This window comes from Solanum dulcamara, chromosome 12 (genome assembly GCF_947179165.1).
Source record: "Solanum dulcamara chromosome 12, daSolDulc1.2, whole genome shotgun sequence".
Taxonomy (NCBI): Eukaryota; Viridiplantae; Streptophyta; class Magnoliopsida; order Solanales; family Solanaceae; genus Solanum; species Solanum dulcamara.
This window is the reverse complement of record NC_077248.1, coordinates 53,048,336-53,120,424: the sequence shown is the minus strand read 5'-3', so window position 1 is coordinate 53,120,424 and position 72,089 is coordinate 53,048,336. Positions and strand designations below refer to the sequence as shown.

The following is a 72,089-nucleotide window of genomic DNA, read 5'->3' as shown; positions in this document are numbered from 1 at the left end:
GTACCTGTTGTTTTCCTTACTTATGCTATACTCTGCATCTATTTTCATGATGCAGGTTCGAGCTCAAGTTACCAATGCTGATTCGGACCAGTTGCAGTCTGTACCAGAGACGCAGGTTAGTACCTGGTATTTTAGGACCTTCTTGTCTCCACCTATATATATTTTGGTCTATCTTTTACTTTTTGAAACAATTTTTGTTTCCGTGGTCTACTTTTAAGACTTTTATCAGTATTGTGTTGTAGATCTATACTTGTGACTTCTATATTCTGAGAGGGGTCTTATAATTTTTTTATAAGTTATTCGTGTGCTTCCTCTATTGCTCTTGTTCCTATTATTACTTTTGGTACTGTGTAGTTTCTGTCCTTAATCCCATTACTCAAAATTATGAGATATGGGTTAGCTTACCTATTAGGGGTTATAGTAGGTGTCATCATGACTCGAGAGATCAGGTCGTGATGTTAGATAAGGCTCAGACTATCAGACTCAAGTATGTTATATCAGTTTATAGGGAGCTAATCCATCCAAAGCAATGTTTGAGAAGTTCCAAGGCCTAATAGATCCAAAAAAATGCAAGTTTATCGCAATCACTAGTTTAAGCCTAGACTAAGGCCAAACATTCTCCAAATGATATAAACCAAAACACACAGTACACACCACAAGGTAAGGATGCTCAACAGTAACAGGAGACATGCATTAATGACTCAACTTTCTCAAAAATAAGGCATAAGACATGGTTTCTAGGAATTTAGCATGATCGACCATCAATTACCCCCATCACGCACAATTCAACAAACAAATGCTAAAACATCCTCAGACTAAGGAAAGAGAAGTCGTAGCATACGTGTACGCCGACCGCACGTGTTCCAACTCAAGTAACTGGAGATTTTCCTTTTGTACGACCCTCAGAACACTGCCACGCTATCAAAATTAAAATTACAACATCAATACGGTCATTTTACATCTAAAATTATAAAATTTGGAGATAGGCCAATTTCATAATAAAAATGGGAATGTAGAACTTACTCTGGTAATTGATGAAAAAGTTCAAAATACTATCCCGAACTTCTGTTCCAAAATGAAACAGAATTCGTGGCTCGAATCAGCGAGGAAATGAGACATGTAAGAAATCACACATTTAAGCTAAGAATCACACTAAGGACAGCAACTAGATACATAATTTTATCTTACATGATGAGTCTAACTCTTTCCAAACACTAAACCAAACATCCATGACAATTCCAGATGTATGGGACTTTGAAAGCTAAATTTTGTTGACAAACGAGTGAGATATTAAAGTTTAAATTTGCCAATAATGGATAAAATCGACCTTGGTCTTTTAATAAAATACAAAGGATTTGCTCTCTAATCGAGGATACAGTAGCCTATAAATGTAGAGAAGAATGATTTAGACCTCCATGATTGCAAATACCCCTTCGCGAATGTGGAAAAGAAAGAGGCAACGCTCCGCAAAAGCAACCCCTTCTCATCGAATGCAAAGCCTTGGAAAACAGAACTCCACAAATGCAGCAAAGGTCTTGTGAATGCGGACACTAGTTCACCTGGACTCTGTGAATGCATCCTTTTCACGCGAACGCGAAGGGAAAATCATTGTTGCACCAGCAGGGTGCTGCAACAGCTATTTTGGCAAAGTTCAATTCTTTAACAGGGTGCTCAAAATTCATTCGAAACCGCATGCATGCAAATGAGATATGCTACCCCACATTATTCAATAATCTAGACTAAATGAAATATTTGAAATTCATATACGAGGCCATTTTAATGAAAAGAAGCTCCCACACCCAAGTGTCATATTTAGCCTATTTCTATAACGAGCCTCGGAATTAAATTGGAAGCCTCAGAAAGCGAACAAAGGGTCATTCTAGACCAAATATGACATTCAAGAACTAACCGCACTAACAGAATTTTCATTCGAGTGCATTTCATGAGATTATTGACCAAAGTCAACCTTGGGCCAAATTTCAAGAGCTAAAGCATCAAATGGCCCCAAACTCGCACTGATTACCTCGATACTCATACCAACCATGATACTAGCCTAATTTCATCATCCCAAAGCTAATATAATCTTTAGAATTCCATTCTGAGGTTGTTTACCTTTAATAATGACCGAAATTAATTTTTTAAGTTATAAAAGCTCTAAAATAGGGAAACGAGCCTAAAATCCAAATGAATGAGTAGGAGATAAAAAAAGCCAATACCAGTAAGTCATAAATCACTTGGGATCACTATAGGAATGTTCTATACAATTAAATGAATGCATTAATATCACAACCCAAGATTAGGTCCTAGACATGACACGGCGAATAAAGCACCCAGAGGTACCTCACCCAAGTCTCTTAGCATTCATTGAGCATTTCATCGGTAATAATAATCAAAATAAGCGAAAACACAAGGGATAACGGGACTAAGGGACTTATCATACAAAGAGAGTCAAAGTCAACTTAACATCATACATTTTTTCAACCATACCTTCTACTTTAAGACTTGGCAGGGGCTAAGACATGTCCTTAGCTCACCCTTAAGATTTTAGTCAAAAATGCCAAAATGTAACTCAAGAGTCTATACATAACATGAGTTAGAAACATAGGAGTATTATTCCCAGATCATGGGAACTCACCAATAATAGTAGCCTTTAATGATCAAACTTAGCCACGGGGAGGAAAGTGTGGAGTCACGTCGGTTCTTACATGGTAATATCATGTAGGCAAGAGTATGCGTTAGTACTTTGAATTTACTAAGTATATGAGTATGATATAGAAGAAAGAACATAAGAGACATTTATAAGAAATATACATAGGTGAATGCATGGTATGCAGCCAACTCAACACGCTCTAGATCAGTGATGTGAATAACCTAAAACACCTTCTGCATCTCATACATAAAGTTCTTCGGAACCTCATTGAGTGCAGGACTAGTAAACTCTGGTGGGCTCATTGAGTGCAGGACCAGTAAACTATGCCTCTAGTCTAATCTTTGATGGGGTATTAGGAAAACCTCTTAGCTCACCCTAATTAATTTTAAGAAAGTAAAAACCATAGAAACATGAATAAAAGTCATGTCCTCGATAGAATTAGGACTCAACAACTTTTTGAGAATCTAGGGCAAACTCTAGCTATGAATAGGATGATCATGAGTGTTGTCCATCCCTACATTATGAGATAATGTAGACAAAATATGCATTAGTACATTTGAATGTACTATGTAAGGTATGCATGAACAAGTAAAAGAACGTAATCAATATTCCACAAGATGCATGACCAATCATAATGGTCATGAGTAAAGCTTAAAAGCAATTTAAAACATAAGAAACTCTTGGTCAATGCATATCATAAAACTTTATTATAAACTCATAACTTGACATCTCATAACTTAACTCTAGCTTGTGTGGGATAGGACCATTAACCGACAACTAAGACTATGTGAGCTATTACATGGAATCTGATTACTCCTGCATCAAAATAGGGGAGGCAACCTTGTTAGGGAATACTCCCAAAATATCTCAACTGTGCTACATGTGGATCCATTATCTAGGCCATGAAGGCAACCTGCGTGGGCAACATAGTTTGGAACTTTAGGTTGCTACTAGGATTCTCTTGGATAACTAACTGCATTACCGGACCGAACCCCACCTAGAAGCCCTCTCGGTTCTTAGTAAATATCCCAACGGAAACTCATAAACATGATCATAACATAGTAGGAAAAGATAGTAACTACCTATCAATCCATCTTTAAAACATATTAGGAATATTTTATCTACTTGATGATTCATAAGAATCCATAACTTCGGTGAAAATTGTCCTTATCACCATCTTTAAAATATCTTTTGATCTTAACTCTGATCATCATCATAACTCTAACTTTAGAATCATAAATCTCAACTTTAACTCATATAAAACTTTCATTGAAAATTATTTAACTCATAATCAACTCATAAACTCATCTTAACTTCATAATCATAGATTGAAAATACAGGTTTATGCATGGACATCTATAATTCAACTTGAAATCATGTAATTCATATGAAAATATACATATAAATATCATTGATAACATTTAAAAATAAAATCAAACCAGTCCAATGCAATTTATCAAAACTAGGGTTCATAATCAATTGAAAATTGAATGAAAATCTGAGGAATCTTTGGGACTTCATGGATGAAAAAGAGCCCATGAATCAATCCCCACATACCTTGAGTGATAAAACCAAAGAATTTGGGAGAATTTAAAAGTTTTGATGGAGAGCTTAAGAGAATTTCTTGGAATTCTTCAATGGAGTCCTTGAGAGCTCATGTAGAGAAAGAAATATTTGAGTAGGTGAATTGTAGAAGAATGAATAGAATTAAGGGTTTAGGGTAGTCTATAGAGTAGAATTAGGCCCTAAAAATGTCCAAGTTTATTAACTAATAATTAGGTAAAAGTCTAAAGTGCCCTTACTTAAAAACTAAATTCGGATGAAAAAATCTCCAAGATCCGCAACGCAGAGGTTCTCCCAGATGGGACACTATTTAGCGAATGAGATTTTGGCCAAATTTTAACTCGGGGGAAAATTATACTGAATGGAAACAAGTGGGAAATGCAGAGCTACCGCGCACCTTATTATTTTGTGTAATTTTTGACAAAATTCATCTTTCGCTACACGAGTCCTAAAAATCCACCGAGCGGCCTATTCTCAAGGCATTCTGAAGGCACTTATGATCATTTTGAAGAATGTTACAACTAGGTGGGTTCATTTCATAAAAACCTTCAAAAGTATTTAAAGAATTCTTGCATGCATGAGAGTGATGGAAATGCATCAAATTACACTTCTTGAAGCAGCCCACCATGTACACTTCAAAACCACTTTCAAGCCTTCATATAGGTACTTGAGAAAATCATTCATTTCATGAAATTGAAAGTCAATATACATCAATATAGGTAAATAAACTTAGAATATATCATAATATATCTATTTTGATTCATTATGTAAAAGCCCGTGAGAATTCATCATTTGAAAATTGAAATATCAAGTAAGAAATAATTTGGGCTCCATGGGTGGAAGAGCCCATGGAGAAAACCCACATACCTTGGGGGAAACAAATCCATAATGAATACTTGAGAAGGAATGGAGACTTGGAGAGGCCTTGAAATGAAACCTTAATCTTGCCTTGGAATTCTTGAGAGGGCTTGAGAAGAGAGGATTTGTAAGTCTTGAGCTTAAGTGTAAATAATGAGGTCTTGAAAGGGTTTAAGGGATTTAGATGGGTGAATTCTACCCTGAAAATGACACCACTTTGAATTCAAGCGCAGGAAAAAACCAAACTGACCCTTTTAAAATTTGATCGAAATTGGCTTCACGGGGACCCTTCACAAATCGTGGTGCTCACCACAGCTCGTAGTGGGGTCCTGTGGTAAGGGAATTGGAAAATATTTTTGGAAAGGGCTTGTAGGGTAGTCTCTGAAGTTTTATTACAGAACACCTTCAAAGTCCGTAAAGGTCACAACGGGTCATGAAAGGTGTCCATGGTACAGGTCCTTCAGAGTGACCACCATGGGGCGCATCACAGTATGTGGAGGGTTCCACGATCCGTTGAGGTTGCCCGTGGACCTTTCCTTGGGAAATTTCCTGAGGGACTTTGGGAGGGTTCACCACAGAGGGCTTCACGGTCTATGATTCTCACCATGATTTGTAGTCCTCATCGTGGTCCCTTCCTTGCAGGTCTAAGTCTATAAATCTCTACCATGATTCCTCACCAAGGTCTGTGATGCTTACCACGGCCCATGATGGCTTTATTCGTCGGCTCCTAGTGCCAATTTTCTACACTTCTGAGAATTCAGTCTTTGTTCTTGGTTTTGGACCTTCCATATTTTCCGAGATCTCACAATTAATTTGTGATCTTCTTTGCATTAGGTTGAGCTCTTTTTGACTAAATATATAGTGTATCCTTTTGTGATCCATGAACATATCTACATGCACACTATAAAGATAGTAACGCCAAATCTTGAGTGCAAATATTACTACTGCCAACTCTAGATCATAAGTCGAATAATTGCGCTCGTGAACCTTAAGTTGTCAGGAAGCATATGCAATAACATTGCCTTTTTGTATTAGAACACAACCCAAACTAACTCTAGACGCATCTCAATAGATCACAAACCCATATGTTCCATCAAGTACGGACAAAATCAAAGCAATAGTCAACCTTGTTTCAGCTCATGAAAACTCTTCTCACAAGCATCGGACCATTAAAACTTAGTCTTCTTTTGAGTTAACTTAGTAAATAGAGGCTATAAGGATGAGAATCCTTCAATAAATCTCCTATAATAGTCAGCCAAACCTAAAAAACTTCTTATGTAAGTTGGGGAAGTGGGTCTTCACCAATTCTTGGCAGCTTCAATTTTCTACAAATCAACTCTAATGCCATCTCCAGAAATGATATGGCCTAAGAATGCCACTGATGCAATTCAGAACTCACACTTTGAAAACTTAGCATATAACTCATTTTCCTTGAGAGTTTGGAAAACAATTATGAGATGGTTGGCATTCTCTTCCTCATTAATCAAATAGATCAATATGTCATTGATAAACATGATCACAAATGTGTCTAGATACTGCTTGAATACTCTATTTATGAGGCCCATAAATGTTGCAGGAGCATTAGTCAAACCAAAGGATATGACTAGGAACTCATAGTGACCATACCTAGTTCTGAAGGTTGTCTTCGAAATGTCACATTCTCTTACTTTCAAGTGATGATAGCCTAATTTGATGTCCATCTTGGAGAAATATTTGGCATCCTGAAGTTTGTCGAGAAGATCATCGATCCTTAGAAGAGGATACTTGTTCTATATGGTAACCTTGTTCAGTTGACGATAGTCAATGCATATTCTCAAAGACCTATCTTTCTTTTGCATGAACAAGATAGGAGCGCCCCAAGATGAGACAATCGGCCTAATGAACCCCTTATCTAAAAGTCCCTTCAACTGCTCTTTCAGCTGTTTTAGCTCAACGGGAGCCATTTTATATGGCTGAATAGAAATAGGTTGTGTATCAGGAAGAAAATTAATCCAAAAGTCTATCTCCATATCAAGAGGGACTCTGGGAAGATCATCGAAGAAGACTTTAAGAAACTCATTGACAACATGAACTGACTCAAGGGATGGAGTCTCAACCCTATTATCTCTAACTCGAACTATGCGGTACATACACCCTTTGGAGATTAATTTTCGGTCCCTAAGGTACGAAATGAATTGACCCATATGCAAAGTTGGACTACCCCTCTACTCTATAACTGGCTTATTCAAAAACTAAAACTTGACTACTCGAGTTCTATAATCAACTGAGGCATAACAAACATAAAGCCATTCCATGCCAAGAATGACATCAAAGTCAACCATAGCTAGCTCAACTAAGTCTGCAGAAGTGTCTCTATGGTAAAACGAGACTATACAATCACGGTAGACTCTCTTAGCTAGAATGGAATCGCCAATGGGAGTAGAGACATTGAATGGTTCTAAGAGTCATTCGAGAAGAATCTCAAACTTAATGTCTATATAAGGAGTCAAAAAAGATAAGGTGGTACTTGGATCAAGTAAAGCATAGACATCATGAGAAAAGACATGGAGCATACCAGTGAAAACATCTGTTGAGTTCTCCTAGTCATGCCAGTTGTCCATAACATACAGATGGTTTGAACCTTCGCATATTCCTAAAGTAGAACCTCTATGATTACCTCTATTCGGTGAGCTGCTGAAAAGGATTGGGCTTTGTCTCCCCCATTACCCTACTTATATATCAGATATTTTCTGGATAAGTGGCCTACTTGGCTATATTTGTAACAACAATTGGTGCCATAACGACACTCTCACAAATGGGGCTTACCACAATTACAACAAACTGGGTTCCGATTAATCCCTGTTCCACACTACCCTATGACTGGGAACCTTGAGCTCTAAAATTCTGGGACTTTTAATCATTTCTATTTCTGGGTGCGGGTGCGGGTGCAGTAGCTGATGATAGTGTAGGTCCAGCTAACCTTTGCTGAAATGGTGCATGATTCCCATTTCTGGTTCCTTGCTTGTCGAACTTATGGTTTGTTGTCTTAGCCCTCTTATTGTAAAACTCTTCTCTGTACTTTAGCTTATCTTCCTTAACTTATTGCACATGAATCATCAATCTAGACATATCCAATCTTCAATCAGCATAGCTGCCTTACCCATCTTGATCGACAGATGGGAGAATCCCAATACGAACAAGCTTATCCTGCTCTTCACATCAGCCACTATTTTTGGAGCATAGCGAGACAACTGAGTGAACTTAAGGTTGTACTCCTACACACTCATAGAACCCTATTACAGGTTAAGAAATTCTCTTACCTTGGCATCTCTTAATCCCCGGAGAAAGAAACGGCCCAACAAGGCCTATTTGAACACATCCTAGCCTAAAGTGATATATCATATCCCCTCGGCTTCTTGAACTAGTCAAACCATACTCTTGCAACCCCTTTAAGTTGGTATGCATCCAACTCAACACGCTCTGCATCAGTGATGTGAATAACCTAAAACACCTTCAGCATCTCATACATAAAGTTCTTCGGAACATCATTGAGTGCAGGACCAGTAAACTCTGGTAGGTTCATCCTTAAGAACTTGCAAACTCTGTAAGTATCTGGAACACCCTATCGACCTTCTCCTTATCGGTCAACTTATGTTGTTATAGACTGAGCCAATATCTAAATGGCATTGTATAATTCAATATTAGTAACTTCAGCCTATGGTGGTTGTTCAATAGGTACAGCTGGAACCCATGGCCCTTTAGGAACTTGGGCCTCTTGCTGATTTCTATTTTGTCTAGCGAGACGTCCGACTGTTCTTCTTGGAGGCATGACCTGTAACGCATGAATTTATAAGGAGATTCCATAGAATTAAACTCTATAGCATGAGATAGAGTAAGAAAGAAGTGAAACAATTCCTAAAGTCTTGTAGCCTACCTATTATAGTTGTGGCGCATTACACATTAAAAAGAAGGACTCTATAAGACTCGGCTTCATAGACACCCTACGACTCCTGAACTCTATTCTCTGATACAAAGTTTGTCATACCCCGAGCCTACACCCTAGATATGACCGACACTCAAAAACCATTGTTGGTCCCAAGTGAACTACTTGGTCTGGATAACTCACTTAGCGGAAGATTCTAACTCATAAATAACTCAAATGGGCACAATGAAGCATGCAACTTAATACTCTTTAACATAAATCATGAAGCTCAAATATATAAAATGTATGAGACTTAACTCAATACTTCAAATCATATACTAGGAAATAAATTGAAAGTTGTCTACTAGTATATGAAGCCTCTAGATTACTGACTCTGAAATAGATATCAGGACAGGCCCACGGCTACCTCAAACTATTAACTAATAACTGGAAAGTAAAGACTCGAGAGTACCTCTGAATAGAAAGAGATCTTACCAAAAGTGGGTAGAAGATGATTTGCTTCATAAAATGATGCAGGTCGAATGATGTCAACACATGGAATGTACCAGTATGTAAAATGGCAGAGTGAAACACATAACTGAACATGAAGGACTAAACATAACTCAATTAAAATAAAACATAGGCATGAAGTAAAAATTGTTCAACTTTATAATGAAATACGCCATAGAAGCCAAATAAAAATAACATGCTTTACTTTATTGGAGAGTTTCTCTAATTGAGAACCATCACTGATGAGCCCAGTAATGATACAACGTCCTTCCGACCTTGCCAGAGCCATATTATGCTTTGCCAGGGTATAGGACAACAACTTTAACTTATGGATCCATCTAATAGGCCTTCTTAGAGGCTACGAGGAGTTGTATGTATTTTAGTCTGATCCTATACTACGCTGGCTAGATAGTTTATGGGACTTTGAGTTATATGAACTCTTACCCACATTGATGCTCAATACTACTCCCAAAATAAGAAATACCAATAGTGCTCATATAAGATCTATGTTAAGTTAAAATCCCTCTTTAGGGAACATTGATCATTAATTTACTTCATTTTACTTTATGAAATACTTTTCAAGAACCACTTATGGTCTTTCTAAATAGTACTCTTTCTTTCTCAATGAGGAACAATATAATGGAAGCCATTTGAAATCCTTAAAACCCTTTCTCAATGAGACTTTTAAAATATCAATGAGGTCACTTTAATTATCCATAAAATCAATGTATGAAAATATGCACAAAGGCTTAAATTCAAATCATCAATAACTAGGGTTCACGTGAACAAAGCATGAACAATAATTCAAAAGATTCAAATAATACATAGTATCATAATTTTGATAAATAAAAGGATTAGAATTAACATGTAAATCATGAAAACTTTGGGTAAAACCCTAGACTTATAACTTTATCCATGAATTGAGGTGTAGGGAGTGGGGATGAACTTGGTTCAACATTTTGAATAGCCTTACATAAGTGAAAGAAGAACAATGACTTGAAAACCAGGACTTAGGCTTGAAAGTAAAGGACCTTAGCTTCTTTCTTGAGAAAACTTAGAATGTGCGAATGTGATCTGTCTGAGGGTTTGGAAGGAATGGGGAGGTTATAAGGCTATAATATAGGTTTATGGGAGTTAATTGAGGGTAAAAGGCCAAGAATACCCTTCTGGAAATGTAAGAAAACCATAAAAATTTTAAAAAATGACCTTTTAATGAGTCTCATTGATCAAATCGGTGGGCTAATGGTCTCCTCACTGAACTATTCAGCGAGTTGCCAAAAGGGTGCTATAGATAACCTAAAACAATATATTCTAGAGGTTTTAAGGTCCATTTGGTGAGCTAAGTCGTGGTTTCGCCGAACCATTCAGCGAGTCGCCAAATTGGCTAGTGAGCTCGTGGAATTGTCCTGTCTGGACATGCTTCAGTAAAACAACCATAACTTTCTACTCTGAACTCCAAATGATGCAAACTTGGCGGCATTGGAAAAAAGACGCACAAAAAGTTAATTTAATAGTTCATGGGACACTAACTCTTTATAGGATGAGATATATGATTGTTTGAAGTTAACCCTTATATGAACTCATGCGAAAACTTAACCGATAGGAATGCTTTAAACTTGACTTGGTGTTTGAGGTTCCTTATGACCCTAACCCATATCCAATACACTTCAAATACCTAGGAAAGTACCATAACATCTATGCAAACTTAGAAGTCATCGGGTTTGGGCCTATATGCATAAGGAGGATGGTTCAAACCTATGCTTAGAAGTTGTGAGGCGTTACAGTTATGTATAACAGTAAGTCCTCTCACATACGATGAAAACACAATACCATTAGACAACTACTCTCTAGTAGAATTATCACAACTGACTATATAAAGTCAAAGGATAATATGTCAGATCCTCTTACAAAAGACCTAACTAGAGAGAAAGTTGAGATATCATCAACGAAAATAGGACTATGGACGAGAAAAAATCATCGTGGCAGTAACTCTACCTAGAAGATTAGAGATCTCAAGATATAGGTTCAAAGAGATCAAACAAACTCATTGATGATGATTCAATATTGTCAAAATAATTTTTTAATCCATTCTCATGATGCGACAATGTTCGGTAAAAAGGAAAAGGTATTAGGGCATTTTAATGTTTGATATAGGGTATATCAAATTGTCACAATCCAATAGTTAAGGTCATGATGGTACACATCCCAAACCCTATCCCGTTGTGTAAGCCAAAAAGTAAAACCATGTGAAACTTCTAATGAGAAGTCAGGCTATAATTAAATACAATAAAAGGACAACAACAATGAAATTAATACCAAAACCTAATGTCATTAGTGTATAGAGCATCTAGTATAATGATCGAGTCTGATATACATCATAAGTCTTTGATTAATAGTAAAGACTGGAAATAAAAGCTAGTACTAATGGCGATCTGAATACCAAGACTTCACCACTAATCTGAATGATAATATAGCTGTGAGAGAACAGGATCAACTACCACGTGGGATACCCTGGCTAGAATCTACATCAAAAAGGGACACAGAAGTAGGGATGAGTACAATCCACACGTACTCAGTAGGTTTAACCGAGTAAGTGTAAGGAATTAATCAAAAGCTAAGAAAAAAACTAAGGAATGTTTCAACCTGCACACAGAAAAGTCCCACTCCAACTACGCCACTCCAAGAAAAATCACTTTTAGCGAGGGAAAATTTGGTCTCTAAAGGTTCTATTCCGGTCGTTATTAATCTATAATGATCGGGAAAAAAAATGATCGTCACCGGACGTTAAAATCTCCATCGTTAAAAACCTTTAGCGACAGAGGGAAATACAATCGTTATATAAATTTTTAGTGACCAACATTTTCTTTCGCTAATTATCATTTTTGTCATTAATAACATTATATTAGCATAGTAAATCTTTTCATTATCAGTTCTGTTAGCAAAAGAATATTACATTGTTAACTCTTTGTAAATATTCAACCCAAAATTTAATTATTATATGATTATTATTGTAAAAATGTATAAAAAGTAACTCAAAATCTTAAAAAGTATCAATTCATATAAATTTCATAGTAAATTACAAAAGAACTAAATTATCAAATATATATATATATATATATATATATATATATATATATATATATTTAACACTTAATAAAATATAAAAATTATGTACTAATGAAAATATCTTTAAACAATTCCAAACAAAATACAACATAGATCTCTAGTCTTCAACTTGATCTTTAATATTTTTAGTTGTTGATACTTGATCTGCACTTTGTTCATTGGAAGGTTTTAAGACTCCAAATGCTTGATCTGTAAAAAGGAACAAGTTCATGTTAGTTTAGTAATTGATGCTACTTTTTTTAGCAAAATAAAAATTAACCAATAATAAAGCATATACAATATCTATGAATTGTCTATCTAATTTTATTCAATAAGAGAACTTAATCTCAGCTTAGGAGAATCAATACCCCCCCCCCCTTAGCACTACTAACTCTCGACCTCGGCCCTAACCGAACAAATGAACCTACTCTACCATCAGGCATCAAAGCCACCAACTAAGATGTAAACTACAAAAGAATATACTAAGTAAAAATATAGCATGTGAATATTAAAAATAAGGTATGTGGGCAAGAACTCAAAACCAACAGCTCAAAACGAGATACGAATAGCCAAAAAAATAATAAAATATATCCAGTAAATAGTAACAACGAGATATGAACAACAAATGGGAAGTTAAAATAAAAAAATATAGAGTTACCAATAGACAAAACGCACAATAACCAAGAACAATGAAGAAATCACGAACACTAACCAATAGACCAAACATAAGAAATCAAGAACAATGAAGAAATCAAGAACAGTAACCAATATGTAAAACAAGAAATCAAGAATAATGAGGGAATGAGTGCACCTGATGGTTGCCAATGAATCAAACAAAATCAAGAAGCAAGAGGTGGATTGATGGTCCCGTTTTAGTAAATCTGAATCTGGGTCAAATTAGATCTTTCTTGAATCCACAATGCTAAAACCCAGATAAGAAAAATATCTAGAAAAAATTCAGCTAATAATATCCATAACCTTAACTACATTTTTGCACAAATCTCTCTGATGTTTTTGGGTAGAGGATGGGCAGAAGGGCGTCCCAGGAGGCTGTGAGAAGGACTTTCAAAAAAGAAAAGAAATGAATGCAAATACAACAATAGCTAACCTAACAGAAGAGAAAATACCATTGGGCATCCTGGGAGACTCTCAGCTATCCTGTTGAGGAAGGGGGAATTGGCATGAAAAATATACAAGAGGTGTGCTTAGCTTTGCAATACAAACAGTGGTGGACCTTCAGGTCCAAGAAGACTTTATGGGGAGAATTTCTGAAGGCTAAGTACTGCCAAAGGGCACACCCAGTGATCAAAAAATGGGACACAGGTCAGTCTATTATGTGGAAATATATGATGGCAAATAAAATTCATATTGAACCACATATACATTGGCACATCAACTCAGGTACCTGCAGTTTTTGGTGGGATGATTGGCTGGGTATTGGCCCACTAGCTAATCACAATAACTATCTTCCAAGACTCAACAATAGTACAGTCTCTGAATTCCTTGAGAATGGGGTGGAATGTACAAAAAATCAGACAACAAGCCCCTCTCCAGCTGGTGCAGCAGATCCTTAACACAGACATTATGTACAAACTTCACATACCTGATCAAGCTTGCTGGAAATTGAATTCTCATGGTGGTTTTACTTGTAAATCTGCATGGGAACTAATTAGAAAAAAGAAGCCTAAGACCTTAACTGGTGTCAACACTTGGCACATTAATATTCCCTTCAAAGTTTCTTTTCTACTATGGAGAGCCCTCAGATACAAGCTTCCAACCAATGATAAAATTATCCAATTTGGAGCAGCACCAGCAGCATGTTCTTGCTGTTACAGGCCTGGATTGGACAATGTAGATCATATATTTGCTTCTGGAAATTTTGCCAAGCATATTTGGCAACAATTCTCCAGTTCCTAGGGGATCCTGCAAGGGACCTGCCCATTGAGATGCATCCTGATGAAGTGGTGGACTGCCAAGTCCAATAATGATGCTCATAAACTCATGTTGCAGGCCACTCCTATCTTTGTTTGTTGGCATATATGGAAGAATAGATGTGCAAGTAAATATGGAGGAAAGAAATCTAGTGTTACTAGAGTTAAGTTATCCATAGTCAAAGATCTCTACATGCTGATAAGCAATGCTTACCCTTACATTAAATGGCCATAGAGCTGGAAAGAGCTGGTTACTATGGTAGAGAACTGCCAACATGACATGAGAGTGACCAAAGTTATGTGGATCAGACCTCCACCTTCCACAGTGAAGTTGAATACTGATGGGAGTGCATTAGACAACCCTGGGAAAATTGGAGCAGGAGGAATATTAAGAGACCACAATGATAACTTAATATATGCCTTTGCAACTCCATTGGGATTGGGTACTAACAACCAAGCAGAAGTGCAGGCGGCAACTATTGGCATCACTTGGTGTCTCCAACATGGCTATAGTAGAGTGATTTTGGAGGTTGATTCGGAATTATTGACTAAGTGGATGAAACAAGACCTCAAACCACCTTGGAGCATTCACAGATATATTGCAAAATTGCAGTCTTTGGTCCAGCATTTGGAACTATTTCATTGCAAACATATATTCAGAAAAGCAAACCATCCTGCAGATACCTTATCTAAATACAGCCACATGTTCAATTATACATAACACTTCCACAACTTCCAGCAGCTACCACAGGAAACAAAGGGCTACATCAAGATGGACAAGCTAGGAATGGCAAGTTTTAGAAGGAAAAGCCTAAAAAGAATTAAACAACCTCCGTGACTAATCTCTCTTGCACTGTGTAATAGACTTTCTATGTATAATTTAGTTTATTCTTTCGTATTCAACCTAGTTATTTCTTATTGTAAGGGGAGAGTCTCCCTTGTTTATTGCTTTCATAGAACAACCAACTTACATTTAGATGTAAGAGCTAGAGTAGTGGTGTCTGCTTTGCTTTTTCTCTGTAGGTACAAGGTTGCATTGCTGTTAGCTGAGATCAGCAATTCATTATGCCCTTGGAGCACTAGTAGCGTGGTGCATCAGTTGACAACTTGGAGCAGGCCTTGGAGATGCAAGATTGATGCAGAGCTACAACACTTGAACCAGTAATTGGAATTATCCACTTGTTTGTTTAATTATGCAGGTACTCTACACAGCAGCAGCTCCCAAGAACAGGATCTTCAATATCAACACCCTACAACAACCTGCAGAATGCAACAACAAGCCAAACATGCACCACACCATCCATAATTGCTTCTTGGTATAGCAGTGGCATGGTGCAACTTTTGACAGCTTGGAGTTTGCCTTGGAGGTGCAAGAATGAGTACAACGCTCATTATACAACATCCAAGAACCAACAACAACAAGAAGAGTGGTTGCAACAAGTTTAAAACTACAACAATTTCATATACACTGCAGAAATGCAACACCAAACAACAACTCAACCCACAGCTGAACCTGAAGCTACAGACTTTGAAGATGAAGCTGCAGGTAGATGGGCTACAACACAAGAAGCTACAGGCAACACCAACAGGCTGCAACACCAACAACATACATAGCTTCTTAGCTACATAGGGACAGGAACTGAAGCTGCAGGTAGGCCATCTTTTGGTCATCAACTTCTTCAGCATTCACTCTTCAACAAGAGGAGCACTCACAGCCCCTTGACATAGCAGCTGCAAGTCTGCAGGAACAATGTTCTTCCACAACTTAACAACCTCGGTATTACAAGATTAAGAAAGACAAAGATGAAAATAACTTTCCCAACCCATGCGAAATAGAAGTTTCGTATACTTGCCCTTCTTCATTTTAGCTATTGAAGCCTCAAAACTTGATCTCAAGGCTAGGACCACGACTAGACACCACAGGCCGTGGAATGATTCACAGACTGTGGTGAGCTCCGTGGTGGTCACCTCTGCAGTTCAAGTTGTAGGACCTGCACCAAGTCCACTCTCATGGACCGTGGTGAACTTCATGCACTGTGAAGGGTCCTGTGAAGAAATTTCTAAAACTTTACCTACAACTCTCAAAAATATTTGAGTTTAAGTCCAACATCACGGACCGTGGTGAGCACCACGGGCCGTGAGGGTCTTTCGTGGTGGGCCCAGTTACAGTTTAATGAGGGGTATTTTAGATATTTCTTATTCTTTGATTAATGTATGTTGATATTTTTGGAACTAGATTCACAACAAAAATATCCTAAACACTCTTTAATCTACTTTTTCCCCTCATTAACACCCAATCAACTAGAAGACTTCTCTCTCAAGGCTCCTCCAAAGATCATTTTCTTCATCAAGCTTTTGGGCTTGGGTTTCTTCAGGAACAAGTCTCGTTTTCCAGTTCTAAGGTCAAATTCAATTAAGGTATGTAGGGATTGATCCAGGGGTCCTTTTCACCCAAGGAGTCTCAAGGATTTCTTCTAAAATCTCATGAATATTTATTGGGTTTGTAACCCTAATCTTATGAATTTCATTGGGCTATTTAAATTATGTTGTTAATTATTATTTTCGATCTTCATAACGATGTTTCCATATGAATTACATGAGTTCTAAGTCCAATTATGATTGTCCATGCATGAAGCCTATTTTCTATGACGAATTATGAAGTATGATTAGCAATTCAATGATTTCAAGGTATTATCATGATATTTAAGTCAATTGGTCACGCATTCATGTTTTACCCTAATTTCCGAGTATGAATTATGATTATATATTTCAACTATGATCAAGAATTACAAGTATGTTTCAAATCATGATTTTCATGCAAATTATGGAAAGGATTACTTAGGACCCAAAGTAGTGCCTTAAGGTATGATATGAATTATATATGACCTAAGACTATGTAGGCACGTTAGGTAATTTGGAAGGACAATACCCGCATTGCACTTATGTTATGAAAATGAGCTACTCTATGATTTCAAACCTATGATCATGATTATGATATATGTTCATTATGATTTTTATGCTATGTATGTATACCATGGGATTTGAATTAACACCGAGTGAACTTGAGGAGGGGCCCCTACCAAAAGCCTTAGTAGCAGCCTCATGTATCTTAAACTACGTGCCACCGTAGGTTGCCTTCATGGCTTAGCTAGTGGATCCACATATAGCGTACATATAACCCACCTAGCGGGGTAAAGTCTACCTTGGCAAGTAGATTCCCCTTTTTTTCGGTGTAGGGGCAACGTCGAGATTCCATTTTATAGCTCGCATGGTCTTAATGTCGGTTAGGGTTCCTATCCCATAGAGTTATGATCTCTTATGTACTTTCACGATATTAATTATGCTTTTCAAATGCTTGATCATTATGATTCTCTCATGTCCTTACCTTTTTTCTCTTATCATGTATTTTAATTGATCATTGCATCTTATTATTTACGTTGCATGTCATGCCCTCATACTTAGTACGTTCAAACGTACTAATATATACTTTTGCCTACATTGTCTCATAAGGTAGGGGTTGAGGTTGAGGATCATATCTATCCGCATGGCTAGTTGAGTTCCTACGGCGAAGTCTTGGTGAGTCCTCGTCTATCAGATTAAAATAAAAAAACAAGGACTACTCTTCACTCTCCCTATACAAAAGACAATACAAACATACATGTATTCCTAACTAATAGAATATTATGAGCATTATTTTTAAATGTGTCAGAGATTCTTTAGCATAAAACAGAGCAGAAACATTTAGCAAAACCAAATAAAAATAAGTAGAAATAATAGTAACAGTACTGTAAGACCCCGGAATCTGGAAAGTTGGGAAACAAGGATCAAAACTTAAAAATCTGGAAAGCTGCAAATTTTGGGCACCAGGTGATGACCACAGAGGCCATCACGGGTCGTGGTAAGCACCACGGACCGTGGTGAGCCATTGTGGTGATGTTCCTGAAGCTTAGCTTTGCAGGGTGACATCCACAATAGGTCACCACAAATCGTGGTGAGTACCACGGGTCGTGAAGCCTTCTGTGGTTACCCCTCTGCGTCAAACTCAAGAAGATTGGGCTGCTGAAAGACAATTTCTTTGGACTTGAGATAAAGGTGCTTGATTTCTACCTTAGAAAGTTGCATTTGTTTTCCAAGTCTTCCACAAACTTCAAGCAACCGACTAATTATATCAGAAAGTGCTAAAATATTCATATTTCTTTCTTTGCTAAACATGGCATCTAACCAAAAAACTTCAGAGCCCCAAACTATATGTTAAGTAGTACAGAATAAAGTGTAGTTGACAAGTGGATTAGTAGTCTCCCAGAGAGAGAGACTTCTTTTACTTTTAAAACAGATACCAACACAAAAATCATAACAACATCAACATGTCAAAAGAAATAGTAATCAAAGAGTAGAGAAACAAAATTTACTTAGGCACATAACTTATTAAAATTCAATGATTTGTAGTGGTCAAGGCTGTTGTACAATCTATCGTATACACCTTCTGAGCTGTGCTACCAAAAAAGACCCATGGAGGTCTCACTGACTATATACCTCATCTCAATCTCAATGTATCAACTACCTCGCCACCCAACTCATGGCCAAGGACTCATGATACTAATATCTCATCCGCCTGCCACCTACTCATGGTCAAGGATATATGAAAGGTGTTACATTTTCTTTCTCAATAAGGATTTCACAATTCTCAACTTCTTAATGATCAATGATAATATGAATGAGGATGAATGTATTTACAACATATAAGGCATGGAGGTAATATTCAACTCAACACGCAATACAAGGTTCAAAGATCTCAAAACTTAATCGAAACATGATATTCACCTTCAATAGTTAATAATGGGAAGAAAATGCTTCAATTTAAGTGTTCACCCCTTTTTTTCTCAATATTTCAATACTCAGGCATGTTCGAAAACTCCCAACTCAACCCCTCGGGCGGGAATTACAAGTCAAATAACCTCTTCACATCTCTAACTCAATTAATTCATGGATTACACAGTCTAAATCACATATAGAATATCACATAAGGCCCCCACATTGGCTACACAACACATATAAGCCTTCTCCCACACACGGGCATCATATTATAAATTATCAGTCTCAAACTACTCTACAACCCCATCCTAAAGTCTACAACATAGAATTTGACTAATCACCCCAACTCAACCCCAAAAAGGATAGTCAAACCTACCTCAATTGTTGAAACCACACTCGAACGCTCTACCAGATGATCAACCTTTGAATTCAATGTTTAAGATAACAACCCACTATCAAGAATGAAATATACGCGTCATAAGGATTCCAATGACATCCATATTGATAGGTTTCAAAACTGGGGGTAAAACAATCTAAAATTTGATCTTTTTTTAAAAGGATCAAATTTGGAATCTTATTGCAAAATCACATTCTACTAGTAATAAGGAACTCATGGTTGAAAAACCCATAAAATAGAGTTCAAAACGAGTTATAAATCACTATTTTCCTTAAATTCGAGTTAGAGAAGGAAAGGAGAAATTTGAGGTTTGAAACTAAAGATTAGAAGTTGAAATCACCAAATAATTAATGAAAATGGAAGATTTTAGGTCAAAAATCACTTATCCAACACTTTTTCTCAAAAATCTCTTCTCAAATTGCATTCCCAAGCTCCAAGAACTCAAAATGATGATAAATGGAGGTTTCGTCGACCTTTCCTATTTCAGGTCTATATTTTTCTCCGTGAATGCGGACATTTAACTCCGCGAACTCGCACACTGGAAAGCCTTCCGCGAACATGGACTTACTCCACAAATACGGAGAAGGAAAAGGTTGTACACCGGAATGCGGACACACTCCACAAATGCATAAAAGGGAAAGATCGTGCTCCACGAATGTGGACACACTCCGCGAATGCGGAGAAGGAATTATGACTGTACCAGATAGCAGTCCAACTTTTAAGAGAAGTCTCTGAATGGACCCTCGAGATTCGTTCGGAATCCCGTACACACAATTATATATGCACTCCTACTAAATTTGGCGTCCCAGACTCAATGAAACCTTTGGAATTTAAATTCGAGTTCTCCTTGACCTGAAATCCATTAAGTCGCAACTAAACTAGTTTTGGCAATTGAAATACCCAAAATTCTCTCGGGACCTCTAAAAATTACAACAAAGTCATTTCTAGTGTTAGAATTACCTCTGAAACCATTGAAATCATCAGAAATACAATCTGAGTCTCCGAATATGATTTGTTAACCAAAGTCAAACTTAACTCATTTAAAACTAATTTTCCAACTTTGGACCTCAAAATTCACATACCAATTCAAATCTGATTCCGACGACTCCCTAGACCAATTTCCACACTCTAGAGCTAATGGAACTAATGAAATTCCGTTTTGAGATCCGCAGCTTCGATTGGTCCCGAAAATCACTTTTTCACCTCTTAACTCTATAAAACTCAAAAATTTGCCCAATTCACTAACTATTAAGTTTTTAACATATTCAATCACATAAATGGTACAAATAACACTTGGGGGCACTAATGATAGAGGTAAAATGATAATTTTATGTAAATTTTTGAAAATGACCCTCAAGGTCATTACACAAAAGGTGTATCTATAAGATAACAAATTTAGAAATCACCTATGTAAGTGTGAAGTGCAAGCCGCTTCAAGAAAAATATGGTAAGGCCAGTTTTCTATGTATTTATAAACCAGAAAGTGCTCATGACTGAAACGAATAAAACAATGAGAACCAAAAACAGTTAAAGAGTAATTGTGTGACTTATGTTGTCTAGGTATACACCAAAGCTGACGGTTCAAAGATACCAAATTTACCGATTGACCGAGTATATCCGATATATGTTCACTATGAAAAGTTCTTACTTACGAATCACATAGTTTTTTATGCATATGTTTTAAACAATAGTCATTCCCCATTCATATGGGGGATTGTTGGATTTAAGTGAGGTGTGAATGAAAAATAAAAAATTGAAAAATATAGGAAAACAAAGTGAAGGAAAAATGAAAAGTCATTTCTCCCTCATTGGTAGAAGAAAGGAAAAGTTTTGTCCTTATATTAGGACACACTTCATTTAGTTCTTAAAGGTTAAGTAGAGGGTGCCCCCTTGCATCGTCGTCATTACCGCTCGCTCGGCTCGTCCTCGGCTTATGATTTGATTGATAACTTTTAGACAAATTTATTTATCAATCTAATTAATTAATTTCCTTTTTTTTCTTAATGCTAATTATTAATCCGCTGAATTATTTATTAATTAATTAATTCATAGAATTAATTTGAATTAATTAAATTACAGAATTGACTAATTAATTCACGAAACAGAATTAACTTGAAATTTGTGGATTCAGAAAGGTCATATTCCTTCCGAATAGATATTTTTTTTTTTAAAAGACACTATGCCTGTTCTGAACAAATGAGACTGTTTAGAACAGGTAAGTTCGCATCCATTGTTGGCTATAAATAGAGAGGCTTTATCAATCTCATTAACTAATTTTTTTTAATGTTAATTATTAATCCGTTGAATTATTTATTAATTAATTACTTCCTAGGTTCCTTTTTACTTGTCAAAAAAATTTTAATTTGATTTGTCTTTTTACTTGTCAAATTTGATAAATCAAGAAAGTATAATCTTTTTCCCTATTATACCCTTAATTTATTGAGTGAGTTAATATCTTTAAAATATGTAGAATTTCTTGAAATCTTAAATGATCAATATCTTGGCTATTAATTTTTTTTACTTAAACTCAACAAAAGGAAAAAAATCATTGGAATTCAACTAAAATGTGAAAAGAGATGGTAGTATATATAAATGATAAACTCATGAACTTCCCACTACATTGATGTTGGTATCAAAATATTTTGGAATTTGGATTATGGCTTTAGAGATTAATAATGGTAAAATGGTAAACTCACTATGTCACTCATTGTTTTCTTAATAGGTGTCTCAAGTCAAAATTTGATAAGTAAAACAGAACAGAGGGAGTAATTCATATAATTAATTTAAATTAATTAAATTGCAGAATTAATTAACGGAATTAACTAATTAATTTGCAAAACTAAATTAATTTGAAATTCCCGGAATTGGAAAGGACATGTTTCTTCCGAACAGATATTTCTTTTTTCAAAAGAAATCATGCATGTTCTGAACAAATGAGACTATTCTGAATAGGTAAGTTCACACCAATTGCTGGCTATAAATAGAGAGGCTTCCTCTCAGTTTGCGACGTCGAATTTTCTCTATCTTCTGCATATATTTTCTTACAAAGAAAATTGTGTCTTTGTGTGATTTCATTGCTGACTTTCGAATTCGCTGGAATTATCGAAGTTTGAGGTACCACTACTTCTTTAATGGTTTATTCATTTTATCCTAGGAAGAAATAATTCATAACCTCGGGCACAATGAGAGGATTAAATTCCTTAAGGACTACAGTAAATTTTGTGGACTCAGATATTTTTCTTATTTTTTTTTATCTTTATTGTTTCTGATTTGCTAACTTTAATACTTTATTGTGGAGAAATTAAACTGCCGCTACTATTTTTTAAAAAACATTAATATCATATCATACCGGTCGTAGATCCCCACATATTTTTTTTTTTGAAGGATTGAAATTATATTGTGGGAGTTTTATAGACCCCAACAATATATTACTGAGTAAATACATCAAATCCCTCATAGCAGGAAAATTTATTTTAGTACTTTAACAATACGGGCGTCTAAATACCCCTCTTAATAACTTTCAAGTGATTTAAATATCCCCCTAATGGGTGACGTGGCAGAGAGAGTGAGTACACACTCCTAAAAGCGCATGAAAAAAAGAAGAAAAAATAATCAGAATTTATAAAATCACACACATGACATGTTTTATTGGTCAATAAATAACTAATATTTTTTCTTGATATATTAACCTTTTAAAAAATAAGTAACAAAATTATTTTAAAAACTATGGGTCCCCTTTATAAAATAAACTTTTAATTTTTTCTTTTTATTTTGTTGTCTTCCCTAATACACCTCTTTCTCCATTGAAGCCCATCTTCCTCCATTTTCATCCTCACCTCTATCAATTGTTTGTACTCCACTATTTCTTTAGTAATCTACAAAATTCAATATCATCACCATATTATTGACGTCAATTTCACTCTATATTATTGACATCGATTTCATAAATACAAACTTTCTTGAATTTTGAGTGACTCATTTTTTATTTTTTAATATTTGTGATTCAAAAAATATGGGCTATGAACTTTCATATATAATCTTCATTTTTCATTTAAACTATCAAGAGAAAATGACTTCTAAAAAAAATCGACACAAGGCAGATTTGAAGGGGGGAGAGGCAGGGAGGGGATGGATTCAAAGAAGATAACATGGTATTGTAGTCGTTCTTCTCTAAAATTATTTTAAAATTGAATGGTGAAGAGGAGACAGAAGAGCTGGAAATGGTGAAGAAGAAGGAAGAAAAAAGAAGTGGGGTGGGGGGTGGGGGTGGAAATATAAATGGATTCACATTTTAAATTTTAATTATAGAAAATGCATTTTTAATTAATTAATTAGAGTAAATTAATTTTAAAAGTGTTAAAGGAAAATATGAATAAAAAAGAAATAAATAAGATTAATGACGTGGTGCTGACATGGTTATGTTGTGGCACTTACATGGTTATGATGTGGTAGGTGAAAGTGGTATTACAATCTAAGGGTGACATTTCATTCACTTGAAAGTTGTTAAGGGGGATACTTAAACGCTCGTGTAGTTAAAGTGTTAAAGTAAGTTTTGATGTGAAGTTCAAGGGGGATTTGATGTATTTTCTCTATATTATTTTGGAAAATTGTGATCATATTGCGGGGGTTTATAAACTCCCACAATATTTTTAATGTGAAACATTGATATCATATTGTGGAGGCTTATAAACTCCCACTCTATCACAAATTCATAATTCATTTTGTGGCGATTGTCATGGAGGTCTCAGAAAAACGTTATAATTATGCTCGTGGCAATGGTATTTGTGGCACTTTCAAATCCCGTCACAATTTTTTTTGTCGCGGTCAAAAATTGTCATTGACAAAAAATCTGCCACAATTTAACAATTCTTTTATAGTGACTATTTCAAAAAATATATATAAAAGAAAGAAGGTAATCATAATATTTTAACCGCAAGATAGGCCACCGTTATGGAGTCAATTTCTCAAATTATAACCAAGTCATTTTAAAAGTAATTATAGATAAATCTATATAGTAGCATTAATTACCGACCTATAATCAAATGATAAAGAATCTGCTATAATATGTTGAGTTTATTGCTTCGTCATAGTGTATAATTTAAATCCTTAATGATTAATTTATCTTACAAACTAATTATGTAATTTTTAATAGTTTTTATTTTTGTTAGGGTAACTAGCAAATACGCAAGTAACGACATAAAAAACCAAAAATTATCTATAAATTAAACTTTTGTCGTTATTTATAAATTTAGCAATCTTTTACTATTTTAGAGAACTTTTTGATGGATTTGTAGAGATTGTTAAAGACAATATGATTTTTAAGATTTCTAAATGTCGGATTTTATAATTTATGACATCTCTTTTTTTTGGTCAAAATTCTATCCAATACTTAACAAGGAACTTATTTTCCACAACTTTATCAACAAATATCACTTTATATCGGAGGATTTAGGCCATTGATGGGTGTAATGCCCCGAGTCTACATTCTGTATGTGGCCAGCACTCGAAAATCATTATTAGTCCCAAGCGAATCCTTAGCCTGGCTAACTCACTCAACGGAAGACTTGGTTCAATAGAAAGTTAACTCAATTGGGTATTTAAAAACATCATCATCAATAAATAAGTAATAGATTGAAAATACTCAAAGTGTAACTCAACGTCATAAACTCAATAATAAAATTATGGTTTGAAAACAGACTCTGAGAGAATCCTTCTACTCAACTCTACTCTGCCTATAAAGTCTCTGACTCATAAAAAGGTGTTGAGACAAGCCCACGACTGCCTCAAAGAACTCAAAGAGGTCTCACCAAAGCTAGACAAGTAGATCCTCAATGATGTGTCTGTTGATAATCTCTAATACCTATGTCTGCATCACCAAACGATGTAGCAACAAATGGTGTCAGTATATGGAATGTACAGTATGCAAAATAGCTGAAAGGAAACTTACTCAGAGATAATCAACTCAACTTAACTCAAATGACTCAACTCTGAAAATAGTTCAACTCAATAAAGCATGCAATATGTGTAAAAGAATGCTTTAAAAGCTATGCATAAGTAAATGCAACTCATTATATAAAATATAATACTTTTCTCTTAAAGAGGTTCTCTAATCGAAAACCATCACTTATAAGTTAGTGATGATACAATGAAGTGATGTCGTTGCCTCATCCGTCCAATACTTTTTCTGGAAAAGGACATCACATCATCTCTGGGTCCATATAAAAAGTCCTCTTTGGGGACTCTGAGGAATTAACCGAATAAACGGCACGATCCTATCCTACGCTGGCTACGTAGTTTATGAAATTGAGTTATTTAAACTCTTACCCAAGTCGGTGCTCAATACTACTCCCAAACTACCCATTATGCTCGTATATATATACACATCAAGTGAGTGCAACACTCAAAATACATCTCATCTAGACTCATTGGACTTATACATCAATTTACATCAACTTCTCGTATCATCATCTCTTCTCTTATAGGTAATATCTCATCTCAATCATGCATTTGAAAATATATATCAACTCCTCAAAACATAACATTTAAAATATATTATAACTCATGTTTGAAAATAGGCATCAAGAGACTCCTTCAACTCAACATCATGTTCAACTAAACACTGACAACAATTCTTTTGTTAACATCAATAATGCATAAAAATATTTAATCAAACCTTACTAGGGTTCATGCGAATGCAAATATGAATCCATAACCTCAAATATCAATTCATTAAGTATAATATAATATACATGCTAGAACTCATGTTCAAAATTGCAGTAAGTGACATCAAAACACAAGTGATAAATCACGCTCAAAACTCCTTCCTCAAATATGATTATTCGTAAAAATACTAACTCATCAAGTTTAGTAAAATCATGCTTAAACTTAGAAATATCAATATGTATGACTCGCATATAATATATACATTTGGGATGCTCATGTTCCCTAAAAATTCATATTTTACTCAATGCATGCAATTCGTCATCTTTAACTCAAAATAATGCATATTGAAAGCGATGAACATCAATTCAATAAGGGTTCATGTCAATATAAGCATGGACAATAAATTTGACAATTGAATTATATAAGAACAATTCTAATTTCAAAACATTTATATGGAACTCAACAAAGGAAGAATTAATTCATTCGAAACTCAATGGAATTAGGGCTAAAACTCAACTTGAACTTTTTAACGATAGAATTTAGATGTAGGGCGTGTGGACGAACTCAATCCAACGCTATGAGTAGCCTTACATACCTGGAAGAATTAGATTCATGAAGAACTTTGAAGAACACTAGCTTTCTTGGAGGAAACTTTTGATCTTGAAATCTTGGTGCTTCATCTTGAAAAAAGAATCTTTTTTTATGGAGTTCTTAGAGTGGAAGAATTTGGAAAAACCTTGGATGGAATGCTTCTCTTGATTCTTGAATTTTTTGACTTGAAAGCTTTAGGGTTCTTGATGGAGAAGAGAAAACCTAGGTTTGTTTTGAGAGAATTTCTTGAGACTATGATGTTTAGATTGATGATTATGAGAAGAAAACTAGTTATTGTATGTTATACTCCTTTAAAAATACTCAAAAACGACCTAGAATAGGGCTACAAAGCTTTGAAAATGACCAAAATAACTCTGGAACACATGCAGGAAGTTGCTGAAAAATTGTGCAGGAAGCCTTTTATGGAAGGCTTCACGGCCTGTGGTGGTGGTCGTGAACATGCGACTGTCTGACAGGGCTTCATTAAAACAGGCAGAACGTTTTACTCCAAATTCCAAACGAGGCAAACTTGGTGGAGTTGGAAAGAGGACTCAAAGACCTTTAATTTGATAGTTCATAGACTACCTAATTCTTTATATTCTAGGAGATATGATTGTTTGAAGTTGACCCAAGTAAAATTTTATATCGAAACTCAATCGGTAAGGAAGTTTCCAACTCAACTTTGTGCTAGAGAATTCTTGTGACCTTAAAACATCTCTAAATCTATTTCCAGACTAAAAAATTTGATCTTAACACCTATGCACAATTAAGAATCACCCGGTACAATCCTATAGGCATATGAAGAATGGTTCGGATTTTAACTTAATAATTTTTAGGGTGTTACAACGAGGTTTTGGAAACTCAGTAACTTTTGTTCGAATTTTGAATTTATATTGAAAAATACATTAAATATATAAGAAAAATGATTTAAGAACCCACTAACAAACTGTGTTTTTTGGTCCAATGGCAGAAAAAAAAACTTTTTAAGATTCACTATCCTCTTAATTAAATTAAGGATTCGAATTCAAATTCTGAATCTGTCTCTCTCTTTTTTACGGTTTAGGCATCAGAGAAAGGAAATATTTATACATTATTCATTCCAGTTGACCAGAGCAAACCACTAAATTCTCGTGTAAAAAAACCTTGAAGCCCCACATGATGTACGAATAAAATATGAAATCATACAGTATTGAGTACATTGTATTCAGCAGAAGAAGAAAGTTTTGATATATTTATGATGAAAGAAAGATCATTGGAATAAAGACTACTCCTTATGGAAGAAAGAGTATTCAATTACAATTATGATGTACAAACTGCAGTCTCCTTTTCAACTCCTCATATCCATGAAATGGGATTTGTACACTTTGATGATCAAAACCAAATCATCAACTTTTTAGCCCCTCTTTCATCACAATCTTCTCAGATTCCAACACCAACCCTAGCTGCTACCGCGAATAATAGTATCAGTTCTCTAGGGTTTCATCAACTTATTGATACATCTTCTTGTTGGAATAACGATCAGGTGCGTAACAATTATTAGACTATTATAAGCTTTGGTGATTGATTTTACTTTTAAAAAAAATAATAATTTTGGGGTTTAGGCAAGCTAGGAAGGATACAGTGAGAATTGAAACCACACCTATTTTGGAGGAGATGTTATTCACAAAAATGATGAACTAAATATATATAATATACTCAAAACATAAAAATTATTTCCTAACTAGATCTTTTGGGATTCTAATTCTAGTGATACTTTTTGTTACTTATTTAATTTGTTCATTATTTTGTGATGCTCAACTTGACATATTTAGGTGGAATCGCTGGATCCCAAGGCTGTTAATGACGAAGATTGCAGCGAAAATGCCAGCGAGGGTAACAATTCATGGTATGTTCATAGAAATTAATTATAAAATGAGTTCAAAAGCAGAATATTCAAATATAGAGGCGGATTCAAGAAATAAATCTGATAAGTTCAATATTATAGTTTCTTAATTATCCTTGAATTCATTGAACTTTAATTTACAAATACTTCTCTCTCATTCTATTGTGAGCATTGCCTTTTATTGCTCTGGAGAATTTAATTAAGCTTGTTAATTAATTATGATTTAGTTTATATGAGAATCTTTGGAAGATCTAACTATTCATGCAAACAGATTTTTGCAGGATTTTGGTTGCGTCATCTTATCTTTGTAACATCACTCTCCTGCTAGCTACTAGTAGCCTACTATGTGGTGTTTGAGTGGTTAACGTAGATTAAGATGGACTCAAAATTTAAAGCTTTTAAGTTTAATTTTTAAAATTACGAGTTTATCATATTTGTTATAATTTTATTAAGGTTTTATACATAAATGTATGCTCCAGGACAAAAGTAGTGAATTCTTATAATTTGAACATGTCATGACTTATTTGGCTACATACCCCGGGAATTTCTCAAAATTTAATGCAGCTCAGTCGAATATATTAGTTGTAATGATGATTCTTAATAATAATAATAATAATAATAATATATATATATATATATATATATATATATATATATATATATATATATATATATATATATATATATGTAGGTGGAGGAGTGAGAAAGGGAAAGTGAAGGTGAGAAGAAAGCTGAGAGAGCCAAGATTTTGTTTTCAAACAATGAGTGATATTGATGTTCTTGATGATGGTTACAAATGGAGAAAGTATGGTCAAAAAGTTGTCAAGAACAGCCTTCATCCAAGGTAATCTTTTTAAATCTACCTTAATAAATATTGACTAATTTTAACCTCTATAAACTGATGACATTATCTAAATTGCATGTAACTACAAGTACACAACCCCATATGTTGTCTCTATAATTTAAAGATAAATCCACATAGAAAGTTTATTAATTGCTATACTGTTGATAAGTTACTTTATTTTTCTTTTGAGAATTTGTTGAATGCCTAAGAAAAAAGATGGGATAGATGAACAACATGTACTTGGGGGCAGGTAGTCACTAAATGTATTAAAATCAAATTATGTGATGTCCTTTGAACACGTGCGAAATAATCGAACACGTGTGAAATTTGAGAAAGAAAACTTATGATTTTAAAAAAATATATAAATATTTGTATGAGCATAAAATAAAAATTTAAATTAAATTATTTTTAAGTAAATAAAATGTTTTTTCTATACATATAGAGAATAAAATAAAATGCCTTACATAAATTAAAATAGGAGAAAGCTAACAAATTTGTCATCATAACTTGTAATATCAAGAGGTCAGAGGGATAGAATGTTGACAATACAACCTTCCGTTTTTGTTGAATTCTCTTCTATCAACGTACTATGCAATTATGTGCTTCATTTTTATTTGTAAATCTGTAGTGCAATTATTGTCTTGTTTATTTTTTTCTTATGAAAAATTGAAATAGTTCAGTAAAAGAAACAGTTGAGTACGTAGCTTTAGAAAAATTCTCAAATTATTAACAAGTGATTGGGAATTATGTGGTTCATCTTAAAACTTTTGAAATTGTAAATGGATCAACATGGAGTAAACAAACAACAATGACAAATCCATTGTAATCCCATAAGTCGGGATAAAATGCAGTCAGGCTTATTTTTATCTTTATGGAATAAAAAAATTGTATTAGATTTCTTTTCTCGATCGATGTGTATAGAATACAATTAATATTATTGGTAATTAGATTTGATGAACGTACATGCAGGAGTTATTATCGATGTACGCATAGCAATTGTGGAGTAAAGAAGAGAGTTGAACGACTTTCGGAAGATTGTCGTATGGTAATAACAACCTATGAAGGTAGACACAACCATTCTCCTTGTGAAGATTCTAACTCTTCTGAAAATGATTGTTTTGCCTCTTTCTAGAAACCTTAATCTATTTATATCTACTGTAATAACCTTACAATTATATTTAGATTTTCAAGCAATAAACTTGAAAATGAGCAGACATAGTGAATTTGTGGTTTTCCTTTTGATCACATGAAGTGGCCTTTGGTTTGCGTAAGTATTTCGATAATAAAAAGTTTAATTAAGATGAAGTGTCCATTATTCAATCCATTCTTCTGCTGAACAATTGAGAGAACTCTTGTTGCTTCTTGACCAAGTTAATTTTATCATCATCTCAAATAACTTTTGTTTATGTGAGAGAAGGTTGAGAAGTTTTCCAAATCATATTATCTTTGACCTTATGTTCGGGTGTTGGTTTGGAGTTGGTGAAAATTAAAAGGCGTACCAAATGACTTCACCTCTAATCTTAAGATTGTTGGTTCAAGTTGTCAAAAAAGTAAAAAAGTGAAAGCTCTTATTAAGGGGTAAAAAAAAAAAGTCAGAGATATATATGATTTGAAAACTTAAACTTGTACCTAATTGTTCTGATATCCGACTAAGGTCTCATTTAATTGCATTTAATAAAGATCTTCTTAATCTTATTCATTCAAATTTCAGTTGTTTAATTTATTTAGATCTAAATGTAAAAATCTTACAATTAAATTTATCAAGATATGCCTATCACACAAGAACCCTATCTTGCATGATCATGCTATTCACTTCATCCTCCTCCCACACACAATTGGTTCTTCATTCATGTATGCTAAATCTTTTACAGGAATAGGGTTTGAAGGGATCAAATATTTGTCTAGTTTGAGGTATTCAAGTAGGATTGTTTTGTTGGGGGTAATTCACCTCCTGGTATTGGTAGCTAGCCATTGTTGGCCGTAGCCATGGCTGAAAGTCATCATCGTCGGCGATATCTAGGGTTTGACTAGGGTTTAGGATTTCTAGAGAGCATTAGTTCTATAATATAAAATTTAAGACACAAAGGTGTTTAGGCTTACAATATTAGTTGACAAAGAGGTTATATCATTTTTAATTTGTATGATAATCTTTACTCATTAATGACATCAATTGCTAGATAAAATCTCTAAAAGGGAAAAAAGATCCAAGCAACAATCTTCAATAATTATGTAAAAAAAATGGACGTTCGTGTTAGAATCAAACATATTCCCATGGTGACTCCCAATTCAGAACCCGACTTTTGAATTGACCTTTTTAATTTTTTAAATTTTTTTATTTATATTTTTTATTTTTAAAATTCTTTAATTTTTTTAAATTATAGATGAGAATAATTAGTATTAATGAATAATATAAAAAGGAAGGGAAATTACAATATTTTTAGTGATATCATGAATTTTGAGTGAATAAAAGTTTGAAACTTAACTCATTTGATTAGTCCATAGTTTACCCATATTTTACCTATGAATACTCATATTTCTATGGATTAAATATGGATTTAAACCCATATTTTATTCATTTAAAAAATTACTCACTCAACCCATTAAAATATGAGCGAATTGGACGAATTACCAAAATACGGGCTCACTTTACCATCACTATTCCCACCCAATAAAATTCAAACAATTCTATATCCTTGAAATAGGCAAAAATATTTAGTGACGGTACTATCAGTGATAATTTATTCATAGGAATTTATAAGTTATTTTCATACATAATTACTTAATACTTATCACTAATTTTAATCTTATAATATCCAAGTGTAAATTCCTTTTACATTTATATGTTTATCAAATGAAAATAAATAAAACACTGATACTTATCTCACAACGAAGAGCATTGCAGCCTCAAATTTAACCCTCCCCCCCTTCCTCCCCCCCCCCCCCCCCCCAAAAAAAAAAAAACCACCTTTTTGGCTTATTTTAATTACTTTGACTCAAAATCAGGTATTTTAAAAATAATGTTATTTTATTCGAATACTATTGAAGTGCTTAAAAGTTATTTTGAATTAAAAGCACTTAAAATAAGTTAATCCATAGATATCCTTGTAGAAATGCAGATATAGTGCAATATATTGACACATTCTCACACAATGTAATCAGGACTGAATTTAAACATAGTTTAATCTGTTGTAATTTATAAAATTCAACGGGACAATAATGCTAAAATTTCAATATCTAATGAACATTAGTTGAAATATTCTTTCTATTTTAAAAATGCATTGGCATATATATCCCTGCAATACCTGATAGAGAAGATACGACATACTATACATAAGTATCTCGAACATAACTTTGTAAAAAAAAAAGTAGTAGTTGAAAGATGACACATTCAATTATTTGAATATGGTAACCAATACAAACATTCAAATAACCAACCGTCTATACCCTTGGTATCTGATCTTCTTTTTACTCAATTTGGTACAATCCTGCTTCAAAAGAGGAAAAATATTGTAAGAATGAAATCATGATAAATTAATAGATCAAAAAAATAAACAATGGATAATATTTTTACTCACATTAAGAAGTTGTGTGCAATTTTAGCGTGTCATTCCAAAAGAGACCTAGCATGATATTAGCAAACAACTTTTTCCTCAATTGTGAATTTCTCACATTCTGTAATTAATAAATAGTAACATTAAGTTACCAGGTGAATTCAACATCTAATTAAGGAAAGTCAGTAGGCAACTAAGCAAAAAAAAAAAATTAAAAGGAAATGGAAATCAAAGTGTGCAGTACTCTCAACCTAATTTTCCTTGACTAATTATTGAGCATTATTGAAAAGATAACATATGTACCATGGTTATAAAACACCGAAAAAAATAGTGTAAAGCTAAAATTTGATGATTGAAAAGCAAAAAACTAAATTAATAGAAGAAATTGTCGATAAATCTTAAAGATGTTAAACCAAAAGAATGAGGAGTCATTTGGCCATGAAATTTTTTCACCGCAAATTACTCACAAAAAGTTTAAAATAACTCTAATTTGAATTCATGGTCAAAGATTACTTTAAATTTCAAAAATTATTTTTCACTTTAAATTTATTAACTGATTTTTTTAAAAATCTCACAATTAAACATTGTCAAATAAAAGTTTCATCAACAGAGTGCATATAGAAGGAATGCCAGGACAGCTATTAGCTAATTTTTATATATTAATAATTTTATTTTAAATTTGTGCCATTTTATTTTTTTTGATCTTTATCCTAGGAAATTTGCATCCATTCGTAACAGTTTTGAGTTTTTTCCGTGGCTCTTTTTTTCTCTAGTCCTTGTAAAATAGTTTTAAAATAAAAAAAATTAAATTAATTTTAAATTTTAAATTTTAATGATAAAAATACTTTTATTGTGATGCAGACATGTGTCTATTTCTGCCCCTCCTTATATATATGTAATATCTAGATATATTTTCAATAGAAATATCAATGTCGATAATAAGATTACTAATCATGATACAACTGAAATGGATAAAAGGAGCATATACAAATGTTTTTTATAAGAAAGTATTAGGTAAGATAATAACGATATATATAATTTAATAAATATTATACTTTGAATTCATAATTTAAAAGGTCATGCGTCACTATCCAAATGCACCACGTTCAAGCTTAATATCGCAGGATATTTCGTTTTACTGACATGAACTACAATACAACCACCTCCTCATTATCACCTAATTATATTTATATTGATTTATAACTGGCCACACTTTTAATTTGTAATTGTCAATTGCTTCTTTTTTTCTAGCATCATATAACCTATCAGCATTTATTTTGGTGAACTTTCATTAGTCTATATTTCAATAAAAAAAAATATCTCTTGTTTTCATTCTTATCAATCCTATGATTCGTGTTTTCAAATATAGGGAAGAAATTAGTCCCTGTCCCTATTCCATTTGTAACGAAATGATTGGAAGGAATCTAACGTGGAAGGTCCTATTTTTTTTTTTCGTTTGAATAATTATAATAATCTCTTCCACTAATCGAAAACAGAAAGGGAAATCTACTTGGTCACATTTTCTTGAATTTCTCTCGTTCTTTTTGCCCTTTCTCAATTTCCAAGCAAAGGGAAAGATAAGATTTTATACAAATATTGCAGACGAGTTTACATTTTATTCAGATATTGTGTAGTAGTTCCCTTAAATAATTTTTAATTTTTCATTTTGCCACCTGATATTTTGTCCCGACTTTAGAGACCAATTAATTTGAATTCACATCGAGAATTCCCATTTTGAGGTAAAACATTCCCTAACGACGACTTCATAACAATGGCTCAAACCCTTCATATTTAGTTAATTGCATGTCTTTTGCTGCGGCTACCTTTGGTTTTTTAGCCCCATGATCAGATTAAAAGTTGGCCTTCTCATTTTGGCCTATGTTCTCATGTGCTTCACATTTCAGACCAAATTTTTCGTGTCAAGTTGAATATAATAATTCAATAGTAGTAAAATGGAAGTGGAGTTTTTAGTAGTGGTGTAAAGGCAAACATAGAATCCTCTTTTATTTGGGTAAAATACCTCTTTCCTAACGATCCACTACTAAATCATCAAAACCAGTCAACTAGGAAAAGAAAGTTTTTTACTGATAAAATTTAAGCACACATCACAGCCAGTAGCACTAAAAAAGTACAACAGCAATAATCCGATCCAAGATTGCACGAGGCCAACAAGCACACTATACACCAACAAGAGAATTTACAGGAATATTTTTTTTCAAGAAAGACCTAAGTCAAATATTATTATAATTTACAGGAATTTAAAACTATCGATGAAATAAACATGAGAATGAAACGGCGAAAAATCTGCAACCCAGCTGAAGCATGTATGTGAGTACAACCTCAAACTCAAACTGGTCAGATGACACTGCAACTTTTACAAGTGAAGGAACATTCCCTCAAAATCTTAACTGCCACTAACTCGTGGAGTCAAAATCTTGGGGCTCAGATAAAAATTAGACTAGCAACTTGATATATAAGTTATCCAATGAAAATACCCAAATTACAAAACTTGAGTTCATGATGGAACAAGCAGCTGGTAGTACAGGGAAGAGAATATATAGAAAATAATCAATAATAGTTAAAACTTAATATGAGAGCACCAAGAACGAAACATAACGGTCAATGGAGTGGGTGCAGACCTTGGTGATCAAGGTTCAAATCTTGTCAAAGACCCAAAAACACTAGGTGGGCAGAGTTACCTATTACCAATTCTGATTATTCTGGTTAAGGTAGTAACCGGTGGAGTATCCTAGGTGCTCATATCGTGTTATGGAAGAGAGAAACTACTGTTACTATTAGAAAGAGGAAACTACCAACCTACTAGTATCCATCCACCAGCATGTATAGCAATCATCAACCAAAGCCTATTCCACATATAGGAAGTATGACAGAAATTGTTTATATTACTCCATACAATATAGTTCTAGTTGGGGCAAACTGCCAGACTGACATAAGCACATGAAATGCCTCCCTATAGGTAATTGCTCCAACTTCATAGACTCCCACTACATTAACAGATCAGTATTGGCTCATCCCCACAAACTCACAAGATTAGCACACCAATTCCAAGGATAACTTTCTTTCATATGCAAGCTTTCACAGTAAGTGTATTATCAAATAATGGAAGAACACTAATATTACCAACATGCAAATCTTCAAATTGTGTTCATCCTCATGCTTTTAAGATACACCAACAGTTATGCACTATCAAGTTCTCTCAAAATTCTTCTGCAGTTTAAGCAGTCAGAAATACAAAAACCGAGATTGTGCAAGCAAACTACCAAAAAGCTAGTCGAGAAGGCATGATAATCGTGTTGTAACCAAATAAAGCAATCAAGGATCAGGCTACACATAAGGCAGAAACAGCTCATAAGTTGCACGGAATTAATCACAATTTTCTATCCAACGCTAAAACTTTTATTTGCCAATCCAGACCATAGCAGCAAACTACATTCACATTCCCTCATCTAAACCAATTTCAGGCGCAGTTATAACAATCCAATTTCACTTTGCTCAAGAATAATTAGGTAATGAGTAACTTCGGCCCATGAAGTTCATGAGTGCTTTCTTTCTCAAGCCATCAAAATACAATCGTCCTAAGTTGGTCGGACGCTCCAAAATTGTTGCCGCACCCGTGTCGGATCCTCCCACAATGCACTACTTTGGGAGGATCCGACACGCACCCGTCGATATTTTTGAGGAGTCCAAGCAACATGGCATTCATCTTCCCTCTTCTAAGCCTAAATCACTCACCATCCAGAAGCAAATAGATGATAATTCAGAATGCAAGTCGATGCACTGACTTAGTAAAAATGTACACTTCAATAACAAAATTAAGCTCTTCATGGTGATCATTTGAGTTCTGTGATATTGGTCCAGTAGTAATTTTATGAGGATGATATCAAATAGAATTAGATATATAAAGCATCCATATAAAACTCCATGGATCCTTCATTGAATTAAGGCTGCCCTTTTATCCTTCATTGAAGTATATCCTAAGAATTATAACTAAAAAACTGGTAAGTTAAGCTTTTGTGCATCATTTCTTTTGAATAATCATGCAGCATACTTCCTCCACTTCTCCAGAAAATTCTTAAAAGAAGAAACCACTAGAAAATAGTGCATGTGCGCAGACATCAGAAATAAATAGATCTCTGTTTGCTCTATATAGCTCAAATTTCCTTACATCAGAAAAGGAACAGATGTCTCGTTTCCCAATTAAAATCCAAGATGCTTCAGAGCAATACAGCCTCTCTAATGCAAAATTCTCTAGACCCACATATACAAAGAGGCAACAGATATAGATGAATTCCATCTCTCCAAGGGGCACGTCAATGCATAGGGCTTCCATATTAACAGATCCAACTGCAGGCTCTTTTGTCAACTCAAATCTGTACCATAAATAAGTTGGTGGTAACCAAATGCTCCAAATCTTCAAATACAGCGCTTGCAGAGAAAAAATTAAGAAAAATCTTCCCGGCTTCATCCCACAGAAGAGGAGGGAGGGGGGCATGAGAGCATATAGGACTACTCAGTTCTGAGGGCACGACTACCAAAAGAAACACATGGCTGATAATAATAAGAGACATACCTTAGTAGTATGACCCAGAACCACCACTTCCCATATAACCTCTGCCACCCATACCACGACTAGAATAAACTGAGTCAACCTGAAAATTCATCAGAGAAGAACAGGAACAACACAGTTATCATCAGATAAACACTAAAGCCTCCAGCAGAAATCAACGGAATAGAAGCATACATTGCTGCCACGAGACATGTAATCACTACCATAGCTGGATGAATACATTCCACCTACATCACTTCCACCATAGGAGTCTGCAAACCAAAATAAAAATGAAGACAGCTTTCTCTAAACATACATGTAATAACAATTGTTAAGAAAAATAACCAGATTTTCCAATGAACAAAACAACATACCTCCACCATAACCCATACCCTGACGACTGCTATACATCCCATGAGAATCTTGACCAGAAAGGGAGCTCCTACTGCCACCATATCCAAGATTTGATCTCCCAAGTCTACTAATATATATAAGTAAGTCAATATAGTACAATGATTGCAAAAAAGGAAGAAAAACGAAATAACAATAATTATAAGGCACCTGTCACCATATGCATCTCCATATTGGGAGCCACTTCCACTGCCTAGTTCATAATCCAAACGAGCACGAGAATGCCGCACTCCTGCCTCAGCGTAACGGGGATGAACATCATCCTGGCATATATGGGAGATGATAAATTAGTCTGTATCTTCTTGCGCAGATCAAGAAAATATCTTAAATGGAGTATGTGGTGAAGATAATTTACAACTGCAGTGTATGGACGTTTTGAACCAGACACAGAGTCATATTCACGACCACGCCCCTCACGGTAAGATGGAGGAGGCCTTTCAAACCGTTGCCCATATCCATCATCAGCATAAGCTCTCCTTGCTGCAGAGTGAGTACCTCCAGGCAATTCAGGGTAACCAGAGCCACGGGAAGAATACTCATCCCGATAGGATGCACGTCTGTCAGAATGAACCCTCGAAGGATACTCAGCTATTGCTCTGCTTCTGGAAAGACGGATTTCCTCGCGCCGTCCATACTCCCTCTTCAAGCTACTCTTGGGATATGAGGGAACTGCAATTTGCTCATTAGTTATTTGCTCATTTATAAAATAAGCAGCTTTTAACGAAAGACGGAAATCATCTCATACCAGGTGGTCTCCGGTCATATGACCTGCTAGATGGTGGAGCAGTGGGTCTTCCCCTACGAGGCAAAGCCATCTCTACCCGTCTATCTCTCGATCCTGCAGGTCGTTTGAAACCACGACCAACCACAGGAGGCACACGGGTACTAACTCTAGTCCCTCGAATAGCACGACTATGTGGCACTATACGATCCCAAGGGGCATGGGGACCATGCATGGGCATACGCCAAGGTCGCAAATCTCCTCGTCCACCATATTTCCCTCTCCCCCTCTCAAGGGGTCTTGATAATCTGGCCCTAACTTTAACCTGAAATATACAACTTTAAGAAACCACTCGCAAGAGTTACATATATTGATACACTTTAAGACGGAAAACAAACCTTGTTATCTCCTTCACCCAATTCCTCATTATTAATGCTTTTAGCACATGTAACTGCAGCATCATGGGTGTCAAAGGTGACAAATCCGAAGTCCTTTCTCTTGGCTGAAGGCATATTTCTGGCAAGCTCAACTTTTTCAATCTTCCCATATTCTTTAAGAAACTCCCGCACATGATCCTCATCCCAGGATGCAGAAAGGCCATCAATAAACACTGTTTTGACCTGAACTCGAGATATTCAATCACAGTTATATCTTGATTTATCAATAAATAAATAAAAAAATTCACCCATAGTCGGATAACGAATTGAAGAAATGTCATCAGAAAAGAACTAACAGGGAAAGAAGATAACCAAACTACCCAGCTCAAAAATTAATGAAATGGGGGGGGAGGCAAAATTTGAACAGCACCTAGCCACAAATTATTAAAACGCGTGTCCTTATTCATTCTTCTTCTTTTTTGCAGCAGAAGAGACTAAAAGAGAAGGGATAAAAAGCCAACCATTGAAGGACAAACTATGTTCAAAAACATAATATAACTCTTAAAAGTAGTGTACCTCCAAAATAAGCTAAACCTCACAACAACAAAAGCCTCCATTTGGCAATATACTAACTATACTTGACCAGAGTCATTGTTCCTTTTATTAAATACAGATATAGGTCCAGAGAGTTTACCTGTGACATAATTTCATCCCCGGGATCAATGAATGAATCCTCAAAAGAAACCTTTGCGGACCTATCAACTCCAAACACAACATCTCTCTTTTGTAACCGCTTAAAAGCATCCATGGCCTCCGAACGTGAAGAGAACTCCAAGAAAGCAAATCCTCGATTCATTCCCTCATTATTAGTGTCTTCGACCAATGTCAAATCCTCAATATTGTCAACACCATAATGCTTCAGCTTCTCTTTTAACTGGGAGAGAAAGCAAACGTCAATGACTAGTTAAGCAGCTCCTCAAAACTGAGAATCATGTTTGCTGACAATATGGATATGTCGAGCCTACTTACAGCTTCTTTTGTCCAGGTCTTGCATATGTTACCCAAAAACAGAGTATCATTGTCTTGACTTGGAGAGACACCACACTGTTTTCCATTGACCTGGAAATTCCATTGTCAGGAAAATACCTTCTACGAGGAATTAAAATGAGTCACATGAAAACTACAAAAAGTACAGAAAATACCACTGGATTTTTCAGCTCAGTACAAGCTCGTTTTGCTTGTTCCACAGTGGCAAATCGCAGGAAAGCAAATCCTTTATTCTTCTTTGTATGAGAATTCATCATAAGCCTCACTTCGGTAACCTCGCCAACTTTACTGAAGACCATCCTAAGATCATCCTCAGTAGCATCCTTGTCCAAACCACCAACAAATATTTCAATTTCCTTCCGCTTACGCCTTTCTTTAACAACTTCATGGTGTTCTTCCTCCTCGGCAGCATGAACCATCTCAGCATGCTCCTCCCCAGCGTGCTCATCTTCTTCATCATCCTCAGTCTCCTCATGAACATCTTCAACATCCTCTTCAACCATATCACCCTCTTCCTCTTCATCAACATCTCCCTCTTCGGGTTCTTCCTCTATTTCATCTCCCTCTTCCTGAATATCATCATTTTCAATTCCTCTCTCATCATAATCAACAGTGCCATACTCTTCAGGGTCATATTCAGGGTCATTATCCTCCAAATCTAATCGCTCACCCTTTTCATATTGATCGACTGACTCTTTCACATCATCCACCTCTGCCACAAGAAAATATATTAGCCTCCCAAGCCAGTAGATGGAGAGAATAAAAGCCTCGTATCCAAACATAATTTCTTGCAAGTCCTATAAGCTGTCAACAATGTCCAACACTATAGAGAGGTAACTGATCATCAAAAGATGTCATACATAAACTTAAAAAGAACTGCCCATGAAACTCCTCAGGAAAAAGATTTAAAGTCACACAATTTGGCACTGTAATCTTTCCTTCCCTCCAATATTAAAGAATAAGAGACCCATTCATCCATCCCAGTTCCCAGTAAAAGCCTCACCCTTTTTCATTATTTCAGTGTTTGTCCCACAAAGGTGGGTCTTGGAACCATCTCATGAAGGCCTCGATGTAACTCATATGCCTCAAACATCCTCTAGGACTTGGAGACGCCTCACTTTACATTTTCTTTTAGTTGAAGCTTGAAACCACATATACACACATATCTTTTCATATATTGGCCATAAAATTTAAGTGATGCTCACAGGTCGCCCTTACCAACCAAGACCTTATTATAACTATCCTCTCATAACCACGTACTCTTGAGATAATATTATTACTTAGTTCATCTATTTCTATTTAGACCCATAAGTCTTTTTTGACAAACTCCTAATTAAGCTAAAGAACCCAGATTATTACAATTTTCATAGTAATTGTCAACATTTATAAGCATAAACACAGCTGAACAAGCAGATCTAAAATATGTGTTAATTCAAGAAAGTTCCACAAATTCCACTCCTGAAATAATATTATTATATAGCTATATGACCCATAAAGCTTTTCGTTTTTTTATCACTAATCTTCTTAAGCTAGAAAACCCCAACTTATTCAAATTGACATACAACATAGCAACAGTTATGAACATACAAAAAACCAGCTAAACAAACAGAACTATACAAAGTATTATTAATTCAAGAAAATTCTTAAAATACTAATTTGGCAAAATCAATACTTACTCTTCTCTGAAGTCACCCCGTTCCCTACAGCTTTCGCATTCAAGGCAGTTTCAGCCCGTCCCTCAGGCTCCGGTTGCACGGTTTTCTCGTCAGGCTTTTCTTCAGGGTCCTCCTCCACCTTCAATTCTTCTTTGAGCTCCACCGCCTTATCCTTATTCACTTCTTTGTCCTCTACCTTCATAGATTCATCTAAATTTACGGGCTTTGCTTGAGACTTAGGCGTCCCACGAGGTGTACGGCCACCTCTTTTGGATCCAGAACCTGTAGGTGTCTTTCTCGCTGATTTTGGAGGCATAGTTTCAAGAATCTGAAAAAGCTTTGGAGAAGTATGTGGACAAACAACAGGTACAAATTAGTACTCTCTTTATTTCTGGTTGAGAAACCCTCGATTTGCTTTATTTGGGGACTCCGTGCGGAGTAGATGCTCCGAAAGCCACGTAGATAAGACTAGGGCATACCCGTTTCTAAGCGACCCGTTTTGCTATTTATTATTAATGCCCTAGTAAAGCTCTCCAATATGGAAATAGGCATATATACTATCCTGAACTTGTCTCGAAAAGTTGAATACATTCTCAAATTATAATGACGATCTATAATACACATGCAGTAGTTAAAAGTGAATGTATTTAACCTTTTTTAGACCTAGAAAAATAACATGAAAAAGAAAAAATGTTACATATCCATTCAATTGTGGATGTTTCAATTAATTAACTCCCTAACGTAATGTACCTATTTAATGTATTTCTTCAAGATGTACTAACATATTTGGTTAAAGATTATAAACATATGATTTGTATATCCTATAAAAGGGTATTCTTCACTCTTATGAAATACACTTAAAGAGAATAAAATAAGTCTCTCTACATTCTACTCTCAATACTATTATGTCTTTGTTTCTTGTTTAGTATTCTTATATTTTCCCCTCATTTGACAACACGTTATCAGCACGAGTCTCAAACCGATTGAGATTTACTTAAATTAGGGTTATCTTTTTCCTTAAAGGTTAATCAATTTTCTTTTCGATTCAGGTGTACATTTATATGTTTATAACATCTCTAACATGACTTTTGTAAGTCTTTGATCTGCAACTTAATTACTACATACGTGACTTTATTTTAGGTATTATTATGATACTAGATATCATAATTGATATGTTTCAAGTTTAAATTATTATACTATTTAATGTCTTTAACTTATAACTCTAAATTAAATACTATGCAATATGATAGCGTGCTAGTTAGAATATTCATAAGTATTTTCTTGTCATATATTTATGATCATTATTTGTGTGTCATAAAGAAGAATAGTATTATATTAAATATGACTAATCAATTCTACAAAACTTTGACGTTAATATCTATTGAAACTAGTAATAAATATTATAGAATAATTAAAAAATATATTTAATTTACCGTTTCAATACTTCATGAGTTATATGCTTTTGTAACCTTCTATGTTCATACATATAATATATTTTATATTCATATTATACTTTATCATCTATAACATTAATGTACAATTTAATATAAACAAACCAACATTATGTTATTAACTAAACTATTTTATGATAGTTTTCATCATATCGAATTTGTCAAATCTTGAATTTGTGGTTGACATTTTTGAAAAGAACTATTTGTCATGGATACTTGATGTTGAAATACACCTTACCATTAATGGTCTTGGTGATGCTATAATCAAAGAAAATGAAGCATCAAGTCAGGATAAAGCGAAGGCTATGATTTTCCTTTATCATCATCTGGATGAAAGCCTCAAAGTTGAATACTTGACAATGAAAGATCCACTTGAATTGTGGATAAGTTTGAAAGGAAGGTGTCACCCTAGGCGTGCCATCACTCGAAGACCATTGCTGGTCACCAAGCGAACCACTTGGTCCGATCACACATTCAATCACTCAGCGGAATACTCAATATAAATTTAAAAGACATTCAAGTGGGCTAACTAAATCAATATTTCGAGAAGAATAATGTATTTAAAACAAATCTCAAATCAACTCCATATCATAAAGATAGTTTTGAAAACCAAAATATATACTCGACACTATCATCTATCTGTCTATGAAGCCCCTATCACTATCAAGAAGGTATCAATGACAAGCTCATGGCTACCCCAAAAAAATACTCAAAATAAAAGATAATAATTCAAGAGTGCTTCCGGATGCAAGGAAGACTCACCAAAATCTGAGAGTAGAAATGATTTTCAACGAATACGCTTGTTGAGGATATCTAATACTTATACCTGCATTATGAAATGATGCAGGTCAAATAACGTTAGTACATGAAATGTACAAGTAGGTAATATAGCTGAAAGTGAACTTACTCAAAGATGCTCAACTCGACTCAAGTGACTTAACTCTGAAAATAACTCAAATCAATAAAGATGCAAGTTTAAAAATAAGCAAAAATGCTTTGAAAATAGACTCAATAATATGCAACTCAACAAAATCAACCATTTATTTTATTAGGGAGTTTCTCTAACTGACAACCATCATCATATGAGCGAGTGATGTACAATGAAGCGGTGTCGTTGTCACACTCGTTCAATACTTTGCCAGGATAAGGGATGAATCATTATCATTGGATTCACAATCAATCAAAGTCCATTATTTTGGGACTTAATAGGTTTAACCCTCCATCCTACGCTGGCTATGTAGTTCATGGGATTTGAGTAATGTATACTCTTACCTAAATTGGTGTTCAATACTACTCTCAAAATATATAATGCATATATCTATCAGGTAAAATATTCAAATTATCTCATCGGGTCTCATTGGGCCATTTTCAAAACTCAGTCTCATCTCAAATCATCATGCTTTTTCATTTAAAAAACACATGCTATCAAGTTCAATCAAATCTCCTCAAAGCACTATCTCAAACAATCATTTATACTCAAAATACTCATGTTCAAAATAATAGAAGTTTAAGAACGTTTCAAACTCAACTCATGCTCGACTCATGCTTTATTTAAGACGTTCACAAATCATGCTTTAAGATTCAATAAAATCATGGATGACTCAAGAACTCAATTCATAGGGAAACTCAAACTCATCTAAATTTAATGTTCATGCTCAAATCATCAAGTTCTTTCAGTAAAATATGTTTTCAAAATCATTCACATTCCGTCAAAACTCTTTTTTGATTTCAATCAATTATGTTCGACCCTCATACTCATTTAGACTCAACAAAGTGTGTATATATATATATAATATTTGTTCAAATCACTATCTTCATCAATGCATAAGAGTCATCACCTTTACTCAAAAATATGTATGTAAAAGTCATGATTATCAAATCAATTAGGGTTCACAGAAAAGTAGCCATGAACAATAATTCCAATCAATTGAGAGATAGAAAACAAAAATAATTTCAATACATAATTATATGAAATTCAATAGAAGAAGAATTAATTCAATCTGAATTCAAGAAACTAGATTAGACTCAACTCATTCTCAACAAACGATAGAATTAGATGTAGGGAATGTGGACGAACTCAGTTCAATGTTGTTATTAGCCTTACATATCTGGAAGAATTATATTCTTGAAGAACCCAACGAATGCTCTTGAAATCCTAATTTTTTCTCCTCTTGAAATAACTTAGAACGTGTGAATTTGATTTATTTGAGGGTTTGGAATGAATGAGGAGGTTATAAGGATATAAGATATACTTAAAAAAGTTAATTGAGGGTAAAAGGTCAAGAATACCCTTCTGGAAATATAAGAAAAAACCATAAAAATTTAAAAAAAAATTAGCCTTTTAATGAGTCTCGTCGGCCAAATCGGCGAGCTAGAGGTCTCCTCGTCGAACTATTCGGCAAGTCGCCAAATGGATTCTTTAGATCGCATAAACTAACAGTTTGTAGAGGTTTTCAGGTCCATTCGATGAGCTAAGTCAGGATCTTGCCAAACTATTCGGCAAGTCGCCAAATTGGATAGTGAGCTCGCCGAATTATCCTGTCCGGACATGCTTCAGTAAAACGATCATAAATCTATACTCCTAACTCCAAATAATGCAAACTTAGATACGTTGGAAAGAATACTCATAGACATCTAATTTTATAGGTCATGGGCCACCTAATTCTTTATATTCTTGGAGACCTGATCATTTAAAGTTGACCAAAGTAAAATCTTTTACCGTAACTCATTCGGTAAGGAAGCTTGAAACTTGACTTTGTGCTAGAGGATCCTTATGACCTTAATTCATATCCAAATCTATTATCACATTAAAGAACTAACCTCTACACATTCACACAATTATGAATCATTCGGTACAACCCCATACACATATGAAGAATTGTTCGGTCTTAGCTTAAAAATATGGGGTGTTACAGAAGGTATGACCATCTTAGGGCAATAGTATTGCCAAGAACTCGTTATAAGTAGATGCACTTATTGTTTCAAGATTCTAAAACCGTAATTGAGTACAATTCTACTATCTTTAAAATAACTTTCCAATTGAAATTATGTGGGGAAACTATAAAATAATGAGGATATGTTGAAAAAGAGACTAACTACTTTCCATGCCTCTAATGTGATATTACAGCAGAAATACCATAAAAAAGATTTTCAGAAATACTCTGAATTGATCTCATTCCTTCTGGTGGTTGTGCAACATAATGCCCCTTTAATGAAAAATAATGAATCTTGTCCACAAGAACTGCTCCATTGTCGAAAGCGAATATGATAGAAGCACACGACCAATCTGAAATAAGATAAAATAATTGGGGCCATAATAATGTGTGGGGGCATGGAAAGGGAAAGGGACGATATAATCGTTGAGGTGGTGGTATAACAAAAGGGAGAATAATATGGGTTCTCAAAATAATCCTTCAACAGGCAAAGGCAAACACTGCCATCTTATGGCCTGGAGATATAAATGTTAGGCACTTGAACATTTTGTTAGGTTGTATAAAAATTCCTTCAAAAGGAAAGGAAATAAATGTGATGCCTCCCTTTCTAATGTTCGGGTGGAGTCCCATTTGACTCTTAAAGATGATTCTCAGACAGGGCCTTCTCAAAAATATGATGAGAATGTTGAGGCAAATTTGGCATTAAAAGATGATGCTTTTGATGGCCTCGATGATATTATTCATCTAGAAGCTGAGGACTTCTTTGGGGATTGAAACTAAAGATTGATCATTGAACTTGAAAATGAATAATGTTGTTATTTTGTTAATGTCTTATTCAAAGTTGAAGGTACTTAAATTTTTTTTGTTATTTTTTTGTACTTCTTATTATGTACTTTTATTTTATGAAGATGAATAAAATTTCTCAGTTTTTAATTGGATCCATGATGAGTAATGGAGATATGTGTCTTCTAGACAGTGCCACAACTCATACGATACTAAGAGAAAAGAAATATTTTTCTCATTTGGTTATGAAAAAGGCATATGTTAATATAATATCCGGTAGTACAAAATTGATTGAGGGATTTGGAAGAGCGACCTTATTACTACCTGAAGGAACAATTCTGATAATTGATAATGTGTTGTATTTTAGTAAGTTTCAAAGAAACTTATTAAGTTTCAAGGTTATTCGCCAAAATGGCTATCATGTTGAGACTGCGAATGAAGAAAATGTTGAATACCTTTATATTACTACAATAAATGCGGCGAAGAAAATTATGCATGAGAAACTACCTGCACTTTCTTCTGGGTTGTATCATACAAATATTGTTACGGTTGAATCACATGCCATAGTAAGCAAAAAGTTAACTAGCTTTAATGATTTTATCATTTGGCATGACCGGTTGGGCCATCCCAATTATAATATGATGCTCAGAATAATCAAGAATTCACATAGGCATACTATGAAGAATCAAAATGTTCTATAATCAAGGAAATTTTCTTGTGCTGCTTGTTCACAAGGAAAGTTGGTTATTAAACTATGAGCAGCTAAGGTTGGGATGGAATCCCCTACATCTCTGGAATGAATACATGGTGATATATTTGGGACTTTTCACCCTGCATGTGGACCATTTAAATATTATATAGTCTTAATAGATGCATCTACAAGATGGTCACATGTGTGCTATTATCAACTCACAATATGACTTTTGCATGGTTGTTGGCTCAAATAATAAGGTTAAAAGCACAATTTTTAGATTTTGCAATAAACACAATTCGTCTTGATAATGCTGGTGAGTTTATATTTCAAGCATTTAATGTCACGACCCGCACTCGGGTCTAGTCATAACACGATAATTAGAATCCGAAAAGACTTCAACCAAGCTTCTTATCATAACATTCATGAGCATACATAAGGTAATAAGCATTCAAACTAAAGCAAAATACGGAAGCAAAATCCTCAATAAAATCATAAGTCTCAAAAATATGGAATAAGAGACAGCATAGACTCTCGCCATCCAACATGCCTCTAATACTAGATGGGGGCATGAGACAATCTCCCATCTCACCCAATAGACAACATAGAAGTAATGAAATATAACTGTCAAATGAGAAATAAATGTCATGTCCTCGAACTATGAAAACTCACCAACAAGAAGCTAATAGTAGACTCTAGCCACTAGTAGGAGGAGGATGAATGTAATCGTCGGTCTCTACATTATGATATAATGTAGGCAAAAAGTATGTTTTAGTACATTGAATGCACTAAGTATGTGAGAATATGCATGAACAATAAACATCATATGGAAAGATAATAACTAATATCAATCCATCTTTATAAAAACATCATAAGTATAGCTCATCATAGTAAAATCATAAGATTAGCTTATCTATCATATAACTCATGCAATGTGGGTGTAGGTCTTCCATCATTACATATCATAGATCATAAACATCTTTAGGGACTTAACTGCCCTATTTTTAACTTTGTTTGAAATATCATAGAATCATCATTCATGAACTTCATTGCATAAAGCATCTTTAATTCATTGCATAAAGCTTTTATAAAAATATATCTTGAAAATCATGTTCATATCTCAAAATCATACTTGAAACTAGCATATATCATGGGTCATTAAAATTCAACTAGAAATCATGCAATATGATGTGTATACATAATTAGGCTAGTAACATTTAAAGTTATCATTATTAAGAAGACCCAATGAAAATCATGGAATAGGGCTTTTAATTAAAGAATTTATGAGAGAATTAAGAAGAAATCTTTAGAATTTCATAGGTGAAAGGAACCCATGGATGGAGTCTCACATACCTTAACCTTGATTAGCCCTAGATTGTAGAGCTTAAAAGCTTGACCTTGAAGAACCCTTTTTAAATTTGCTTGAGAGAGAAGAAAACCTTGAGAGAAAACTTGGGAGAGAAGGCTTTTGAGTTTTGGTAGTTATTGAGAGAATGACAGAGTTAGAATGCATTAGGGTAGTTAATAGGTATGAACTTAGTCCTCAAAACCATCCACATTTATTAATGAAGAATTTAGAAAAGGCCAAAATAACCCCAATGTAAAACTGAATCCCGGATCAAAATGGACCATCACCATGGACCGTTAAGGACACCACGGTCCATAGTCTCCTCCGTAGTGAGGGACTTGAGATTTTCCTGAAAGGGTTTGGGAAGGCAGCCCACCATGAGACTCACCATGGCCCATCATAGGCACCACGGTCCGTGGTGGTCCTCTGTGGTGGTTGCCTTGAACTTGCATTTTGGAAGTTTGCAGGGAAGTTTCAAGACTTCCTTTAAGGAGACCTTCACGGTGTGTGGAGGTCAATATGGTACGTAAAAATGGGTCACTGAAGTGACCCTGATAGGAAACCTACAGGGGTGTCCACTACGGGAGCCAAAATGGTCTGTGGTCTGCACCACGACTCGTGGTGGCCCCTGGTGGTCATTACTTCAGAACTCAAAGCATAGGTCTTGGACCACGGTGGATCTTCATGGCCCGTGGTCCTTAACATGGACCATAGTAGGTCCCGTGAAGACCACATGGTGCCAAAAGCTACATTTTTTCTGGGTTTTTCTCTTTTGTTCCTCATTTTCTAACTTTCCAACTTTCAGGGTCTTACAATATCTCCCCATTAGGAATATTCGACCTTAAATGGGACTCAAGATAGCATGAATGAGATAGGAAAGGAACATAACAGCCCAACATGAATATAAAAATATCTCGATAATGCATAAAATATAAAATCTTTAATCTCAAGCTAAAATAAGATTTTAAAACTCAATTCATGAATATGAATGCATATGAAACCATGAGAACAGCTGAAACACGTGATTTGGGCTCATTAGATCATGAAGGCACTAAATACCTCATCTAGGCATGGAAGGAAAGAGATGAGGATATCGGGATATCATATCGGCTTTGGCTTCCTATGTAGCATCCTCAACCTCTTGGTTCCTCCATAATACTTTAGCCAAAACTATTTCTTTGTTTCTCAACTTTCTAACTTGTCAGTCCAAGATCTCAACCAGAATCTTTTTATATGAAAGACTCTCTTTAACCTCAATGTTGTCCAATGGCACAATAGAGCTAGGATCACCAACAAACTTCCTAAATAATGACACATGGAACACTGGATGCACCGATGCCAAATCTGAAGGCAAATCCAACTCATAAGCCACCTTACCAATTTGCTGCAAAATCTTATATAGGTCAACATAGCAGGGACTTAGCTTTTCTTTCTTTCCAAAATGCATCACATCCTTTATGGGTGAAATTTTCAAGTAAACTCAATCATTAACCTCAGATTCAAGTTTCCTTCTCATCATATCTGAATAGGACTTTTGTTGGCTTTGGGCTATTTTCAATCTTTCTTTAATGAGTATAACCTTCTCCATAGCCTCAAATACCAACTGGGTCCTATCAAAGCAAATTCACCTACTTCGAACCAACCAATAGGGGATTTACTGCCTACCATACAAAGTCTTAAATGGATCTATCTCAATGCTAGACAGATAACTATTATTATAAGCAAACTCTATTAATGGTAAATGATTATCCCAATTTCCTTTAAAATTAATGACGCATACTCTCAACATATCCTCTAATGTCTGAATAGTGCGCTCGGCCTAACCATCCATTTTGTGGGTGAAAAGTTATACTAAGCTTCATTTGGGTTCCAAGATCCTTTTGGAAGGATCTCCAAAATTGGGATGTAAACTGAATACCTCGATCTGAAATGATAAACAACGAAAACCATGAAGCTTAACCAACTCCCAGATATACAATCTAGCATAATCCTCAATTAATATGAAGTCTTAACAGAAAGAAAATGAGCTGACTTAGTTATTCGGTCGACAATCACCCAAATAGAGTCATATTGCCTACGAGTATGAGACAAACCTGTAACAAAGTCCATATTCAAGGCTTCCTACTTACAATTAGGAATCTCAATGTAATGAGCATGCTCAATTTTCATTTGTTGACAATTTGGATATTTAGCCACGAATTCTGCAATATCCCTTTTCATGTCATTCCACCAATACACTTTCTCAAATCTTGATACATCTTTGTGAAATTGGGATGAATAAAATACTGTGAACTATGAGTTTTGGACAATATCATATCTTTCAATCAATCTATATTTAGAACACATAATTGGCCTTGATATTTCAAAATATCATCCCTCTCTTAGGAGAAAGCCTCAATAGCTTTTTTGGCAACTGCTTTCAACAACTCAACCAAAGCAGGATTAGTATCTTGTCTTGTCTTTACCTCCGTCATAAGGGATGATTCAGAACCATTTTGCACAACAATACCACCATCTTAAGAATCAACCAATCGAATACCAAAATGGGCTAATCTATGCACATCCTGAACCAGCTCTTTCTTCTCATCCTCAATATGAGCAATACTACTCTTAGACAATCTACTAAGAGCGTTGACAACCACATTTGTCTTTTCTAGATGGTATAACACACTCATGTCATAATCCTTCAATAGCTTTAGCCATCTCCTTTGTCAAAGGTTCAAGTCTTTTTAACTGAACACATATTGTAAACTCTGGTGATCGGTGAAAATATCCACATGGACATCATAGAGCTAGTTTTTCCACAACTTTAAAGAAAATACCACCGCCGTCAATTCCAAGTCATGAGTCGGGCAATTTTTCTCATGTGCCTTGAATTTCCTTGAAGCATAAGCTATCATCTTAACATTTTGCATTAGCACACAACCAAGACAATATCATAAAGTATCACAATACACCATGAACCCATCTTAACATTCTGATAAAGTCAATACCAGAGCGGAGGTAAGCCTATCCTTCAACTCTTAGAAGCTTTTTTTACATGCCTCAGACCATTGGAATTTCACCTTCTTTTGAGTCAAGGTAGTCAAGGGCGATGCAATGGAAGAGAAACCTTCCACAAACCGTCTATAATAACCAGCTAAACCCAAAAAACTCTTAATATCGAAAGGAGTCAATGGTCTAGGCTAATTCTTAACCACCTCGGTCTTCTTTAGATCAACTATAATTTCTTCTCTGGAAATAATGTGACCAAGGAAAGCTACTGACCTTAGCCAAAATTCACATTTACTAAACTTGGAATACAACTGATGGTCCTTGAGAATTTGCAATACAAGCCTCAAATGATCAGCATGCTCTTCCTCATTTTAGGAATAGATCAAAATATCATTAATCACAAACATATCCGCGTATTGCTTAAATACCATATTCATCAAATCCCTAAAAGTTGTAGGGGCATTTGTTAGTCCAAAAGACATAACAAAAAATTCAAAGCGACTATACCGAGTTCTAAAGGCTATTTTCGGAATGTCATATTCCCTTACTCGGAGTTGATAATAACCCGATCGAAGACCAATCTATGAAAAGTAGCTTGCTTCTTGAAGTTGATCGAACAAGTCATCAAACTTTGAAATAGAATACTTATTCTTAATTATGACCTTGTTTAATTGCCGATAATTAATACACATATGAAGAGAACCATCCTTTTTCTTGACAATGAGAATCGGAGCACCCCATGGAGAAATACTCGGTTTAATGAAATCCTTGTTTAAAAAATCCTTTAACTGATCCTTTAACTTTTTTAATTCTCCTGGAGTCATGCGTTAAGAAGGAATAGAGATAGGCTGAGTATCAGAAAGGAGATCGATACCAAAGTCTATTTTCTTTCGGGAGGAATACTTGGGAGATCATTGGAAAAAACTTATGAAAACTCATTAATAACTGAAACTGACTCAAGAGTAGGAGTTTTGGAGTTAGTATCTCTAACCCAAACAAGATGATAGATGCAACCTTTGGAAATTATTTTCTGAGCTTTAAGGCATGGGATGAATTTACCTTTAAACACATAATTATTACCTTTCCATTGTATGACTAGCTCATTAGGAAATTGAAACTTAACCATACGAGTTCTACAACATATAGAGGCATAACATGTATGAAGCCAATAGATACCACGAATAATATCAAAATCGGCCATATCAAGCTATATAAGATCAATAGAGGTGACTTTATGAAAAACTAAAGCTGTATAATTTCTATAGACTGTTTTAGCCACAACTAAATCACCAACTGGAGTATAGACGAAAAAAGGCTCTAGCAAGGTTTTGGGACTCGCAATGAATCTCATAGTAAGATAAGGAGTAACAAATGATAGAGTAGCACCCTGATCTAATAATGCATAAACATCAAAGTCAAAGACTTTCAACATACCAGTCATAACATTGGGGGAATCCTCTAACTTTTGAGGAGTCTGAAGGGCATAAAATCTGTTTTGGCACAGACTGCCACCCGAAGTAGTAGCAAGCTGATTCGGATGACCGGTAGCCTTAGTTTGACCTTTGGGCCTAGCCTCACCCCTACACTCTCTAGCATGATTATCGAGCTTTCCACACTTGAAATAAACATCCAAACCCGCTAAGCACTCTTCTCTATATTTTTTTCCACACTTCTTACATGGAGGGACAACTTGACCACCCGAAGCTCCACTTTGTACCTTAGGATTTAAAACCTTTTAATTCTCAAATTTTGTAGCCAGAGTATTTTAAAAACCTTGGCCTTGAAAATTTTGGCCTTGTTAAAAATGACTATTTCCACCACCGAATTTATTGTGAGAAAACCCAACTTCATGCCGAGCCCTCTTGGAATCTCTTGCATTTCTCTCCTTAATATTTTCTTCTTCAATTTGCTTGACATAATTCATGAGTCTAGAGATGTCTATCTCTTTGATGAGCATAGCAGTTTGGCACTCTTTTATAACCAAGTCTGAAACTTCTGAAATAAACTTACTTATCTAGACACGAGAGTCGGCTACTAAGGATGGAGCATATTTGGACAATTTTGTGAATTTGAGGGCACACTCCCTCACACTCATGTTCCCTTTCTTGAGTTTGATGAATTCCAACACCTTCACTTCCATTAGCTCAAGTGGGAAGAAGTGATCAAGAAGGGAAATTTTGAAATCTTCCCAACCTATGGGACCCTTTTCTAACCTTTCCATTTTCCATTAGTTATACCATACTTGAGCGACACCCTTTAGTTGGTAGGCCGCCAATTCCACTTTTTCTTCCTAAGACACACCCATAATCTCCACATTCTTGTACAACTCATCGATAAAGTTTTGGAGATCCTTATCAACCTTGGACCCATAAAACTCGAAAGGGTTTATCTTCTTAAAGTCTCTAACCCTTGAAGCTGGAGTTGGCACATTTTGAGGAGCTACTACCCCTTGATTCACTTGAGTAGTCATGCCTTGGGCTAACATCTGAAAAGTAGTTTGAAACTCCGTATTAGAGACTTCATCATTCACATGGTTATTTGGATCATGTGGCTCCTCATCAACAATATTTCTTCGAATAGAGGCTCTTCGTGGAGGCATGATTTTATAATCACAAAGAGAAAGCGTTAGTAGAGTACATTTTAGAGTTCAACTCTATAGCACTATAAGATCATGAAAGAAGTAAAGTATTTCCTAAGACATATTATAGCTTCCTATTCTTAGATGTGGCGCACTTCACATCGATGAATAAGACTTTACTTGACACAATATGTTAGACTTCCTAGAACACTTGAACCTTGTGCTTTGATATAAAGTTTGTCACGAACTGCACTAGGGCCTAGTCGTAATACAATGATTAGAATCTTGAGATTTTTAGCATAAAATTCATGAGCATATATAAGGTAATAAGCATTCAAACTAAAGCAATATATGGAAGCAAAATCCTTAATAAGAACATAAGTCTCAAAAATACCGAATAAGAGACAACATAAAATCTCACTATCCAATATGCCTCTAATACTAGATGGGGGCATGAGACAATCTCCCAGATCACACAATAGATAACATAAAAGTAATGAAATATGAATATCAAATGAGAAATAAATGTCATATCCTCGAACTGTGAGGACTCTCTAACAAAAAGCTAATAGTAGACTCTAGCCACGAGTGGGAGGAGGATGATCATGATCGTAGGTTCCTATATTATGATATAATATAGGGAAAACGTATGTGTTAGTACATGAAATGCACTAAGTATGTCAGAATATGAATGAACAATAAACATTATAGGGAAAGATTATAACTAATACCAATCCATCTTTATAAAAATATCATAAGAATAGCTCATCTAGCATCATCATAGTAAATTCATAGGATTAACTCATTTATCATATAACTCATGCAATGTAGGTGTAGGCCTTCCACTATTACATATCATTGATCATAAATATCTTTAGGGACTTAACTTGCCCTATCGTTAACTTTACTTGCGACATCATAGAATCATCATTCATGAACTCTTTGCATAAAACATCTTTAATTCATAGCATAAAGCTTTCATAAAAATATAAGTTTAAAATTATGTTCATATCTCAAAATCATACTTGAAACTAGCATATATCATGAGTTAGTGAAATTTAACTTAAAATTATGCAATATAATGTGAATTATGCATAATTAAGCTGGTAACATTGAAAGATATCATTACTAAGAAGACCCATTAAAAATCATGCAATAGGGCTTTTAATTCAAGAATTCTTACGAGAATTAAGAAGAAATCTTTAAGATTTCATGGGTGAAAAGAAACCATTGATAGAGTCCCATATAACTTAACTTTTATTAGCCCTAGATTGTAGAGATTAAAAGCTTGACCTTGAAAAACCATTTTTAAATTTGCTTGAGAGAGAAGAAAACCTTGAGAGAAAACTTAAAAGATAAGACTTTGGGGGTTTTGGGAGTTATGGAGAGAATAAGAGAGTTAGAATGCTTTACAGTAGTTAATAGGTATGAACTTAATCCCAAAAGTTGTCCACAATCATTAATGAAGTATTGGGAAAAGACCAAATTAACCCCAGCTTAAAACTGAATTCAGGATCAAAACGGACCATCACCACAAACTATTGAGGACACCATGGTCCAGGGTCCCCTCCATAGTGAGGGACTTGAGATTTTCCTGAAAGGGTTTGGGAAGGATGCCCACCATGAGACCTACCACGTCTTGTCATGGGCACCATGATTTGTGGTGGTCCTCTATGGTAGCTGCCTTAAACTTTCATTTTTGAAGTTTGCAGGAAAGTTTCAATACTTTCTCCACGGAGTCATTCATAGTTCATGGAGGTTAATACGGTCCATAAAAATGGGTTGTTGAAGTGACCCTGGCAGGAGACCTGCAAGAGTGTCCACCATGGGAGCCATAACGGTCCGTGGTCCACACCATGACTCGTGGTTCCTATTGTGGCCATTACTTCAAAACCCAGAGCACAAGGCTTTGACCATAGTCGATCTTCATGGCTCATGGTCTTCAACCTGGTTCGTAGTGAGTCCTGTGAAGACCATCTGGTGCCAAAAGTTGTATTTTTTCTAGGTTTTCCTCATTTATTCCTCAGTTTCCGACTTTTCAACTTACATGGTATTACATTTAATTACTATTATTTGTCTACTAGAATAATAGTTGAACATCTAGTTGCTCATATTCATATTCAAAATGGTCTAGTAGAGTCATTGATTAAAATCTACAATTGATAGTTAGACCATTGTTGATGAGGACAAGTTTTCATATTTCAATATTGGGCATATAATTTTGTATGTTGTAGTATTTGTGCGCATAAGGCCAACCAATTATCATTAAATTTACCTATTGTAGTTGGTTTTTAGTTATGCTGTAGTATTTGTGCGCATAAGGCCAACCAATTATCATTAAATTTACCCATTGTAGTTGGTTTTTGGTTAAGAGCCAAAAATTTCCCATCTTAGAATTTTTTATTGTGTGGTATATGTTCCAATTTCATCACCACAATGCACAAAGATAAGTCTCCAAAGAAGTTTGGGGATATATATTGGGTATGAATCTTGTTCTACTATAAAATATTTGGAATCAAGAATTGGAGATTTATTTATAGTAAGGTTTGATGATTGTCTTTTTGATGAATCAACATATTCAACATTAGGGGGAGAACAAAAGCAGTTGGGAAATGAGATCTTTTCATCGGTGTAAAGCGTGTCACATCTATGAATGAGAGGCTATGAGATAATTTAGGAAATTCCACTTCTTTTATGATCTTATTATGCGATAGAGCTGAACTTTCTCTCTAACTTTTTCTCTTTCTGATTCAAGAATTATGCCTCCATGAAGAATCCCTATACGAAGGAATATTGAGGAGGAGAAACAAGCTCTGAATGATCCCTTAAATGAAAAACTTTCCCATGTGGAGTTACTTGCTCAAGCCAACAGAGAGCTAGTTTCTCTCTGAGCCCAAATATGGGTACAACAGTAATAAGGGTTTGTGATTTCATGAGGGTGAGTCCCTCAGAGTTTCATGGGTTAAAAATGGATGAGGATTCACAAGAATTTGTTGAAAGCATTCACAATATTTTGGAGATTATGGGTATAAGCGTACTGGAGATGGCGAAGTTAGTCACTTACAAATTGAAAGGGGTTGCTTGAATTTGGTTTCATTAATGGAAAGTTGAGCGGGCTAGAGAAGAAGATCCTATTGCTTATAATGAGTTCAAGGAGGTCTTTTTGACCGTTTCTTTCCTCAAAAGCTAAGGGAGACTAAGATTCAAGAGTTTATCAACTTGAAATAAGGAAGCATGAGTGTGAGAGAGTATGCCCTCAAATTCACCAATTGTCAAAGTACGCCCCATTCATGATATCCGACACAAGAGCCTGAATAAGCAAGTTCGTGTTGGGTGTTTTAGACTTAGTTTTCAGGGAGTGCAAAACTGTCATTCTAATTAGGGAAATGGATATCTCCAGGCTTATCAATTATGCCAAGAAAATTGAGGATGAAAAGCTTGGGTAGAAAGCAAGGGTGTCTAAGAGGGCAAGGACCGATGGTGGTGACTTTCACACTCTAGATTTGGAAATGCTGGTTGCCCTCAATTTTGCCAAAGGTATTTGGTCCAAAATTCTTCAAGCACTCCGATTTCAAAGTTCGATCAAGATAGGGTGTCTAACCCAAAGATCCAAGGAGGATCTCCAGGTGGTCAAGTCATCCCCGCATGCAAAAAGTGTGGGAGGAACCATAAAGGAGAATGCTTGAAGGGATCGAGTGCATGTTATAGGTGTGGTAAGCCGGGTCATCATGTGAAGCATTGTATAAGTGGTGGTCGGCCCCAGGCTCAAAGTCAGGCTACAGGCCATCTAGTTCAGCAGGGTACTATTTAGGGTGTCGAACATCGCCAAAACAAGTTCTATGCCTTCCATAATCGTCAGGAGTTAGAGGATTCGACTGATGTTATGATGGGTATATTAAAAATATTTTGAGTTTAATGTTTATACATTATTAGATTTGGGTGATGCTCTATCATTTATTACTCTTTATCTCGCCATGAAATTTATTGTTAACCCTAAGATCTTGTTAGAGCCTTCTTTGGTCTATGCTCATCTTGGTGATTCAGATATGGATAAGAGAGTTTATAGAGATTGTCCTATATCAGTTTTTCATAAAATCCCCTTAGTTGATCTTATAGAGCTTAATATGATTGATTTCTATCTTATTCTTGGTATGGATTAGCTTCATGAATATTTTACTTATATATGTAGTAGAACCCAGTGGTTAAGTTCTAATTTCCTAATGAGCTAGTCGTAGGATGGAAAGGTAGTAATTTCGCATTTAAAAGTCAATTTATCTCTTACCTTAAAACTTAGAAAATGATTTTCAAAGGTTGTATTTATCATCTAGTCCAGGTTAGGGATACAAACTATGAAGTTCCTACTCTTGAGTTGATTTAGATTGTTAATAAGTTTCCAAAAGTTTTCTCCGACGACCTCCCAAGTATTCCTCCTGAAAAGGATATAGACTTTCGTATTGATCTTCTCACCAATACCAACCTATCTTTATTCCTTCTTATAGTATGGCCCCGATGGAACTTAAGGAGTTATGGGATCAATTGAAAGTTTTGTTAGATAAGGATTTCCTTAGGCCGAGTATCTCTCCATGAGGTGCTCTAGTTCTCTTAGTTAGAAGGAAGGATGGTTCTCTTGGAATGATTATTGGCTACTGGTAATTGAACAAGGTCACCATTCAGAATAAGTATCCCATTCCTAGGATTGATGACTTGTTCGATCAACTTCAAGGTGCAAGTTACTTTTCAAAGATTGATCTTCGATCGGGTTATCATCAACTCTGACTAAGAGACTGTGATATTCTAAAGATGATTTTTAGAACTCAGTATGTTCACTTTGAATTTTTGGTTATGTTTTTTGGACTAACGAATACTCCTGACACTTTTATAGATTTGATGAACATGATGTTCATGCAATATTTGGATATATTTATGATTGTATTCATTGATGATATTTTGGTCTACTATCAAAGTGAAAAGGAGTATGTCGATCATTTGAGGATTGTGTTGCAAGTCCTCAAGGACCAACATTTATTTGATAAGTTTAGCAAGTGTGAGTTTTGGTTGAGGTCAGCTTCTTTGAGTTTTGGTTAAGGTCAGCTACTTTCCTTGGCCATATTATCTCCGGTGAAGGTATTAAAGTGGATTCTAAGAAAATTGAAGTGGTTAAAAATTTGCCTAGACCGTTGTCTCCTTCTAATATTTAAAGTTTCTTGGGTTAGCCGGTTATTATAGATGTTTTTTGGAAGGTTTCTCGTACATTGCATCGCCTTTGACTACTTTGACCCAAAAGAAGGTGAAATTCTAATGGTTTGAGACATGTGAGAAAAGCTTCCAAGAGTTGAAGAATAGACTTACCTCTAATCTGGTATTAACTTTATCGGAAGGGTCTAATGGATTCGTTGTTTATTGTGATGCTTCAAAGGTTGGTCTTGGTTGGGTTTTGATGCAAAATGGTAAATTGATAGCCTATGCATCTAGGCAACTAAAGGTGCATGAAAAGAACTATCCGACTCATGACTTAGAATTGGCAGAAGTTGTGTTTGCTTTAAAGATTTGGAGACACTATCTTTATGGTGTCCATTTGATATATTCACCGACCATAAGAGTTTGCAATATGCGTTCAACCAAAATGATTTGAACCTTCTACAAAGAAGATGGCTCGAATTGTTAAAAGATTATGATATGAGTGTGTTATACTATCTAGGTAACGCGAATATGGTTGTTGATGCTCTTAGTAGATTGCCCATGAATAGTGTTGCCCATGTTGAGGATAAAAAGAAGGAGTTAGTTCGTGATGTTCAGAGACTAACTTGTTTAAGTATTAATTTATTCGGAGAATGGCAGTGTTGTTGTTCAAAATGTCTCCAAATTGTCTCTTGTAGTGGATATTAAGGCAAAAATAAGATTATGACCCTACTTTGGTTGAATTGAAGAAAATGGTTGTCGAAAAAGACATTGAGGCTTTCTACTGAGGGAGAGATGGTGTACTTCAATAACAAGGTCATTTGTATGTTCCCAATGTTGATGAGTTGAGGGAAAAGATATTTTTTGAAGCTCATAGTTTGTGATATTCTATTTATTCGGGTTCCACAAAGATGTATCGAGATTTGAGGGAAGTGTATTAGTGGAATGGCATGACAAGGAATATTATGGAGTTTGTGGCCAAATATCCTAATTATCAACAAGTGAAGGTTGAGCATCAAAAACTGTGAGGTTTAGATCAAGATATTGAGATTATTTAGAAGTGGGAAGACTTGAATATGGACTTCATTATGGGTTTGCCATGCATCCGTAGGCAATATGATTTAATTTGGGTTGTTGTTGACTGAATGACTAAGTCGGTGCATTTTCTTCCCGTGAAGACTTCCTATTCGGCCGAGGATTTTGCCAAACTTTAAATTTGGTAGTCGGTTAAGATTCATGGTGTTCCATTGTCTATTATTTCAGACCAAGGTACTCAATTCACATCTCAGTTTTGGAGGTCTTTCTATAATGGTCTTGGTACTCAAGTTAAGTTTAGCGTGACTTTTCACCCGCAAACCGATGGACAAGCTAAGCGTACCAAACATTGTAGGATATGTTTAGAGCTTGTGTAATTGATTTCAAAGGTAATTGGGATGATCATTTATAATCTATCAGGTTTGCTTATAATAATAGCTACCATTCTAGCATTAAAATGGCTCTGTTTGAAGCTTTATATGGTAGGAGGTGTAGGTCCCCTATTAGTTAGTTTGAAGTTGACGAAGTTACCTCGATAGGTCCCGAGTTGGTGCATGAGGCCATGGAGAAGGTTAGACTCATTAGGAAAAGGTTGAAAATCGCTCAAAGTCGACAAAAGTCCTATTCCAATGTGAGAAGAAGTGAACTTGAGTTTGAGGTTAATGATTGATTTTATTTGAAGATCTCACCCATAAAGGGTGTAATGTGTTTTGGCAAAAAGAGAAAGCTTAGTCCTCAGTATATAGGCCCTTATCAAATCTTGAGGCGGTTTGGAAAGGTGGTTTATGAATTGGATTTACCTTTGGAGTTGGCTTCGGTTCATTCGGTGTTTCATGTTTCATTGTTGAAGAAATATGTTAGTGATCCTAGCTCAATTGAGCCTTTGGGTAGTATGGGTGTGAAAGAGAGTATATCCTATAAGGAGATTCTAGACCGACAAGGTTGAAGATTGAGGAACAAAGAAGTTGCACCCGTTAAGGTGTTCTGGAGGAACCAACAGGTTGAAGGTGCTACATGAGAAGCTGAAGCCGATATGATGTCACAATATCCTCATATTTTTTCTTCCATTCCTAGTTAAGGTAGTAAGTTCTTTCGTGGTCACTCTTTTATAATCAAGTGTCTAAGTCATTATCATATTTTCATATGTATGAATGATTATGAAGTTGATTTTAAGCTATGATTTATGTTAAGTTGAAACTCTCATGGTTTATACATTTCAATTATATTATTGTATTCATGTTAGGATGCTATATTTATTTTCCTACTCCTTTCATGCTAGTTGAGTCCCATTCGAGGATAAATAATTCTAAGGGGGGAGATATTGTGAGGCCCCAGAAGTTAAAAGATCAAAATTTTAAATTAAAGAGGGAAAACAATAAAACCTGGATTTTGAAGCTAGCCAAAAGGTCTTGGCGACTCACCAAAGGGCCAAGGAACTCGCCTTTTTGGGTCTGAAAATATTGCTCAGAAGACGGGAATGTTTAGCAAGAAAGATTCCAAATAGTGACTCACCAAATGGACTATGTGAGCTAAGCTACCTTGCCAAAATATCCAGAGAAGTTGGCATGGTAAAGAGAAATTAAGCGAGGGAAGTGATCTGATCGGTGACTTATCGAGTGGACTGGGTGAATCGCTAAATGGTTCAACAGCTCGCTTGGTGTGCTGAAAACTTAGCTAAAAAGGTCAGGAAAAGTTGGAGAGGAAAAAAAAGAAGGGAGACTCACCAAAGTGGTCAGCGAGCGAAGAATTTTGCCCAAAAACTTCAGAGATTTTCTGAGAAGTTTCATGGGAAAATTGGCGAGAATTCTAGGAGGTTGGAGACTCGCCGATTGGGAAGGCGAGCTCGACCGACCACGCAAAAAGGGATTTCGACAGTTTTAAGTAGGGATGTTTTTATCCTTTCTGACTCATTATTCCTAGACTATGATGTTTTAAGCATGTTCTTGAAGACCATAACTACATAAACCCTTCAAATTTCCTTTATTCCTTTCCAATCAATAGTTACAATATTTCTCTCTAAAATTCTCTCCTAAGGATCAATTCCAAGACAAGGATAGGGCTCCAAGATTCAATTCTCCTTTTTCAGATTTCAATTTGATTTCTCATCAGGGTATGTAGGAATTCATTCATGGATCCTTCTATCCATGGAGTCCCAAAAGCTTTTCTCCAATTCTTATTCTATGATTATCTTCTAGCCCTAATTGTTATGAAATTGCATTGGGTCAATTCAATTATAGCTTATTTCATTATCATTGATTAATTATGCATTATTCATGTTGAATTGCATGATCTCAAGTTGATTTCCATAGACCCATGCATTATGTTATTTTCATGTATGAAATTATGAAGTTATGATTGTGAATTGATGAAGTATATGGAAAAGCTATGATGATGACGATGAATTATAATTTTAATGATGTTTTAAGCAAGTATAAAGATTGTGAAGGGTTTTCCTCACACACTCATGATAAAGATGGTGAAAGGTTTTCTCACCGACTCACGGATTCATAAAGATTGAAAGGTTTTCTCACTCTTTATGAATCAACTATTTAATGAGCTACTCTTATGACTATTTTATGATGTTGGATTGGTATTTACTATTGCCTTTCCTAATGATATTAATGACTATGATTTATAACTTTCCGTTGGGATAACGACTAAGAACTGAGAGGAATTTGAGGTGGAGTTTGGTTCAAAATCTCAAGAGCGACCCAAGGGAATCCGAGTAGCCACATCTAGTCCCTAACTATGTTGCCTACATAGGTTTGCCTTTATGACCTAGCTAGTAGATCTACAAATAGCTCAAGTTAAGATGTTCTCATGGAGTCTACCTTGGCAAGTAGTCTATTTCTTCTCGATGTGGGAGTTATATCAGATTCCATGTCATAGCTCGCATGGTCTTAAGTGTCGGTTAAAATCCTATACCACAAACCTATATGAAATGGTATAAATTCTCGCGATGTTTAAGCTTATGATGTATTGACCTTATGATTTATGCTTATGACATTCAAGAGTTTTCAAGTTTTACTAATGTTTTCAAAATATTGGTCATGCATCCCATGTTCATGTTGTTTATGCCTTATTTTCATTGTTCATGCATGCTTCTCACATACTTATGCATTCCATGTACTAATGTATACTTTTTACCTACATTATATCATAATGTAGGGTCCGTCGATCATCACGCTCCTCCCGCTCGTGTCTTAAATCGTATATTGCTATCATCACTTGATTAGTGAGTCCTTATTTCTCAAGGACGTAGACAACACGAGTTTTGTGTTTTTTTATCATGACGTTATCTTTCTTTTCTTTGTTGAGGTTGGACATGTCTATGCCCCTATCTAGAAGAGTAGATGCACGTTTAAACTTTCATGGTTATGTAGTTCTGACTATTTGAACATGTTGTTTTTAGTTTCTTCCTTATGCAAGATTATAATTTGATACTTATCTTCTACTTATGAGTTCATTGATATTTTTATTTACCTTATGTATGCGATGTATGCTAAGAGGCATGGTTGGATTCTCTTAGGATTTCGATCACGTGTCACGCCTAGGGCCTAGTTTTGGTCATGACACTTATTTGTCAACTTTCAGACTTGACGATCTAAAATCTCAACTAGAAACTCCTCATAAGATAGACTCTCTTCCACACCAATGATTTGCAATGCATTATAGAGGTAGGATCAACAACACATTTCACAAAAAAGATACATGAAACACCAGATGCAACGGTGCCAATTTGGTTGGCAAATCCAACTCATAAACTATCTAGCCAAAACACCTCAAAATCTATTATGGGTCTACATAACGGGACCAAGCTTTGTCTTCTTTCCAAAACACGTCACACCCTTCATAGGTGAGATTTTCAAGTAAACTCAATCATCAACGTCAAATTTAAGCTCCCTTCTCCTTACATCCAAATAGACTTTTGTCGGCTTTGGGCGGTCTTCAGCCTCTCTATATTGAGTCTAACTTTCTCCATAGCCTCACAAACCAACTCTGTCCCTATCAATGAAACTTTACCAACCTCGAATCATCCAATAGGAAACCTACATCTCCTACCATACAAGGCCCCAAATAAAGCCATTTGATAACTATTATTATAAGCAAACTCAATTAATGACAAATAATCATCCCAATTACTCTTGAAGTCAATCACACAAGCCCTCAACATATCCTCTAAAGTAAGAATAGTATGCTTTGATTGACTATCGGTCTGTGGGTGAAAAGTTGTACTTAGCTTAACTTGAGTACCAAGACCCTTTTGGAATGACCTCCAGACTGAGATGTAAATTAAGTACCCCATTTTGAAATGATAGATAACAGAACACCATGAAGCTTCACTAACTCACGAAGGTAAAGTCTGTCATAATCCTCGACTGAATAGGAAGTTTTGACGAGAAGAAAATGCATTGACTTAGTCATTTGGTCATCAACAATCCAAATCAAATCATATTTCCTATGAGTACAAAGCAGACCTATGATGAGTCCATATTCAAGTCTTCCCACTTCCAATTAGGAATCTCAATATCTTGAGCTAAACCTCCTAATTATTGGTGCTCAACTTTCCCTTGTTGATAATTAGGTCACTTAACCACAAACTCTACAATATCCTCATTCATGTCATTCCACCAATACACTTTCCTCAAATATCGATAAATCTTTATGGATTCCAGATGAATGGAATACCGAAAACTATGAGCTTTGAACAATATCATGTCTCTCAAGCTATCAATATTTGGAACACATAGTCGTCCTTAACATCTAAGTACACCATCTCCCCCTTGACAGAAATCCTCTATGAATTTTTCATCAATCGCTTTCTTCAAACCATAGTCGGATGATGATCTTGATTTGCCTTTACATCTGACTCAAGGGATGATTCAAAACCATTTGCACAAAAACACCACCATCCTCGTAATCAACCAAGCAACCATCCAATTGAGCTAGTCTATGAACATCACAAACTAACTCCTTCTTATCATCCTCAATATGGGAACCACTATTCAAGGACAGACTACTAAGAGCATCGACAACCACATTTGCTTTTCTCGATGATACAACACACTCATATCATAGTCCTTCAATAACTCAAGCCATTCAAATTCTTTTGGTTGAACTTATACTTTTGATCGGTGAATACATCAACATGGACATCATAGAGGTAGTGTCTTCAAATTTTTAAAGCAAACACAACCACCGCTAACTCCAAGTCATGAGTGGGATAGTTCTTTTCATGCACCTTGAGTTGACAAGAATCATATGCTATCACCTTAATATTTGCATCAAAATACAACCAAGACTAATCTTTGAAGCATCATAATACACAATAAACCTATCGGACCCTTTTGGTAAATTCAACACCGGAGCAGAAGTAAGGCGATCTTTCAACTCTTGTAAGCTTTTCGCACATGTCGTGGACCATTGGAACTTCACCTTCTTTTGAGTCAAAGTAGTCAAGGGCGATGTAATAGAAGAAAATCCTTTCACAAGCCATCTATAATAATGGCTAAACCCAAGAAATTTTGAATATCGGAAGGATATAAAGGTCTAGGCCAATTTTTTACTGTCTTGGTCTTCTTAGAATCAACCATAATACATTCACCAAAAACAATATGGCCAAGGGAAGAAATTTAACTCAACCAAAACTCACATTTATTAGACTTAGCAAATAATTGTCGGTCCTTGCTAGACAATCTTCAAATGACCGGCATATTCATCCTTACTCAAAAATAGATCAAAATATCATCAATGAACACAATAACAGACATATCCAAATATTGCTTGAACATCATATTCATCAAATCCATAAAAGCTATAGGAGCATTTGTTACTCAAAAAGACATAACCAAAAAATTAAAGTGACCATATCAAGTTCTAAAAGTCATCTTTAGAATGTCACATTCTCTTACTCGAAGTTGATGATAACCAGATCGAAGATCAATCTTTGAAAAATAAATAGCTCCTTGAAGTTGATCGAACAAGTAATCAATTTTTGGGATGGAATATTTATTCTTGATTGTGACTTTGTTCAATTCCAATAATCAATGCACATTCGAAGAGAATCATCCTTCTTTGTAACAAAGAGAACCGGAGCACCCCATGGAGAGATACTTGGTCTAATAAAACTCTATTCTAACAAATTCTTTAACTGATCCTTTAACTCATTAAGAAGGAATAGAGATAGGCTGGGTATCGGGAAAAAGATCAATACCAAAGTCTATCTTCCTTTCGGGAGGGATACCTGGAAGATCATCAAGAAACACTTCTAGAAACTCATTAAAAATTGAAACAAACTCAAGAATAAGAGCTTCAAAATTCGTATCCCTAACCCGTACTAGATGGTAAATACAACCTTTAGAAATTATTTTTCATGCTTTAAAGCACGGGGATGAACTGACCCTTAAATATAGAATTACTACCTTTCCATTATAGGGATGGTTCATTAGGAAACTACAACTTAACCATACGGTTCTACAATCAATAGAAACATAACATGCATGAAGCCAATCCATACTGATAATAACATCAAAATTGATTATATCAAGCTTTACTATATCAACTAGGGTGATTTTAAAGAAGACTATGACTAGACAATTTCTATAGACTTTTTTTATCTAAAACTGAATCACCAACATGAGTATAGACCAAAAAGGGCTCTAACAAGGTCTCAAGACTAACATCAAATTTCATGGAAAGATAAAGAGTAACAAAAGTAAGAGTAGCACCTGGATCTAAAAATATATAAATATCAAACTCAAAGACTCGTGACATGCTAGTAGCCACATCGGGAGAATCCTCCAACTCCTAATAGGTCTGTAGAGCATACAATTTCTTCTAGTGCTGATCAATACCAGAACCTGAAGTAGTACCATGTTGAGCCAATCGAGTGGAAGTAGTAGTCTAAGTTTGAGGATTACCACCTCCACCTCGAGTAGCAACTGAAGGACAATCTTCACTTGGTGTACCATTTTGCCACACCCAAAGCATGCATCTGAATTGGCCAAACACTCTCCTAGATGACTCTTTCTACACTTTTTACATACGGGTATAATATGGCCACTCGGAGCTCGTCCTTGAGAGTTAGGGTTAGACATCCTATCCTTGTTAAACTTTGGAGCCAGAGAGTTTGAAGAATTTTTATGGGTGAACTTTAGGCAAAATTGTGAACAACCACCACTATTACCGGACTTCCCAAGAGAATAATCACCACCATCTATCCGAGCCCTCTTACACTCCCTAGCTCTATTTTTTTGCTTTTTCTCTTCTATTTTATTGGCGTATGTCATTCGTCTTGAGATGTCCACTTTCTTAATCAACATGACAGTTCTACATTCTTTGACTACAAATTTGATACACCCGAGACAAACTTATTCATACAAGCTCTAGAATCGACAACCATGAATGGGGCATATTTTGATAATTAAGTGAACTTTAATGCATGTTCCCTCATGCTCATTTTATCTTGTATTAAGTTGATGAACTTTTGGTTCTTAGCTTTTCTCAACTAAAACACCCTTGAACTCTTCCCACTCCATTGGATCCGCATCTCTATCCCTTTCACCCTTTGTCATATCGAATTTTAGCAACTCCCTTAAGTTGATAAGAGGCCAAATTTTCCTTCTCTACATGGGATACTTTCATGATACCAACAATCTTGTAGATACCCCGGATGAACTCTTGTGGATCCTTATCCACCTTTGAACTATGGAACTTTGGAGGGTTCATACGAGTGAAGTCACAAACTCTACTAGCCATCATACCTATATTTGGATTCACAAGAGCAATCAATTCACGGTTTTCTTATGCCACCATAGCTTGGGCAAACATTTGGAAAGGTGCTCTAAACTAGGCATGAGAGACTTGCTCGACTAGAGGATTATTGGAAACTTATGGAGATTGTTGCTCCTCATTCACATTGGCATTGGCATTCGTTCGAATATAATCTCTCCGTGGAGTCATGATTTTGTAACCGCAAAAAACAATCATTAGAAGAAAAACCTTAGAGTTCATCTCTATTGCATGACTCAAGAATGATGAAAAAAGTGAAGTTTTCTACACGCCTTATAGCCTCTTATTCATAGATGTGGCACGCTTCATACCTATGAATAAGACTCTACTTGACGTAATATATCAGATACTCAAGGACACTTTAAACCTCATGCTCTAATACCAAGTTTGTCACAACCCAACCTAGGTCATAGATGTGACACGATGCTTGAGATCTCAAGATACCCCTAACAAGCCTTTTAACATAGCATACATAAGGTAAATAAGAAATATCAAAAGAGAAATCGCAAAAGGTACTCTCAAAACATAGAATCTCGATATAATAAAATTCAGCAATAATAGTCAAAATAAACTAATTATACTCATATAGTCTAAATATACCTCTATTAATTTTAGATGGCGCATAGGACAAGACATATATCACCAAACATAGGAAACTAAAAGTCATGTAAGAAAGTATAAAACTCATAAGCATTGTGTCCTCAAAATAAGAGAACTCACCAACAATGTACTCAAAGAAATTTGAAACTAGCCATGTGTGAGAGGATGAGAATCAGACCCTACTCAATACGACAATATAGGCAAAGTATGTGTTAGTACATGAAATGAACTAAGTATGTGAGAAATAAGCTTAACATAAATAAACGGACATAATAAGCATGATAAACATGAACATGAGATGCATGACTGTAAGACTCCGAAAGTTGAAAAGTTGAAACCAAGGAGAAAACTATCAAAATTTTGAACCGACTCATAGTTTACGAGTCACTCTATGACTCATAGAGCTTTTTACAACACGTAAGAGTGAGTTGTAGAGTGAGTCCCAAGGGTTCGTCTAGAAAAAACCTCAAATGACAACATATGACTCAATAGGCTGAGTCGTATAAGTGTCTACGATTCATAATATTGACCCGTAACCCAACTTCAAAAGCCATTTTCTAAAAGTCCTTCAAGGTCGAGTCTACGACTCGATAGGATGAATCGTAGAAGCTGTTATGAGTCATAGAAATGACTCATGACCAAAGATCAGGGGGCCTTTAACTTGCAGGTTTTTAGGCCTATAAGACAAGTCAAGTTGACGACTCATCATTAAGCGAACGAGTGGTAGAAAAAACTCGCTTGCAAATTTCAGAGACTTGGAAATCAGGCCTTTTCTCAAACCTATAGGCCGAGTCTTCTTGATGACTCATAATCCTCTCTATGGCTCGTATAGTCAATTCGTAGAGTCGAAATCCAATTTTGATGAAGGGTATTTATGTTATTTCCCAAGTTCGGTTCAATGAACCTATACACAATTAAGGCTATTTTCAACCCTATATCTACCCAATTCTATCAAAATTTCCTCATTCTAAATCACTCTCCCCAAATTTTCTATGGGAAGAACAAAGTCTCTCAAGGTTTTTTCTTTAAGCTACAAGCTAGGGTTTCAGATTTCTTCAAGGGTTCTTCTCAATTTGGAAGTGATTTCGATCAAGGTATGTGGGGATTGATCCATGGGTCCTTTTAACCCATGAAGTTCCAAAGTTTTCTCAAAGTTTCTTTCAATTGTAAATTGATTATGAACTCTAGTTTTGATGAATTGCATTGGGCTGATTTAATTTCATTTTAAATTGTTATCAATGATTATTCTAAGCATGTGTCTGCGTGAATTGCATGATTTTAAGTTGATTTACCAATCATCATGCCTAAAGCTATATCAATTATGATTTTGAGGATTCAAAGATGATTTTCATGAGCTGATGATGATTTCAATGATTTTCAATGAAATTTCTATAATTTAAAGGTGAGATTATAATTTTAATAATGAAGTTATGATGATGATCAAGTTATGATTAAAGAAAGTTCTTATGGTGTGACAACTCCAATTCTCACCAAAGTTTTGGATTCTTATGAATCACTAAAATTAATGAACTATTCCTAATATATTTTATAAAGATGGATTGATAGATAGTTACTATCTTTCCCTAATATGCTACGATCATGTTTTAATGAATTTCATTGGGATATTTACTAAGAACCGAGAGGACTTATAGGTGGGATTCGGTCTGATAATGCAGTTAGTTATCTAAGGGAATCGTAGTAGGAACCTAAAGTCCCAAACTATGTTGCCTGTGTAGGATTGCCTTCATGGCCTAGCTAGTGGATCCACATATAGCATAGTTGAGTTGTGTTAGGTACCATGATGAAGTATACCCCAGAAAGATAGCCTCTCCCTGCTCGATGAGAATTCCATCGGATTCCATGTTATAGCTCACATGGTCTTAGATGTCGGTTAAAGGTCTTATCCCACACACAAGTTAAATGTCAAGTTATGAGTTTCATGATGAAGTTTTATGATATGCATTGACCATGAATTTCATATGTTTCAAATGCTTTTAAGCCTTACTCATGTTCATTATGATTGGTCATGCATCTTATGGCATATTGTTCAAGTTCTTTTACTTGTTCATGCATACCTGACATACCGAGGAAAGATAGCCTCCCCCTGCTCGATGAGAGTTCCATCGGATTCCATGTTATAGCTCACATGGTCTTAGATGTCGGTTAAAGGTCTTATCCCACATACAAGTTAAATGTCAAGTTATGAGTTTCATGATGAAGTTTTATGATATGCATTGACCGTGAATTTCATATGTTTCAAATGCTTTTAAGCCTTACTCATGTTCATTATAATTGGTCATGCATCTTATGGCATATTGTTCACGTTCCTTTACTTGTTCATGCATACCTGACATACTTAGTACCTTCCATGTACTAACGCATATTTTGCCTACATTGTCTCATAATGTAGGGACGGATGACACTCACAATCATCCTATTCGTAGCTAGAGTTGCTTTGATATCAAGAGTTGGTGAGTCCTCATCTTATCAAGGGCAATGATTTTATTTCAGGTTGCTACTATTTTGACCTCTTCATATGTTCTGGTGAGGTAGGAGTTTTTCCTAAGACCCTATCAAAGACTAGACTAAAGGAATGTTTAGATGCTATGTATTGTAGTTCGGTTGGACATCTATTGAGTTTTATATCCCTTAGACATATCCCTTTGAGCTT

At 35.2% G+C, this 72,089-nt stretch overlaps 2 protein-coding genes across 4 annotated transcripts; one reads left to right on the top strand and one right to left on the bottom strand.

The window, feature by feature from the left end:
• The first annotated feature begins 28,217 nt into the window (after positions 1-28,217).
• Positions 28,218-30,916, top strand: LOC129877313 (probable WRKY transcription factor 12). The gene is made up of 4 exons (XM_055952799.1): positions 28,218-28,503; positions 28,793-28,866; positions 29,555-29,707; positions 30,677-30,916. Exons 1-4 carry the CDS (start codon positions 28,255-28,257, stop codon positions 30,837-30,839), a joined length of 639 nt encoding a protein of 212 aa, XP_055808774.1. The 5' UTR covers positions 28,218-28,254; the 3' UTR covers positions 30,840-30,916.
• A 6,478-nt stretch (positions 30,917-37,394) lies between these two features.
• Positions 37,395-42,500, bottom strand: LOC129875947 (heterogeneous nuclear ribonucleoprotein Q-like). Of its 3 annotated transcripts, none has more exons than XM_055951199.1 (12): positions 42,058-42,500; positions 40,537-41,093; positions 40,364-40,453; positions 40,029-40,268; positions 39,356-39,577; positions 38,982-39,282; positions 38,592-38,905; positions 38,387-38,499; positions 38,200-38,306; positions 38,021-38,097; positions 37,850-37,928; positions 37,395-37,738 (listed from the first exon to the last, which is right to left on the bottom strand). In XM_055951199.1, the coding sequence occupies exons 1-11, from the start codon at positions 42,350-42,352 to the stop codon at positions 37,851-37,853; spliced, it is 2,394 nt and encodes a 797-aa protein (XP_055807174.1). In that variant the 5' UTR covers positions 42,353-42,500; the 3' UTR covers positions 37,395-37,738; position 37,850. The 3 variants fall into 3 exon arrangements, with proteins under 3 accessions (XP_055807174.1, XP_055807173.1, XP_055807175.1); XM_055951198.1 differs by having other exon boundaries at positions 37,395-37,649; XM_055951200.1 differs by having other exon boundaries at positions 37,395-37,649; positions 38,200-38,303; positions 42,058-42,497.
• Positions 42,501-72,089: the final 29,589 nt, after the last annotated feature.

What these genes read in the sequence shown, in the direction of transcription:
- LOC129877313 (XM_055952799.1), top strand. Translation starts at nt 28,255, where the DNA reads ATGGAAGAAAGAGTATTCAATTACAATTATGATGTACAAACTGCAGTC. An exon ending in CTTGTTGGAATAACGATCAG is followed by an intron (nt 28,504 to 28,792) that starts GTGCGTAACAAT and finishes TGACATATTTAG; the next exon opens with GTGGAATCGCTGGATCCCAA. An exon ending in AAGAACAGCCTTCATCCAAG is followed by an intron (nt 29,708 to 30,676) that starts GTAATCTTTTTA and finishes ACGTACATGCAG; the next exon opens with GAGTTATTATCGATGTACGC.
- LOC129875947 (XM_055951199.1), bottom strand. Translation starts at nt 42,352, where the DNA reads ATGCCTCCAAAATCAGCGAGAAAGACACCTACAGGTTCTGGATCCAAA. An exon ending in AGACCTGGACAAAAGAAGCT is followed by an intron (nt 40,269 to 40,363) that starts GTAAGTAGGCTC and finishes TTTCTCTCCCAG; the next exon opens with TTAAAAGAGAAGCTGAAGCA. An exon ending in ATATGACCGGAGACCACCTG is followed by an intron (nt 38,906 to 38,981) that starts GTATGAGATGAT and finishes AGCAAATTGCAG; the next exon opens with TTCCCTCATATCCCAAGAGT.